Source organism: Schistocerca gregaria, chromosome 6 (genome assembly GCF_023897955.1).
Source record: "Schistocerca gregaria isolate iqSchGreg1 chromosome 6, iqSchGreg1.2, whole genome shotgun sequence".
In the NCBI taxonomy this organism is placed as follows: Eukaryota; Metazoa; Arthropoda; class Insecta; order Orthoptera; family Acrididae; genus Schistocerca; species Schistocerca gregaria.
In genome coordinates, this window is record NC_064925.1 from 222,370,829 (window position 1) to 222,439,175 (window position 68,347).

A 68,347-nucleotide genomic window follows, 5' to 3' on the forward strand; every position below is an offset into this window, starting at 1 on the left:
ATGCAGTGAGCATATGCAGAAGCCTAGAAACAAGTATCCCACACCAAGTGTGGGTGCCTGTTGAGAGATTTCACCCCCACATAACGTAACTGTTATACACTTCCTTCTTCATTTCAATTCTCGGCTGCACACTGTGGGACAATGAGGACACTCCTGCATATTTTTCAGTAGGAAGTGTTTGATCACCCACCATGCAGACCAAACTTGGTTCCTTCTGACTTTAATATCTGCTTATGTAAATCAATGACTATGAAGGCAAAATTTGGGCACAGACAATGAGCTGCAGGCTAGTGTAGAGAATTGGTGAAAAGTGCAGGTGTCTGCCTTCTATGACAAGGGTATTGGAAAGTTGGTACAGTGCTATGACAAATGTCTATGTCAGGATGGTGACTATGTAGAGAATAAGCTTGAAGGTGCAGCTAACTAAGGGCTGTTTATGGCCACCCTGACACTTAAATCTATACTCGGTGTTAACAAATTTCTCTTCTTCAGAAATGCTTTCCTTGCCATTGCCAGTCTACATTTTATATCTTCTATACTTTGACCATCATCAGTTATTTTGCTCCCCAAGTAGCAAAACTCCTTTACTATTTTAAGTGTCTCATTTCCTAATGTAATTCCCTCAGCATCACCCGACTTCATTCGACTACATTCCATTATCCTCATTTTGCCTTTGTTGATGTTCATCTTATATCCTCCTTTCAAGACACAGTCCATTCCATTCAACTGCTCTTCCAAGTCCTTTGCTGTCTCTGACAGAATTACAATGTCATCGGCGAACCTCAAAGTTTTTATTTCTTCTCCATGGATTTTAATACCTACTCCGAAATTTTCTTTTGTTTCCTTTACTGCTTGCTCAATATACAGATTGAATAACATTGGGGAGAGGCTACAACCCTGTCTCACTCCCTTCCTGACCACTGCTTTCCTTTCATGCCCCTCGACTCTTATAACTGCCATTTGGTTTCTGTACAAATTGTAAATAGCCTTTCGCTACCTGTATTTTACCCCTGCCACCTTTAGAATTTGTAGAAGAGTATTCCAGTCAACATTGTCAAAAGCTTTCTCTAAGTCTACAAATGCTAGAAATGTAGGTTTACCTTTCCTTAATCTTTCTTCTAAGATAAGTTGTAAGGTCAGTATTGCCTCACGTGTTCCAATATTTCTATGGAATCCAAACTGATCTTCTCCGAGGTCGGCTTCTACCAGTTTTTCCATTCGTCTGTAAAGAATTCAAGTTAGTATTAGTAACCTCTTATTAGCCATCACAAAAGCTGACAAAAGCATATGGCTAGTCTTAGCAGCAGGGGACATAAACAAAATTGTTGTGCCGGTGCACGTGAGGCCTGAGAATCTCGACAAGCAGATACAAAAGTTCTTTGGCAAGACATATTTAACTTCCATTGACTTGTGCTAATCATTTTGGCAAATATTACTATCCAGGGAATCCAGGCAGTATTCTGCTTTTGTCTTCACTGGAAGAAGCCATCAATTTTGTGTTCTCCCATTTGGTTTAAACATTAGTGCTGGAGTATTTATAGCAGCTGTGGATAATGTTTTAGGACCCCAGCTACTAGACCAGGTCACTGGTTATGTGGTTGACCAATTATTGTCATCTGATACATGGGAAGAACACCTTCAATTGATACAAAATGTATACAGAAATTTTCAACAAGGAGTATCACAGTAAACCTGAAGGAATCGAAGATTGACCGCCAAGAAATTAAATTCTTAGGGCATATTATTTCACGGAATCAAGCCAGATCCAAATAAAATTGAGGCAATAGGAAATTTTCCCTACCCATGCACAAAGAAGCAACTAAAAAGTTTCCTGGCCTAACCTGACTCTTCCGCAGGTTCCTAACAATGCAACAGCTGTATAGCAATAAACTACTGAGTTTATTGAAGAAAAATGCTCAGTGGTGTTGGACACCACAGAGTAAAAAGGACTTTGAGAGCATTAAAGAGGCACTAGTGAATGCACTTATTCTTAGCCAGCCAGATATATCGAAGGACTTTTACATTGCAATTGATGCTTCAAATTATGGAATTGGTTCATGCCTATTTCAGGCTGAACAGAATGAAGATAAGCTGGAGATTAAAATGATTGGGTTCATGAGCAGGATACTAACAAAATGTAAAAGAGCATATACAGTAACCAAACTTGAGGCATTAGCAGTGGTCTTTGTTTTTAAAATTTTAGGTATTATGTTTTTGGAAAACATGTGAAGGTCATGTGCAATCACCAAGCACTAAGCTTCATGCTGACTTGCACATTTTCACATAGAAGGTTAGCAAGGTGGACACTCATGCTTCAGGAATATAATTTTGAGATAATGCATGTCCATGATTTGGATAATGTTGTTGCTGATGTGTTATCTAGACTGCTGCAGAGCTTATCAGAGTTTGCAGAATTAGTAGAAAACTCCACCAATTACAGGATCTTATTGAATAAAGATAAAGTATATCAGAAGAGCTATTTTGCAATATGAAAGAATGTGCCACAATATCAAGAGATTGACCCCCATGTGGAGGAATATTATCAACACATTGTGGCAACAAAATGACAGTGCCTTCCATCAGTACTATCGAATAAACAATAACATCCTTTTCTACAAATCAGACAACCCAGATAGTAACTGGTCAGTGTGCATTCCTTCTGATCAACTCAAAGACCTAATATAGTTTACCCATTGAGCCTGAGGACATTTTGGTACTGCCAAATGTACCACGAAGGTCAGTCAATACTGTTACTATCCAGATTTAAAGAAAAGGGTACAAGGAGTTATCAGAATCTGTAACGTCTGTCAAAAGATTAAACCAACTAATGTTTGCAGGGAGACAGTTTTGCATCCCATTGTTGCAAGATGTTCAGGACAAATCACAGCAACTGACATAACGGGATCCCTACCTACTGCAAGATGAGGGGTAAAGTACATTTTAGAGGTGTCTGATATGTTTACGAAGTACATTAGGGTGTATCCTTTCTGGATATCAATGGCAGGCAGCATTGGGAGAAAGCTAACAGGCAAATATATAAAATCTTTTGGTTGCCCAGTAACTGTGCTCACTTATAATGCTTCGTACTTCACAGGAGACAGATGGAAGACTCTAATGGAAGAAAATGGTATCAGACATGTCCTCATCTCACATTTCTCACCTAGCAGTAATCCCATGGAGAGGACATTTCAAGAATTGAATCGATTCATTAAGACATATGCCTACAACATACACACCAAGTGGGTCGAATGTCTTAAGAGCTTCATGGAATCTATAATAACCTACCCCACATTTCAACAGATTTTACACCAAATGAATTAATGAGGGAAATGAAAGATGAAGTAAATGGGTGGGTTAATGTCATCCAAAGATTCAGGACCAAAGGATGACCTGCCAACAAAAGCTCAATATAGCATTAAACAACAGAACTTGCAGGCCGAAATTCTCAAAATGAAATTCGACAAGAAGCTTATCGATAAACAGAAGTACTCAGTTAACAAACTAGTACTGCTTAGAATGTGTCCAAAGCCATTGCTAATTAAGAAGAAAAATAAAAGTGGCATCTACTATATGAAGGGTCATTCAAGATTGCTTCAGTTCCTCATGATGGTTGCTATCTGCAAGATGTCAATACTGAAAGTATAAAGGGACTCTATTGTCATAGGGACCTTAAGAAATATATACAATAAGAACCACAGTTGATTGATTGCAAGTAACAAAATATATTCAGTGCACAAGCACCATTGTAAAATATGTAAATTGTAGTAATAGAGTAGTTTCACTGTAAATTCTGTTACTCATGTGTCTTAGTTTATAAGGGTTTATTCCAGATCATGTATGATCAGATGATATATTTAACTGTAATTTCAATTCCTGATCAAATATAAGTTCCCACAAGGGAACTATTAAAGAATTTGAAGCCTTGAAGTTTCAGTACTAAAAGTTCATTCACTAAATTCTTTTTAAACAGTCAGAGTAAATGTTTTAATGTAAATATGATTTTCTGATTTTTTCTACCTAGGTTATATTCAGGTAAATTTGTATATACTTTAAATATATCATGCATCTATGAATGTGGATGAGTCATGAATGTACTTTACCTTGATTTATGTAGTGCACACACACGAATGAATATTAATTGAGTGCTAGTCCACATGTTTGCTTACTTCCGATTTGGCTCTGTTTGGAGCATTTGCCTTCTTGCGTACCACTTTGGGTACTTTTAACTTTCAGGTTTTACTTTGCTGTTAGCTCTTTGTGCTACTTACAAGTACAGGTACTGAATATGAGCATCTGTTCTGAAATATAAATTATGAGATTTAAACAATTGTGAACGAATGAGAATAAATGACAATAAACAAATAAAACATACCAACTTATGGAAATGTACTGAAATCTACATGGTTCAAAAGTGATCTATTGATGAAGACAAATTGTAGAAGATTCTATTAGTAAATTTTTTATGTGACACTCAATACAGCATTTAACTTTTTTAGTCTTCGTGTTTCTACATAATACCAAATGTGGACATGAACAAATCTCATGGGTGTGTAAGTATAAAGTGATATGAAGATTTCCTGTTCTGTGGAACTATAAGCCCCATCAGTAATCAATATTTGTGCTTCATGTCTCACAAGAACTTTAAAAAATCAAGTTGATAGACACAAACTGTGTTTTTCATTTGAAAACTGTGTTAAGCAGTGATAAATCACTCAAATCAGCGATAATATGAACTCTCTTTGAGTGCATATGTTAGCCACAATGACAGGACATTGGTAGCCTGTTAAAAAACTTTAAAGTTAAAAAAAAAATGAACAGACCTCAGACTTTAAATATAATGAGATAACGTTGCAAGTATAAACTCTTGAAACAGATTGCATTGCCAGCTGCATGCCAACAATGCATGTCCAATGCCACTGCACCATGTGCAAATGTTTACAGACAGTGAGAAATAAAGAAAGCACATGATAAACACCAGACTCTTTAAAAGGTGCAGTGTCATACATGTGTTTATATACAGAAATCCTCCATAAATAAAATGTGTGAATCTGTGTGAATGGAGATAAACTTGCTTCTTAAACATGATAAAATAAATAATTTATTTGTCACTGACACCAATTTTCAATCTTGCATGTACCCACATTGGATGAGAGGAACGTGGAATGTGGAAGCAAGACCTGTTCCAGAAATGCTAGATCGAGAACCAGGCGCAGTTGACAGCAGCTGGCATTCCAATGACGTGCTGGGGATAAACGAGCAGGAGCCTCCACCAGAAGCGGCCTCCACTTCTCTTTGACCTCCAATCCAGCAGCTTAATACAGGATTGGGTATTCAACAATGCTTGGAACTTTATTCAAATTTTCGTTCAATTGAAATAAACTTTTAAACATTTATTGACCTCTTTTGACCTCAACAACAGATTCAGTGTTTTATATAATGAACATGTCAAGCCTGACACTTAGATTAGGTAACTGTCCTTTTTCAAAGCCCATTGGATGGTTTTGTTCCCCATTTTCTGGATCCAGTAAACCCGAATGGAGTGGGATAAGCAATTCTGGGAAGTCTCCAAAGCCATTTCTGAAACTGCACAATTGCTGAGGCCATTTAAGATTACCACATCTGCACCAGACATGTGGTATACCACTTGATGTTTTCTCCAACCACTATCTAAACCTTGCAAACTTAGAAATTATTTATCTAAAGTGAAAATTGAACATCATGTGGCACTGACTTAGTGAACATCTTATCTACGAACAAATGCATTTTTTTCTAGCCCAAGGGGCAGTTTAATGTGAACACCAATATTTTGTGTCATAAGTGTGTGCAACAGTCTAAAGATTTATGAAGTGATGAATATTTTTCAGAAGTGACTTTTTAGCCCATATGTGGAAACTGGTAAGGAATAGACTTCTTATTATATTGTGAAATGTAAATAATTTCCAACAACAATATATTATATTATTTTTATATACAGTTTTCTACAAAGAATAATCATATAACAAAAGATAATACCACTAAAAGAATGTATTGGCATTTTATTGTCTGTGAAATTTTTTTCCTGCCAGTTCTCTATGAAGTATGAAGTGGCTGAGATCAAACATTAAGCTGGGGTCTGTTCTTTTAAATACTGTAAAAAATAATCATGTTGTTTGAGGTACAATTAATGTAAAATATAATGTACAATTTATTAAATGGAATTCTAGTGTATAGACTTTTATTTGTAACTAGATAACCTACTAGGAATGTTTTAAGTTTTGTGTCTGCAGCAAACTGGAAAGCAACCATTAGTGTCTGGTACGGGGTTACTGAATTATTGATAACTGGTGAATAATATTGATATTGTGAACAGTCAGAATGTCTACATCTACATCTACATGATTACTCTGCAATTCACATTTAAGTGCTTGGCAGAGGGTTCATCGAACCACAGTCATACTATCTCCCTACCATTCCACTCCCGAACAGCGCGTGGGAAAAACGAACACCTAAACCTTTCTGTTCGAGCTCTAATTTCTCTTATTTTATTTTGATGATCATTCCTACCTATGTAGGTTGGGATCAACAAAATATTTTTGCATTTGGAAGAGAAAGTTGGTGACTGAAATTTCGTAAATAGATCTCGCCGCGACGAAAAACGTCTTTGCTTTAATGACTTCCATCCCAACTCGTGTATCAAATATGCCACACTCTCTCCCCTATAACGCGATAATACAAAACGAGCTGCCCTTCTTTGCACCCTCTCGATGTCCTCCGTCAATCCCACCTGGTAAGGATCCCACACTGCACAGCAATATTCTAACAGAGGACGAACAAGTGTAGTGTAAGCTGTCTCTTTAGTGGACTTGTTGCATCTTCTAAGTGTCCTGCCAATGAAACGCAACCTTTGGCTCGCCTTCCCCACAATATTATCTATGTGGTCTTTCCAACTGAAGTTGTTCGTAATTTTAACACCCAGGCACTTAGTTGAATTGACAGCCTTGAGAATTGTACTATTTATCGAGTAATCGAATTCCAATGGATTTCTTTTGGAACTTATGTGGATCACCTCACACTTTTCGTTATTTAGCATCACCTGCCACCTGCCACACCATACAGCAATCTTTTCTAAATTGCTTTGCAACTGATACTGGTCTTCGGATGACCTTACTAGACGGTAAATTACAGCATCATCTGCGAACAACCTAAGAGAACTGCTCAGATTGTCACCCAGGTCATTTATATAGATAAGGAACAGCAGAGGTCCCAGGACGCTTCCCTGGGGAACACCCGATAGCACTTCAGTTTTACTCGATGATTTGCCATCTATTACTATGAACTGCGACCTTCCTGACAGGAAATCACGAATCCAGTTGCACAACTGAGACGATACCCCATAGGCCTGCAGCTTCGGATGACCTTACTAGACGGTAAATTACAGCATCATCTGCGAACAACCTAAGAGAACTGCTCAGATTGTCACTCAGGTCATTTATATAGATAAGGAACAGCAGAGGTCCCAGGACGCTTCCCTGGGGAACACCCGATAGCACTTCAGTTTTACTCGATGATTTGCCATCTATTACTATGAACTGTGACCTTCCTGACAGGAAATCACGAATCCAGTTGCACAACTGAGACGATACCCCATAGGCCTGCAGCTTGATTAGAATTCGCCGCCCACAGTCTACATCTACATCTACATTCATACTCCGCAAATGGTGTAGGATTCTGACATTTAACCCAGCATAAAGGGAAATGTTGATGTTATTGATTCTCTACGAAAAATTATGTTGGTAAGAATACCTAATTCAGACTGCTTTTGTCTGCCACCATTGTGTGAGCATATGGGGTGGCAATTTCAAACTGCAGAAATAATCAGACAGCAATTCTTTCAATTGATATTACAATATTTGAACTCTGAGGACAAAAACCCACAGGAATTTATTATTTTTCTATTCGAATTGTGAAAATAACATTCAGTAGAACAATCTTAGACTTTATGTAAAGGAAATAATTTTTGTGGCTGGTGCATAAGATATATCTTTCTCAGAGTAATTTATCAGTGACATAAAAAGAAAAAAAAATACACCAGTGTTGTTATGGGAAGAGGTTATGGTGTGATATACTATTTGGTGCATACATTTTAATGTCACTTACTGAATTAAATAAAGAGCATTTCATGATTTATTTGTAGTGATAAGCTATGACAAAATAATTCATTATTGTCAGGCTCAGCAGCACATAAATAAGAATTATCAGATATTATTTATTTCCTTTAAGTAATACTGTTATTCTTGCTGAAACATTTTCATACGTTTTACAGCAACACATTCAGATTTTCAGTATGCACTCTATAAATTGATAGAGCAATAACTGTTATACTATCTGCTGTTATCTCAATGCCATACAACTCAAAGTTACCTTCAACACAGTATTTGTTTAAATCTAGAGATTTATGTACACTGCCTGACAAAAAAAGTGGAGCTTCTGAAGATACGCTTCTCTTGAGTTTTATTGAGTGCCGCAACGTCTCAGCTGGGATACCAAAAATTTCATCCTGTGTTCTTTGTTTCAGTTCATCCAGTGTTCTTGGCCAAATCATGTAGACCTGAGTTTCAAGGTAATCCCACAAGAAAAAATTACAGTGCTAAACCTGCTGGACTCGGGGACTAGGGAACGTCACCAACTTTTGAGATGAAATGGTTACTGAACAATTCTGGCACTGACTGCTTCATGGTCAGTGATGTTGCACCATCCTGTTGAAACCAAGTTTCATGAAGTTGTGGAATGCTGTTCGATGCAGCTGCAACAAAAGATTTCAACATCTCAACATACTGATCTGCAGTAACAGTCACTGTGATCTACTCTTCATTTTCAAAAAATAAACCCTAATCACTCTATGTGACAAAACTGCACACCTAACTGTCATGTTACTGATGAGTAAACGGCATTCTTCAGCTTCATTGGGAATGCTGTCTCCCCATAACAGTAGTTCTGCTTATTCATATAACCCGTGAGATGGAAATCGGCCTCATTTGACATCCACAGTTTGTCCAGAAATCTACAGTCCTCATTTATGTTTGTCTTAATTTGCTGACAGTATTTTAAATGCAAATAATAATTGTTCTGCTTCAGTTGTATGATCTGCAGGTTGTATGGATGAAATTTTATGTTTAATACAGAATTCGGCAAACACCCTCTCAGAACACTATCCACAGCTACTTCTTTAAAAGGCAAATGCTGTGGGCTCTGTAAGACTGAAATGCATTCAGTTTCAATATTCTGTGGAGTATAAGCACTTCTTGGTCATCCTGTCAGTTTCTTTTTAGAGCTGGCCCTATATCTTAAAAAAATCTGTAACTGAAGTTTTTATTGCACATTTTGAGGGACCTTGCCTATGATGCCCTAAGCTGAAAAGACACTGGAACTCCATCTGCACATTTTCCAAACTAGTATTGTTCTTGTACAATATTCTTATGGCAAAAGTATGCTGTTGTCCATTCCATTAATCCATGATTACAAAATGATGAAGCTAGTTACAGTCCAAAGGTCAATCTGTATTAATGTTTATAAGAATATTGTGCAAGAACTTTTTGAGGTTATTGCTAACAATGTCTGTCTGTTGTACACTATGTGATCAAAAGTATCCAGACACCCCCCCCCCCCCCCCCCAAAAAACATACATTTTTCATAATAGGTGCATTGTGCTGCCACTTAGTGCCAGGTACTCCATATAAGTGACTTCAGTAGTCGTTAGACATCATGAAAGCAAAAGTATGCTGTTGTCCATTCCATTAATCCATGATTACAAAATGATGAAGCTATTTACAGTCCAAAGGCCCTCTTCTGCAGTGGTGCCAACAATAATAGTTGTCAATATGCATTTAAAAAGTTCATGGTTTTCTGTCACCCATTGGTGGGAATGTAAACAATAATAGTTGCATTTCTCTGTGAACAGTAGAAGAGCCACTAGAATACATTAGTGTTGTCCCGTTTAGTGTTGTTACCAGGCTTGCTAGAGCATACAAGGGATGTAAACACTGTCAGATATTGAATGATCACTGTAAAGAACATAGATATACTGTGAACTCATATGAGACAGCATTATCAGTACCTGACAGACAGGAAGAGGTCTCGTTGTGGGTCTCAATTAGACTGCCTTGTCAAATTATGCAGTATTCAGATTTGCTGGGCAGTTGAGGGCTACAGTGGATGGAGCTTAGTGGCACTCAAAGTCTAGGTTATCAGCATGTGGTGGTGGCCTGGTGTTGGACTGCATGGGAATGTCAGGACACGCATAATTGTCAAGGTTCCCACAACCACATCAGACCACCACAAGGAAGTGTTGCCATGTTGTGCACCAAGCACACTGTAAACCCTTCATATCCTCATATGCCATCCATGAACAAATAATGGTCTTCCTGCAGCCAGACTAGGAAATTACCTTCACATGCACAGGCTGCTGTTAATGACACAACAGAAATGGCTATGTTCAAAGTCATGCCTCTTAACATTTAGCATTTTGATGCTTGTAGTTGTGATCAGATCTGAGGGATGTGATGCATCAGTGAATCAGAAATTGAACTAATACAAAGTATACAATGAAGCAAACATATTTATTCTTAAATCAACTGATAATTGACATGAGTGTTGTATAGAAGGTTATGAAATAAACAGATGATCCTGCACCTCTATTAACTAATGTACATTAGTAGAGAGCTTAAGTCTGAAAGGCAGAACATGTAGATCTTTACCAGTTACAAAAAGTTTGCCTTGTTCAATGAAAAATATGTTATCAGATGAAAATCAATGAATAGGATATAGGATATAGAGCAATCAGTGTCAACAAAGGGAATCTCAAATTACTGAAACCACACCTGCAGCCTCTAATACTGATGTTCTACACGCCATGAGGTTTGGTGAAAATACACAACAATGCACATGAACAAAAGAAAATGTCCTGCTAGGTAAAAGTATAAATAATGACAGCACTAAAGATAATTCAATTGATTTCCACATTGAGGGAGCTATAAAGATGTACATGACATGGTAACAGAAGAAGGGTATGATGATGACAGTGGTCATCTTGTAAATGTAGAGGATACATGAAGAGTAATAATTAACAACTGTGTATTTGTAGAAATACCAACAGCACGCAAGATAAACAAATTATTTATTAGTAAACATTAAGGGATCCTGAATTCATTGTTTGCCTTTTGAATTGATAGAACAGTAAATTTGTCACTTGACATGCAGAATAAGTATATCATCAACTGATCCAGTAGTGTTTGTTCTCAGTAAACCAGAACCATCAAAAAGAAGTTTACAGTTCTTATCAAGAAGCCTAAAAGGTTTCCCTGTACTTCAAAATCTCTCTGATCAAATCATACCTGAGAAATAGAAAACAAATAGCACATTTCAACAATAGGAGATCAGTTGTTCTGAGTGTCACACAGTTCACAAAGTTCTGTGAGACCTTCACTATTCTTCTTCTTTGTAAATGATTAGCCTAGTTTAATGTTGTCTAAGTCAACAGTGCATGGAGATGACATCACATTTGTTACAGCTGGAACATACTTAAAAGCATTAATGCTTGACAACCAAACCTTAGTGGCCATAAAAATGTTATCAAAGGACTGTGCCTGAGCATTACTTGGACCATAATTTTTACAACACATGAGCCATTTATCACTCAAAACTGTGTTAGATGAACATTGTACGGGTATCTCACTACCTGTCCCTTGGCAGGTGCTGTATTCAGTTCTCAGTTTATAGAATTACTTTGAAAAAAAAAAACAAAAAAAAAAAAAAACAGTGAATATAAGAACTACAGTCGTGCCTGACTTAGTCATTGTGTGCTTTGATGGTCATTAGATTCATGTGTGTATGCATTATTTTCTGCCATTTTCTGAAATTATGCTACAAATATGTCATGTTTGTTGATGGAACAAGAAATTATGGAGGCTCTAGAGAAAGAATCAGTGACTGGATCAGAGGGAGAAATATCTGAGCAGGAACAGTTTGAAGTTTTATGTTCAGGTAGCTGCACTCTCCTGCAGTTTTTCATCCTAATATTGTTGCTGCAGGTACTGCTCATGTACTTATAATTTAGTTCTGTTTTATTTGTCTTCAACTCATCTTTTTTTGCAAATGAATCCCAAGAAAAAGTAGCATCCAACAAGTGTTTGTGGGATAGGTTCAGAGAAGACAAAAAATCGACTGGCAAAGCGAACAGGAAAGAATCAAGCTTATATTGCCCTGATTGTGACATATCTGCATGCATACCAGAATGATCCAGTTTTCTCATACAAAAGTTAATTATGTGTGAAATTACTGAACTCACCTTTCACTTTTTTTTGGAAGGATAGTTATAATTTCGATTAACATTATTGTAAAATTTGTAATTTATCACAGAACCAAAATAAATATGAAAAAATAAACTTTGAATCCTGGTCTTGTTTTAGTGTTTAGTACCCTTAAAGACATCAGATACAATTGCGCTAATAACATTTTAAATAGTGTTGTTCTGGGCTCAAAATTCATCTCAGTGGTTGGAACTGAAAGTGTTAAAGGGTCATCCCAGGGCAGTCAGTATATGGTTTGGAATCAATATACTGAGTATTAATTGTGAAAAACCTCTAAATATCTTCTTCAGTTTGTGTATTAAAGAAGATGACAATGACTGTGCATCTGCTAAACTTCTTGGGATTTGATGCTGCAGTCCACACTAGTCTATTCTGTACAAGGCTCTTCATCTCTGCATAACTACTGCAACCTACATTCATTTGAACCTTCATACTGTATTCAAGTTGTTATCTCCCTCTCCATTTTTTACCCCTCATACTTCCTTCCATTGATGACCCCTTAATGCCTCTGGAATTGCAACCAATCCTTTATTCTAGGCAAGTTGAACCAGAAATTTCATTTGTTGCACTGTAGTGGTACCATTGTATGTCACTATGGAAACTGAATAGCTGGCACAACATTACTGTCAAACACTCTGCTGCTACTATCCAGATGACACTTGTCATCAGGAGTGCCCACTGACAAGGCTATGCCAGACTACCACTTGTAAGCTGGCCCAGTGATGATGTGAGTTCAATGTAATAAGCATATTGCTTTGATTTATGGTGGTTACATTTCATGTTCTGTCTGTTTTTGGTGGAACTCTGACACTGTGTAAACTATACTTTGATGGAAATGTTTATTTAAAATAGCTCACAACAATCTGGAAATGTTCGAATAAATTGAGGCACATTCTCACTAATTTTTAATGTAACTTGCCTTCACCATAGTAGCAGTTACTCAGGGTCTGTGATGCATGCATTTCTATAATTAATGTGAGCATGTGTTTTTTTTTTTTTTCAACTGTGAAGGGACCACAATAACTAAAACTGAAACCATACATGGTTATCATGAGCTAACAGAAGCAGTATTACAGGCAATATAAGTGTAACAGGTATGTCCTCCATGTCACCACTGTTTACATCTTTTCCACCATCTAACAAACAAAGTGAAATGTATAGTGCTTACTGCTGGCAGTCGCAGTTATATTTTATGGCTTACCAAATTTTCAACACAGTTCTAGTCAGTAAATCTCAATCATCTAATACAGAAATTAGAGCTGAAGTTAATGTGGTATATTGTAGCTGGCCTGTAACCACCAACATTACCCCTAACAACTTATGGGTGTCTAGTGGCTGAGCTGTCGGCATTTCCTTATCAGAGTTGTCAATTTCGACTAAACTTCATGCACACCAGCAATAGTGGCATTGTTATTGCAGTACTATGTTCTTCATCTGTGATCAAATGTTGACACATACCTGCATAAGCACCAGCCATAGCTGTGTTGCAGTCACACTTGTATGCTTATGTGCATGTTTTTGATATCACTGTATCCTCAGGAGCCACGACTGGTTGAGCCCACCATCCCCCGACATCGACTAAGCCAGTTCACTCCATCAGCATCACAGCATCCGGGTCAGCCCTGCTGTTGAGCACTGCCTCGCAGCTGCTGTTGATGCCTGCTGATGCTGCCATCATCAAGACCAACATTGCACTCACTGGCCCATCGGCCTTGCTGCATCCAAAGTGGTCACCACTGATTGAGTGCCACCTCACCAATTCCTGCCACTGTCTGCTCATTAGGCTACCAACATCACCAATCTTACTGGTAACCAGTCATGCCTCTCTCACCTCTGCATCAATCACTAGGTACCTACTGTGCCCTGCTGGGAGTCACCAGGGACCGGTTGTGCCCCAGCCACAGCACCACACTTGGTATGGACCATATCGGGAAGATCTTTCTATATTGTAACACTATACATTATGTTATTGTGAACTTTGTACAAAAAACATTGCAGATGTATCTGGGAACCACTGTTTACTTTCTATACCCTAAACACCATGCAAGGGCATAAGAGAAGGAATATGAGTTCTCTAGAATACTTTCTTCAATGCAAGAACTGTTTCCAATGCACAAATATGTTATTGTAGCCTGGTTAGAATTTTGGCAGTGAAAAGGAGTCCAATCAATCAGCCAATCTGCAGCTGTGTGTGCAGAACCAGAAGTCTGTAGTGGGGACTTAATAGGGCATCTTGCTACTGCTTCAGAAGTGAGTCATTGCACATTGAGGAAAATGAATCTTTCCTGATATAAATTACGTGAATGGCTCAAGCCTATGAAACTGCCCATGATGTCCAGAGTTTGTTTAATGTGGAAGAAGACCCACATGGACATGTTGCGATGCTGTAAATATTGCTGCCATTGCCATGGATGCAGCACTTGCCTCCATCACTGCATAACAGACCTCAGGTGCAGCAAAAAAGGGACACTGGTAAGAGGTATGCAAATATGCACCAATCTGTGGAAGTAAACCAAGTGAGTGATCAATCTATAGAAGTGCAGACTTCTCAGAATGCTGCCCAGAAAATATACTTAGAAGTACTATTTGGTAACAACACACTGGAATTTTCCTCTTGGACACCTGTGCTTCTGTGTCCTTGCTAAACCAATGTACTGTACCTACTTAAGTTTAGGGTTGCTACCTCTGTATGCAGCTGAGACAAATCTCTGGGTCTTTGTTAGTAAAGTTTCCAGTTTTACTCACTTACAATCAAGTAAATTACATCCAGTAAATTTTCTTCTGGTTGCTGACCATAAATTGGATAAAATTTTTGGGACAGATTCTTTCCACATTTGTGGATCTATGGTCCTTGAAACAGTATGAACCAAGCAATACAAAAGACCTTGGGCTGCTGTAAAGGCTCTCTTTGCTAGATACACTCAAATTTTCTCTTCTGTGGGTCTGATTACCCTGTAGTTTGGTCCCTTTACTCTCCAAACCAATGAATCAATCAGCCCTTTTGAATTGAGGAAGGCAACTGACTGCAAAGCTCACATCATTCTATGGAAATAGCTATCTCGTGCTACTGCAAAGCACCCCTAGTGTCCCTGGTTCTAAAGGATGTCTTTACAACAGAACTGGACAGACTTGCAAATGAAGGTGTTGACACCTATTCCCCATCCTCAGTGGGCCACTCTATTGGAAACAGTACGCAAACCCAAAGGTGCACTAAGGCTTAGTGCCAATTTCAAAGTAATGATGAACACTTAATCTGAAGTAGAAACTTATTCCCTACTGTCAACAGATCAGCTCTTTGCAAAATTAGGCCATGGCACTTTATTCAGTAAGACCAACCTTGCAATGGTATGTTTTCAAATTCTCTTGGGGCAGCATCACAAACTTACTTAGTGCTCTAAATGCTAGATGGCCTCCATCTTTATAATTGGTTACCTTTTGAAATGGTTTCAGACCCTGTAATATTCCAGCTTTTTAAAGACCAGTTCCCACAAGGTATTCCAAACTATGTTGCATACCTTGATAATACCTTGCTTAGAAATGCTGCCCAAATAGCGATATTAATCTAATGTCTTCAGTGCCTCATTTCCTGATATATTTACCTTAGCAACACATAATTAAATTTGACTGTATTTCATTGTCCTTGTTTTAATTTCATGGATATTTATGTTATAATTTCTTTTAAAGTCACTATCCATTGTTTACAGTAGCTCTTCCAAGACCTTTTTCCATCTCTGAAGAATGACAATGTCATTGGCAAACTGTAAATTTTTTATTCCTTCTCCATGAACTTTTATTCTCTTTCCAAATATGTTCTTAATTCCTATACTACTTACTTCTCAACTACTACAACCCTCTCATGTCCTTCAATTCTTATAACAGCAGTCTAGTTTCTGTAAATAGTGAAATTAATCTAATGCCTTCAGTGCCTCATTGCCTCATATATTTAACTTAGCAATACCTAATTAAATTTGATTTACTTTTTGCCAATGTCCATTCACTCCCTATGTTTTATCCCAACTAGCTTCAAAATTTCAGAAGAGTATTCCAGTCAGCATTACTGAAAAATTTCTCTGAGTCTACAAATGCCTTAAATGTAGGTTTGCTTTTCTTCCACAGTCCCTGTATCTTCTAAGATAAGTAATAGGATCAGTATGACCTCTTATGTTCCTACATCTTTCTGGAACAAAAACTGATATTAACTGAGATTGGCTTCTACCAATTTGTCCATTCTTCTGCAAATAATTTGTGCCACTATTTTGCACGGCTAAATTATTTAACTGATGATTTGGTAATATTCACACTTGTGAGCACTAACCTTCTTTGGAATAGCGGTTACTACACTATTCTTGAAGTCTGATGGTACTTCACCTAGTTCATAAATCTTGTGTATGAGGTGGAATAGTTTTATCATAGTTGGCTCTCCCAATGATCTCAGTAATTCTGAAAGAAGATCACCTACTGTAGGGAACTTTTTTCAGTTTAGATCTTCCAGAACTCAGTGAAATTCTTCTTGCAGTAATATATCTCCCATCATATCTTGATTTACTTTCACTTCTCTTTCTATAATATTATCTTAAAGTTTTCCCTGCTTTACTTAATACCAATTTGTCAACTGAGCTCTTGATATCCTTACAACAGCTTCTCTTTCCTCCAAATGTCTCTTTAATTTTTCTATAGGTGGTATGTACCTTTCCATTGGTCATACATGCTTTTACAACCTTCCATTTCTTGTGTATCCATTCCTTCTTAGCCATTTTTCACTTTCTGTCAATCTCATTTTTAAATACCTGTTTTCGCTTTTGCCTGTATCGTTTGCTGCATTTTTATATTTTCACCATCCACCAGTTAGAGTCAATATCTCATGCAATTTCCAAGGATTTCTGGCCTTACTTGTTCGTTATTTGATCATCTAATTCCTTCACCAACAGAACCATAAGCAACAGAACCTTAAACTACGACTGTCTGTTCATTGATATTAAATACACCAAAGGCAGCAGATTGACGTCCCGCTGCCAGACTTAAGGAAATTCAAGACAGTTACATGTGTGGGATTCCAGTTGGGTTGTAGCCCAAGGAAACACAATCATTTCTGGAAGACTCAGTATATTTCATTGCAGACATCCACATTACAACAAATTATACAGCCAGCTCAACAAGCAAGATGGCATGGGCCATTAGGCTACGAGTCAAAGAACTTGCAGTGATGGAGATATGTTGTTTGTACTTGTCGAAGCCAAACACCCCCCCTCCCCCCACCCCCTACCACAGTGTGAAGCACAGTTTGAGCACAGTGGAAAGGGGGTGTGTCCAGTGGTGAAGACTGTGAAGGGGACAGCAATGATCTGATGGAGATGTCCATCTCCGGAGGTTGTTGCGGCAGGGACCAAGCTGGGAGGTCGACGTGGTAGTGGGCAGAAGCTGGTGATCGACTGATGAACTGTATCCCTGGTTGGGTGGGGCAAGTTTTCTTGCAGCAGGATGAAAGTGAGGTTATTGTTGATGAGGATGGTGATGTCCTCTATACATTCTAGTGGGACATCGCTTTGCAGAAGTGCTAGATGGGGTAAGGGGGATGAGATAGATAGAGAGGGCGAGAACCCAAGGAACAGTGTTGATGGTGACACGGATGCATATTTGGGTGAGGGCTGCGATAGGCAGCTCTGAGGGCTCATAGCTTTTGAGCTGAGTCCTTGATGCTGGGAGGCTGCATAACATCGTCGAACGTGAAAGACCTGGGTTGAGGTGTGTTGGTTTCATGCAGTGGAGAATCAGTGAGTGGTGAACCTTTAACCTAGATGTCCTTCATGATAGCAGTGCAGTTTATGACCTGAATATGATGGGGCAAGTAGGGCCTGGATGGTGTTGTCGCAGAGAAAAATGAACTAGCATGAAACGAGGTCGGGGGGCACATAGGAGCGGGGGGGGGGGGGGGGGGGGGTTATGGCTGGACAGGGGGGCCAGGGAAATGCTTACAGAATGCATTTGGATCTGGCTTATGAAGTCGGGAAGTGGGGGATGGCATTGTTGGTTGAGGTAGGTTGTAAAAGCTCCCCAAAGAGGACAGGGTTTTCACTATAGATGAACTAACTTGTGGTGCCCTCGATATCTGGTTTGTACAATGACCATAGGCTGAGGAGTAACTACAGGAGGGCCTCAGACCAAAGACTGTTGTGACATCACAGCAGTCTTGAAATTGTGATGCCACTGTTCTATCAGTCCATTTGCTTGGGGGTGGTAGGTTGTAGTGTGATATTTGTTAATACCACACAGCTGGCAGAGTTGGCCAAAGAGTGCTTATTCAAACTGCCACTGTGGTCAGTAGTAATGGTAGCGGGGCAGCTGAAGTGGGAAATCCAGGAAGAAACAAAAGCCTTAGCCATGGGTTCGGTGGTTATGTTGGTGAGAGGTACAGCCTCTACCCACTGAGATAAATGATCGATGCAAGAAAGAATGTAATGGAAGCCCTCTGAGGGGGGGGGGGGGGGGGGGGCTGATGAGGTCCACGTGTGCATGGCAAAATTGGCCAGATGCAATGTTGAATTTGCGGAGAGGTGGAACAGTGTACCTGGTGACTTAGTGTCAGATGCTTTATTAAGGGTGCACGGCTTGGAAGCAGCATAGTTGTCTGTTCAATAGGGGAATGGCAGCAAAACAGTCACGTTTCTGTTATGTTTACACTGGCGTGGACAGCAGTTTGCCAGTGCCGAGTGTGAGGTGGGCATGAGGGGTGATTGTAGAGGTTGTCTATTGTCTGTAGTGTGTGAGAGAGGTGCACGTGGTGGTGGTGGCACTGCTGGCATGCATGGAGCTATAGAGCAAGCCATGCAAGGAGGCACAAGAGGGCAGAAATATTTACCAACACACTGGGCAGGCACACACGTGTCGCTGGGGGTTGTAGTCGGAGCCCAGACGGCTGGCTTGTCATGAGGTGCATGAGTGTCAGTTTTCAAAATGGGTGAGAAAGACATGGACCAGAACACACCTGATGGGGGCGAGGGAGGCAGGAGTAACACTGTGTGGTTGAGATTGGAGTCACATGAGCTAGGTGTTGTGTTTCTAACCTGTGCACTGTCATTGGTGGAGCTGTCGGGTGTAGCAGATGAGGGTTTGGGTGTCAGTGATGCTGTGCTGTGTGAATTGAAGTGGGCGGTGATCACGGCAAGCTCATCCTCAGCACGTGCAATGTGATATTTCAAGACAGCATTCTCACAGCTGAGGGCACACGTCTTGGCACTTTCTGCCAGGATGTGATTCATGGTTGCACAAGTCTTGCTCACGAGAGCCAACCACTAATGCACTATATAGTTAACAGCATTTACACTCTAAGCAGGTGGCACAGCACAATCACATGGGATGTGAGAGTTAGAGGTGTGGTGAAACAGAGAACCTTGAACGACATTTGGAGACAGGTGGTGGTGCGATAAGAAGTTGATTCCCAGGTTCAGTTCTGCGATGTCCGGCATGTGGAAGGTCCAGGGGAGGAAGAGACCATTAGAGAGATGGAGTTGAAGCTCGACAGAGCCACAGGTCTAGTGTGTAGATGAGTTCGCAGCTCACAGGAGAGAGCGTGTGCATGTGAGGGAGCATGTGACAATTGATTTTGGTACCATTGAGATGTAAGCACCAGTGTCCATGAGGAAGCTGAGAGTCTTTGATGTTAAGATGGCCATTCAATGGGATGGAGACATGGATGGAAAGTAGCACAGTTTGTTGCTTATTGGATGATTGGCTTTTCAGATGCTTGCACAGGGGGGTGGCACTTTTTTGTATCATCGCCAAATACAGTGTGGTACCAATAGTGAGGGTACCTTGGGAGAAGAGGCAGCTGATTGTCCTCTAGTATTCCATTGGGTACACTGGGGTGGTTGGTGCAGGTGCGGTGTGCAGCAGCTTGGTGGACATGCTCGGTGCCAGGTGGCGCAGCAGTCTGGGGGGTGGAGCACAGCTTGCCTCTGCCTGCAGCTGGGCGAGTTATCAATGCAAGGAGTGCTAACCTGTTGTGTGAGCTCCTGCTGGTGGAGCTGGTGTATGAGTGAATAGACGTGGTCAGACATCTGGAGGTGTGAACTGATGGATTCCAGAGCTTGGGGGACGACATGAACCTGGAGATCTGTAGGCAGTTTTGATAATTACACCAATCACAGGGTTTCATCTGGCATCATTTGCTTGCTGATCGGGAGGCATAGCTGGTGCCAAAGCTGGGACAGGGTGCAGTCACCGAGGTGTTCCTTGTACAGTATTTGCAGAATAACCTTTCGTGGGGAATGCGAGAGGCACTGGATGATAGTCTGTTTTGTGAAATCATACTTCAAAGTTTGCAATGGCATCAGAAGTAGGTTGCAGATTAGATCTGTGTGCCCATGCAGTCGAGTCATGAGGCAGAGGAATTTTGAATTTTCATCGGTGACATGGTACCGTTCAAACAAGTTCTCCACCAGTGCAAACCACGTTGCTGAGTTGTCCTCAGATAGTGGGGACACTGTTGGTAAGTGACCTGGTGATGGCAATCAAGGACAGTTAGTTCTGTATCTGAGTCCTGCTTATCACTCGTATGACATGGATGCTGGACCAGTGAGGTCGATACAGATGGCACTGCATAGGGTGCAAGGAGGCAGTCTGTCAGAGTGGGTGAGAATGGCACCAAAGCACTAGGAAATGATGATATAGAACTGTCTGATGCAATGTTCACGGTGCGGAAGTCCGACAGGGAAGGCATGGCCGGTGCCATGTGAAAAGCGAGTGGGTGAACAACTGCAGCCAAAACCCCTTGAAAGTTTACTTGTGGTACGTGTGTGTGTGTGTGTGTGTGTGTGTGTGTGTGTGTGTGTGTGTGTGTGTGTGTGTGTGTGTGGGAGGGTAGGGGGGGGGGTGGACATGCACGGAGCAGCACAATAAAATGTTCTCACTGTGCTGTCAACATGATGAGCCGGGGCATGTTTGAAGGGGCAGAAATCACAGCTAGTATCACTTCGTGGTGCACTGCTCACATCAGGTGGGGGCCCATAAAGTGCAATGAGGGGCCAAATGGTCACTGGGGGCAGAAACTGACCTGGAAATGTTCGTGATATGTACTTGGGCATTATCCACTTTGGAAACCGATGAAATGGTAAGGCTCTCAGGCATCACAGGAGCATGATTCGTACATGTTGTCTGTTCTGACAAAGGTAAGGTTGCACGTGGCATTGTTGTAATGGTTGTCTGTGTGATCAGCATCTGATACGTAGTTTGTGCACAAAATGCAGAATCCACATCAGCATGACAAAATGCAGGAACTTTGCTCTCCTCATTATTGTTTTCAAATGCACATGTTGATGCACACTCACAGGAGAGGCAAAGCCTGAGTCTGTTGTCACATGTTGTACTGTCATGTGGTGAAAGTGTTGAGGTGGCGAAATTGCAGGAAACATGTTGCAGAATCCAGGTGGTGGTTAAGCAACAAAATGTTCTGTTGTGTGAGCAGGAGCTTCAGTATCTACGTGCTCCATGGCAGGATACATGGCCAAGCATAACGAACAAAGGCGTTAACAAAGCCAGCATGGTAGACGTGAAAATACTCGCACTATGAGGAAACGGCACGCAAATTCTTACTCGGGGTCATCAGTGTGGGATTTCAGTTGGGTTGTAGCCCAAGGAAACACACTCATTTCTGTAAGACTCGTTATGTTTCATTACAGATGTCCACATTACAACAAGTCGTACAGCCAACTGAAAAAGCAAGATGACGTGGGCCATTTGGTTACAAGTTAAAGAACTTGCAATGACAGAGGTATGTCATTCATACTTGTTGACGCCACACATGCACATGGGTTTGCAGTTGTATTTCCAGCTTTGGTATATCATGTGTCACTAAGTGTGGTCAAAACACAGTTAAAATGATGAAGAGAAAGCCATTTTATTCACTAGAAGAATTTGAAAGGTGTTCTAAAAATGATCTAATGCACTAATGTTATTTCATCTATGTTTATATGAAGATGTGTTTCTGTTGAATATTACTAGATGAATAAACTGTACTTTGACCAGTAATGATAATGGCGTTTTGTATATTACCATATCTTTCTCACAGTGCATGTACAGGACATTCCAAAAAATATATGTCAGTATTCAGGGTGGCGTTCAACACCTGCAGGAAATAAAAAAAAAAGTCATATGAACATGGGTCTCGAAATGGATATTTATTGAGATATCAGACATTGACATTGGTTAGCACATACATTACTAATGCTCCCTGTAAACTAGGCCTAGCACTCCTGCAGCCCTATGTGTTGGCACAGCGATGTGACAGTCGTCTCCAAGGACTGTGTCCATGCTGGAATTACTATATTTCATGGCTGGCCCTGTAGGCTGCTTTGGCAGACAATGTGGTACAGTCCTGTTAGCTCATATACTGCTGCTGTTGTAAGATGTGTTTCTCCAGGTACAGGTTATGTGCTGCTGTGATGCTATACTGTGACCAGTGACTATCCTGTATGTATTGTTTTAGACAGTGTTGCATTCAAATACTGAGTATGCCCCCATGCATTTCATATATAGGCTGACCAAATGGCAATGCTGCAGAAGCTCATTGGTTATACCATGAGCAAAGTCCATAACACTGGTGCCCTGACATGAAGACATCCCAGGAAGTCCACCACCTCTTATGTGAGCATGATAGTTTCATATCTTTACCTGGAACAAGAGGATGAGCATGCTGCACCATGCCTGCAATGGAAGATGCTATTTCTGATGCTGCAGAACAGAGTCCATACACCAGCACTCAGAGCTTAGGTCATCAACTGGATGTCTCTCACAGTAGTGTCTGGTGATGTCTATGTGAACGATAGCTGTATCTGTATCACAAACAGTGGATTCAGGAATTAGCCCCTGGTGGGTTTTCCTGTAAGACTTACATTTTGTTAGTGGTTTATCCACAAAAGTGGCAGGGGGCTTTCTTTTGCTTTTCCAGCAGTGGTATTATGGATGGATGATGCAAAATTCATACATAATGGCATCAAAAAATTTCCATAATCAGCATGAATAGGCATATATCACTTCATAAGCAACTGTTGAAATGGCCAATCAACAAAGATTTGTCATCAGTATCTGAGCAGGGATTATTGAGGACCATTTGGTAGGATCCTTTGTACTTCACTACTGCTGAATGGCTGGAAGTACATATTGTCCTATCACAGAAGGCTTCCTCCTATGTTGGAAGATCTTTCACTGAACACCAGCTAAAGATGTAATTCATGCATGATAGTGCCCCTCTCCATTTTAACATTCTTGTTCATGAATACCTGAGTTACCATTATGATAATAACTGAACAGATACAGGTGGACCAATTGCTTGGCCGCCACATTCACATGACTTAAAACTATTGGAATTTTTTCCTGTGGAGCCATTTAAAGGCATTAGTGCATGCCACACCTGTGGAGCATGAAGCATCACTTCTTGCAAGTATTTAGGTGGATAGCCAAAGGAAATGTAGGTTACAACCCTGGGTGTTTTTGAACATGTTTGTGCCTCATTGTGATGATGAGCAGAAACTTGCATACTGGCAGAGGGTGGACGTTTTATGTCACTATGAAACTAAACTGGAGTTTCTCAGGTACTAAGTAACCAGCTTCCATGTCTGATATCTCAATATACACTCCTGGAAATGGAAAAAAGAACACATTGACACCGGTGTGTCAGACCCACCATACTTGCTCCGGACACTGCGAGAGGGCTGTACAAGCAATGATCACACGCACGGCACAGCGGACACACCAGGAACCACGCTGTTGGCCGTCGAATGGCGCTAGCTGGGCAGCATTTGTGCACCGCCGCCGTCAGTGTCAGCCAGTTTGCCATGGCATACGGAGCTCCATCACAGTCTTTAACACTGGTAGCATGCCGCAACAGCGTGGACGTGAACCATATGTGCAGTTGACAGACTTTGAGCGAGGGCGTATAGTGGGCATGCGGGAGGCCGGGTGGATGTACCGCCGAATTGCTCAACACGTGGGGTGTGAGGTCTCCACAGTACATCGATGTTGTCACCAGTGGTCGGCGGAAGGTGCACGTGCCTGTCGACCTGGGACCAGACCGCAGCGACGCACAGGTGCACGCCAAGACCGTAGGATCCTACGCAGTGCCGTAGGGGACCGCACCACCACTTCCCAGCAAATTAGGGACACTGTTGCTCCTGGGGTATCGGCGAGGACCATTCGCAACCGTCTCCATGAAGCTGGGCTACGGTCCCGCACACCATTAGGCCGTCTTCCGCTCACGCCCCAACATCGTGCAGCCCGCCTCCAGTGGTGTCGTGACAGGCGTGAATGGAGGGACGAATGGAGACGTGTCATCTTCAGCGATGAGAGTCGCTTCTGCCTTGGTGCCAATGATGGTTGTATGCGTGTTTGGTGCCGTGCAGGTGAGCGCCACAATCAGGACTGCATACGACCAAGGCACACAGGGCCAACACCCGGCATCATGATGTGGGGAGCGATCTCCTACACTGGCCGTACACGTCTGGTGATCGTCGAGGGGACACTGAATACTGCACGGTACATCCAAACCGTCATCGAACCCATCGTTCTACCATTCCTAGACCGGCAAGGGAACTTGGTGTTCCAACAGGACAATGCACGTCCGCATGTATCCCGTGCCACCCAACGTGCTCTAGAAGGTGTAAGTCAACTACCCTGGCCAGCAAGATCTCCGGATCTGTCCCCCATTGAGCATGTTTGGGACTGGATGAAGCGTTGTCTCACGCGGTCTGCAAGTCCAGCACGAACGCTGGTCCAACTGAGGCGCCAGGTGGAAATGGCATGGCAAGCCGTTCCACAGGACTACATCCAGCATCTCTACGATCGTCTCCATGGGAGAATAGCAGCCTGCATTGCTGCGAAAGGTGGATATACACTGTACTAGTGCCGACATTGTGCATGCTCTGTTGTCTGTGTCTATGTGCCTGTGGTTCTGTCAGTGTGATCATGTGATGTATCTGACCCCAGGAATGTGTCAATAAAGTTTCCCCTTCCTGGGACAATGAATTCACGGTGTTCTTATTTCAATTTCCAGGAGTGTATATCCATTTCCAGACTCATGTTCAAATGACTTTTCTATCTCCTGCTTGTACTGAACCTCATCCTGGAATATTGTCATGTATATTTGGAATGCCCTGTATATCTGTTTGCACATTTATCTGTGTCTTTACACAAAATGACACTGACTGCATGTATATGTTTAAAGATAAATACATAAATTGTGCTTCTTTAAGGATCTTGAGCAGTTGTTTCACAGTAAAGGAGAAAATTGCATTCATTGAAAGATCTTGTTTCCATAAGTGAACAAGAAAACTTCTTATTGAATGGTATTTCAATTATATCGGTGCTGCATCTTTCAACCTAAAGCTTTGGTTATGCACCATTGTGTGATTTATAAATGCAGCTTCTTGGAATATGAATTGTTTTTCCAGGACTGTAACTGCCTTCATCAATAGACATTTCTCAGTAGTAAGTCTTGATGATTTATTCTGAAGAACAATTGTATGTCTGTTTGACTTCACACGAGTCATAATGCTAGTTCAAGTTCCATTCCAATGCTAAATTGGACACAATACATTGTTTGGTCGTAATTCTCACCCTATCCTACAATGAAATCAAGATTGCAATAATGAATTGTTTACTTTACACTTATATTTCTTCATAAATGACATGAAATATCACAAAATCACCTACAAAAATAATAACTTTAAGTACTGGAAACAATTATTAAACTACAATATATGACATTATGCACACAAGAAACTAGTTTGTCACAGCAACTCAACACCAAAATCAGTAACAGATCACAATGTTGAATCTGAGAGAATGAAGAATAATGACAACATTCCTCAAATTCACACAGCAACTGAAGTAATACAAGGAAAATATGCTGATTATTATGAAAGAAAGCTTCTGTCAAGCTAGATAAATCAATAAAATGAAATTATTCAAAGACCAAATGACAAATTTAAAAAAAAAATTCCTGGAAGAATTGAGAAGGATATGAAATATAAATATGAACTCACATCACCACACAGCCAGTTTTGTTGCAGTTAGTATCATGTCAGAATTTGGGTCAATGGCAATCTACTTTTCAATCTGTTTGTGGATTTCACTCACTGGAATAATCATTAGAAAGGTTTGCATTAAACATCTGTGGAAAACTGGGGGAGGGTTTTATCCAGGTTTCACTGCTGGTAACACACCTTGACTAACTACAACAACCACTGAAGGTAGTGTCAAACCTTAACTCCCTTGATGACATCAGATACTTCTATGTTTACTTCTTTTTTAATTGTAGGACACTAAACAAGATTTTGAAATTCTTGTCCAGGACAATCTGTGACTATATATATATATAAATAAAATAGAAAGAAACTTCCACATGGGAAAAATATATTAAAAACAAAGATTCCAAGACTTACCAAGCGGGAAAGCGCCGGCAGACAGGCATATATATATATATATATATATATATATATATATATATATATATATATATATGACTATAGAAATTCCTACAGGGAACAATACATAAAATTAAAAAAGTGACGAACACCTGCCTTTAGCAGACTGATGTGTGGTGCGAACAGCACAGTATTCACTAGCTTTCAAGCTATGGCTCTTCTTGTAGCAGAAAGTACACACACACACACACACACACACACACACACACACACACACACACACACACAAAACAACACCAACACAGATATCCAAATGACCACTATTACAACTGCAGTGGCACTGGTTGTGAGAGCTCATCCATAAACAGGTCTTCTGTGCCATCTCCTCCTCTGTCAATAGTTAAACATGTTCAACAGATGCCAGCCAGCTCTTCTCTCATCAACCAGTATCACCTTGGCCTTGACAAGTGTGACACCTACTTCACCAGGACTTCAACTACCTCCTATCATGCCCTGAGGTGATGGATATTGTATTCAAAGTCCTCTCCAAATCACCTGAAGTAGAGTTCTGCCACTCACCCGACTTACATAATATCCTTGTCATCTCTATTCCGATCTTATACCTCGCGGGTCATTTCCTTGTGGATGACTCAAGTGCAAGGCCTGTCCCATACAACCACTAGCTCCCACCACAGTCTAATTGCAGGCATTCCCTACCCTATAAAAGACTGGGCCATGTCTGAAAGGAGCCATGTTGTGTGTCAGCTACGCAGCAATTACTACTGTGCACTTGTTTGTCATTGTCTCACCTGACCTTTTTCTTTGTTGTTTTGTCACTGTCCACACCAGTCTTTTCTCATACAGATTGTGTTCTGCCTTCTCTCACTACTCTTCCTCCATCCCATCCCCCTTCCCTTACCATACCATGTGGGCATTCTCCCTGTCTCATCTTCTCCCTCTCTCTCTCCCCCCTTTCTGCACCTCCTCCTCACCATGTCTCCTTCTCTGTCTCCACTTTCCACCCATGCCCCACGCCTACATATCTTATATGGTCTATCACATCAGAATTAATTTCATCTTTTCACGCGCCTAATGATTCATCAATCTTTCCAACCCCTACCTTGCACTATTTCATTACTACCTCTTTGCCTCATGTATCCTTTCCTACTACACACCCACATCCTTCAGCCAAGCAACTGTAAATTAATAATCTGTGTTGGTGTGGCCAATGTTGTGTGCTTTTGTGTGAGAGACAGAGGTTGAAATTTACTGTATTCTGTTACATGTGCCTATGTGCCACACAACAGTTTTCCGAAGGTGAGTAGTTGTCTTTCTTTTATTTTACAATCTGTAACTAGTTGTAAGACCTTTTATCTATGATCATACACTGTCTACATTTGAAAAAAATATAACATTGCAAAGCAACAAAATGTTCGGCCAGTACTTGTGGCAGAACATGAAATTCTATTCTTTCTGACATATGTATTTGAAAATATAAAATACTGTCCCTCTCTTTTAGAACTACTAGTTCCTTCCAAAGCAAGGAGAGGTAGATGACTTGGGGCAGGTCACATAGTACCAAGTGTGTGAGTTCAGCCTGTTGTGAGGAACAGAATCTTTATGTCTTCTCATCCTCAGAACAAGTGGGTCTCTCTCACACCTGGGTCAAAGTGATGTGTCACAAGGCATTCATCTCTCCTCCCTGAGGAAGGAGCTGATAGTTCTGAAAGCTAGGAACAGCTCTTTCATGTTTAAATTTTCTGTCTGTAGTACAGTCTACAGGCAGTATATATGTGAATAAAATTTCATTCAAGTGGAACCTGTACTAAATGGTGTTCCTTTCAAAATGGTGTGATATTGTATCTGTATTAAGAGTCCTGGATCATGGTCTGTATTTTTTAATGATATTTTGAAATATAATAATAAAAAATCTTTAATAACACAGTGGAATTTTTATTGGAGTGAGAATTGATTTTTATCTTAAAGACTGAATTATGTCTAATTTCTGTTTTAGATATACTGTACAAGATCTATCCGAAATATTCTGAGACAGTCATAATTTTGTGCCAATGGTGTGTTGGAGCAAAACGCAGTTGGCATCCCTGCACATGCTTGCTTTAATGTGTAACTGCCAAAAGTTTCATTTGTTGAGTATGCCTGTTAGTTATTGTTCAGAGCTGTATTTAGTACAATGTTGTGTCACACAGTTGTGAATTTCGAGGTGGCGGAGTTAGAGGAGCAACAAGCCTGCATTACACTTTGTGTGAAACTCAAGAAAGCCTTTACAGAAAGACACCAAATGATACAGGAAGCTTGCAGTGATATGTGCTTAAGCCATATGCATTGTTACAAATGGTTCACATGATTTAAAAATGACCAGACTTAAGTTGAAGGTGACACTCATCCAGGACGTCCTTTGATGCCTACTGATGGTTCTCATGTCTGGGACACCAATAAAATTGTCCATGCCAAAAAAACAAAAAAAAAACAAAAACTGACTGTCCAAGAGATTGCAGAAGAATGTAACATTGTGGTTGCAACATGTCATGGCACCCTTACACAGCATCTTGCAATGCATCATGTTGCTACCAAGTTTGTTCCACAACTCATGAGTCGAGACAAGAAAGAACTTTGCCTCACAATCTGTGAAGAGCAAATGAGAATGAGATGTTCCTTAAAAGAATCATAAATAATGATGAGACATGGATCTGTGGTTATGATTTTGAGACCAAGGTTCAGTATTCACAATGGGTTGGAAAAGGTTCTAGGAGACCAAAAAACTCATTTGGTAAGGTCAAATGTCAAAGCCATGCTGATAGTTTTCTTTGACTATGAAGAATTAATCAGTCATGAATTCATGCCATGGGGACAAACTGATAAACTGTTAATTGATGGTACTATCTGGATGCATTGTGATGCCTTCAAGAAAATGTGAGAAGGAAACAGCTCGAAATGTGGTTAGACAATTCATGGCTCTTGCATCACAATATCGCACCCTCACATTCATCCCTGTAGGTGTGTGAATATTGAACAAAAATGAAATCACTGTGCTTCCTCATCCTCCATACTCTCCAGATCTGGCCCCTGTGAACATTTTTTATTTCCAAAGTTGAGAACCCCATTTGAAAGATGAATACTTACAATGAGATGAGATAAAAGAAAATTCGAAGACAGCACTTCGCACAATCCAGTAAGAGATGTACCAAGACTGCTCTGGAAGTGGAAACAGCAATGGGAGCAGTGTATTGTCTGTGGGGGAGACTATTTCAAAGGAGACCATGGACAATAAGTAAAAGGTAAGTGTAGAAAAATTTTGTGGACAAAGTTCCAGAGTTTTCTGAACTAACCTTGTAATTTCACAATATTCAAAATAAAAGGTCAACAAAATTTTATTATTTTAATTATTAACTTGTTAAAAGAATAAAACAAAATATTTACAATTTTCTTGTTTTGTATATTTAAAAATGTTTTTTAAAAGTCAGTTCTTCCTCCTAATAATCTAAGAACATACTCCAGTTTAAAACATTTAATCCAGTGTTGAATCCAGGTAGGAATATCAACAATGTAGGAAAAGACAGATTGCTACTTACCATAAAGAAGACATGTCATGTTGCAAACAGGCACAATAAAAAGACACTTACGTACATTAGGCCTTTGGCTGCAGCTTTCATCAGTAAAAGAGAGACCCACACCATTGGCACATGCAAGCAAGCACACATTACTCACACATGGTTGCCAATTCCAGCAGCATCTCAGGCTGGACTGTAACTATCATATGGGATGCAAGCTGCAATCTGGAGGGTGTGGGTCAGTAATGGACAGGTGGGCAGAGAGGCAAATGCTCTCTGCTGGGAGTGTGCAGAGACTAGACTGCTAACAATCACAGTGTCAGGAGGTCATGGGGCAGGGAGTTGCGAAAAAAAAAGGAGCAGAAAAGGAGATGAGTGGGGAAAGACTGGTAGATGCATTGACCCAGGGTTGCAAATAAACAGGATGGGAGATGAGAATGAGGAGGAGGTGATAGGACTGAGGGGATGGAAACTGTTGCATGGAAGGTGTGTGAACAGTAAGCTACTGTAGGTTGAGACCTGGATGATTATGGGAGCGGAGAATGTTTTGTAAGAATAACTCTCATCTGTGCATTTCAGAAAAGCTGGTGGTGTAGGGAAGGATCCAGATGGCTTGGATAGTGAAGTAGCTATTGAAATCAAGTGTGTTATGTCCAGCTGCATGTTGTAGGACAGAGTGATCTACTTTGCTCTTGGCGACAGTTTGGCAGTGGCCATTCGTCCTTGTGGACAGCTGGTTGGTAGTCATACCAATATAAAAAGTTATGCAATGATTGTAGCACAGATGGTAAATGCCATGGCTGCTTTCACAGCTGGCCCACTCCCTGATGGGGAAGGATAAACCGGTGGCAAATCTGGTTTCCTCTGTCATTCTTTCAATAGCTTCTTCAGGTTTAGTGACATATTGCTTGTTGCCTTGTAGAAGCCCTTGTGTTGTCCCTGCTCTTGATGCCTAGTCTGCTTTTCGTTTTTAATATGCTTGTTACTCCATCATTAAAAAATATTATGGCACTCACCATCCCAATCCAAAAAGCTGACATACATACAAAAACAGTTTTTGGCAAACACTTTCAAATGCAAGTATTGAAAATTTCATTTGGATTTTGCATTTTTTAATGTAAAAATTTTCCTCTGCTTGCAGTACAGTGGATACATTCTTCAAGGATATTACAAAAATAAGTTTATGTTGAAATATTGGTGCCAAAATAATAGTAATAAAAAACAAATCATTTTAGCTAAGGTTTTGTGTTTCCCAGTATTGCGACAGCTAGGTATTTATTATGGAAGCACTACATCTGCTTTAAAAACACATTTAGATAAAACTGATGAGGCAGTATACACAAAGTATATATTTTTAGAATAATGAAGAACCACAGAATATTATTCAATTAAAAATTCCACTTTTTGAGTGCTCTTGGAATCCAGGTCCCCTTAATTGATGAGTTCTTTTTTTTTGTGCATCTACTGGACCATCTATCCCAAATCAACACTTTTGTGGAAACCAATGAATGGACAAAAAAGTAAAGGAAGACCTCATAACACCTGGTAACAAACTTTAGTAAAGTGTCTTCAGTGCATGCACATAAACTGGGAGGAAGCTCAAAACCTGGCACCTGATTGAGTTTGCTGTAAGAAACTTGTTACCAGATATGATACTTAGCATTTGACGAACTAAGTCTGGACCATCTTATTCAAAAATATCACATGTGGGGCACTGCCATGTATTTTAATCTGGTCAGACCAGTTCTATGCTGAGATGTTTCAGCCCTTGCCTAAGATAATGTGATGACTTCTCATGATGTGGCAAAGTTATTCTAATGTATTTCAAACTATATACACCAGAACAAATTACTGCTATTGCTTGCCTACCAATGGAGGAAATTTTAATACATGTGGGCAACAAGGCTTTTTGTAATTCACGCAAAATTTTACCATTTAGAAATAGGTGTGACTCCTGCTAATGTTTTATGTCGAGGCTGAATGACTTCTATATCTTGGTTTTATAAGAGGACCTTCTTTATTGTACTGTTGACTCAGTTAAAAAATGAATTAACTAATATTTTTCTCATCTCTGGACATTTTCTTAGCATGCTACAAGTACTGCTTAAAATATACTGAGCTACAGAAGAAGTATGAGTAACGTGCTGCTATTTATTAGGTGCCAAAAGAAACTGGTAACATGAGCAATAGATACAGACACTGAGCAACATTTGAGAAATGCGATGTGACACAACATACCATTTCCTTGCTAACTGTCAATAGCTATTGTGATAATTTGTAAGTTCCAAAGGACTAGAAAAAAATAGTTTATTTAGCACTTAACATATTTAAATATATACTCATCAGTTTTGAAATACCTCCAACTTTTAGTGTACGTAAGAGGTTTTCTTGCTTAATATTAATTCTGCTGTATAATCTCTTTTTTATATTGATGGTCCTATTACACATTACCATTTGTAATTTGAAATGTATGTGACATTATTTAATGTAGAAATGAGTATATTGATATCCAATCCACCTATTAAATAAATAACAAGTTGTCAGTTATAGGGTGCTATGTGTGAAACAATTGAACAACAGATATCACACTATTAAAATAAAGTTAAAGGACACACAAATGGAAGGATAAGTCACTATCAATGCAGGTAGTAATTCACATATATTTTATATGATTATTACATCAATAAGTGATTTTAACCATTATACAAAGTGAAAAAGTTAACTTTTTTCTACAGTTTGCATAAAGAACATCAGATAATAAAATAAATTTAAATTAAAGTAAGAAAATATACATTTTTTAATTTCATGTTAACAAAAATATGTATTTTGTAGTCATACATAGATAATTTACATCACACTGCAGTCTATAGGAAATTATGGATTTAAATTTTTGTACTGTTCTTCAGTCATGTATTGGTCATCAGACTACACTAGCTTAACAGCTGCTGTGTGTAGCAGGCACATTGCTATAAAAATAAGTTATTCATTGGAGGTCCATATAGTGCAGAAAAGACATATACAAACTTCGTACTTCATTTGTGTAAAAATATATGTATCACTACATGTAAAGCTTTGATGGAGGCATCTTGCTGATACAGTTGACGTGGAGGATTCATAATACTGCTGATACAAGATACTTTGTTTCACTGTTGAAACATAATTCTGAAGCAGTGTGAATGAATATTGGTTGCGACATATATTGGGTCATGGAAGTACTTGCTGATGATAATTATTTCTCTCTTCCTCTGTTCTTTCTTCTTTCATTCTCAATGCTGTATGGTCTCATCTGAACCAGCTTGCTCCTTTTCATCAAGTTCTGCAGAGATAGACGAGTGCAAATGAGAAAATTGTTCAGACAAATGACTGAAAATAAATGGAAATATTGTTATTTAGTTTACATGGAGTGTACAAAGTGCACCATGAAGATTCTTTGACAAATATGGAGATTATATGTACTATTTTTTTCCTTTATTTTCAGTTCTGCTTGTAGCAGATTTCATATGGATGTTCATTCTACATAAGGGGATAAAAGATTTCACGTAAACTAAGCTCCTCATCCAGTCCCTGAAGGCCACCATACCATTCTCTGCCATGCAAATCATGTAGATGCAATGTGGAGGAGCATGTGGTTAGGACACTGCTCTCACGGCTGTTTTACCAGCTCCCCAGATGTTGGAGCCAGTATTTCTCGCTCAAATAGCTCCTTAATTGGCGTCATCAATTGCACCCTGCACCTGACATGCAACCAAGGAAATATTCTTAGCTTTACTGGGAATTAAACTCGAGTCCTCTGTACAGCATCTGTCTAAGGTGACCCCTCAGCTATGGAGGTGGACATTCAATTAAAGTAATCACAACTTTAAGTAATGGAAACTCCAGGTTGGAATAGCAGCAAAGTAAGGAAACAATAGGTTGCTACTTACTGTAAAGATGATACTGTAAACTGCAGACAGGCATATGTAAAAGACACTTACATAGTAACTTTTAGCCACAGCCTCCATCAGAAATAGAAAGAGAAACATACTGACATTCATTCACACAAGCAAAGAACATCTCATGCAAACATGACCACCATCTCTGGCAGCTTGGATCAGAATGCAGTTGTCATGCGAAATGAAAGAAGCAACCTGGAAGGGGTGGGTAAGGGAAAATGGTAGCAGTGTTGAAAGCAGCAATCTGGAGGAGGCGGGGAAGGGAAAATGCTACCAGTGTATGGTTCGGGGGAGAGAGGTGTGCTGTCTGTTGAAGAGAGCAGGGACCAGACTGCAAATAGGCACAGTGTTGGGAGACTGTGGGGCAAGGAGAGGTGGGGTGGGTGAAGGAGGAGAAAGGGGGGGGGGGAGCATAGTGAGAAAGGAAAGGAATGGGGAAAATGGGGAAATATGGATGGACACATGGGCAGGGGATGGCACACAGAGTGGGGGGGGGGGGGGGGATAGGGAGGAGGTGATAGGACAAAGGTTGTGGAAACTGTTGGGTGGATGGTGTGGGGAGAGTTTTTCTAGGTATAATTTTGGGAGCAGAGAATGTGTTATCACAATGACTCCCATCTGTACAGTTCAGAAAAGATGGTGGTGGAAGGGAGGATCCAGATGGCTCAGGTAGCAAAACAGTAGTTGAAAAGAAGCGTGTTATGTTCAGCTGTGTATTGTGCCAAAGGGTGGTCTATTTTGTTCTGTCACAGTTTGGTGGTGGTCATTAATTTTGCTGGCCAGCTGATTGGTAATTGTAGTAGTTACATGAATATAATAAGCTCTCCAGTGATTGTAGCAGAGATGGTATGTGACATGACTACTTTCATAGGTCTCCCGACCTCTGATGGATATGATAAACCAGTGATGGGGTTGGAAAGGGATGTGCTGGGTGGATGGACTGGGCAGATCTTACAGGTGTATGATTGTTGATACAAGGGTGGCAACTGAGAGTAGCAGAGGGAGGGATTAGGATGCTGCAGAGCTTGGGTGGTCGACAGAACACCACTTTAGGAGGGGCAAGAAGGATTTTGGTTAAGATGTTCCTCATTTCAGGACATGATGATTGATAATCAAAGTCCTGGCAAAGGATGCAGTTCATTTTTTTCCAGTCCAAGGTGATAGCGGATGGTGAAGGGGTGCCCCTTTGTGACTGGTTCTTGTGCATGATGGAAGGATTCGGGGTCTGAGGGTAAATAGCATAGGAGATCTGTTTGTGGGCTATGTCTGGGGGTTAGTGCCTGTCTGAGAAGGCTTTGATGAGACTCTCAGTATATAAGACAAGGGAGTTCTTCTCAAGGTAGGTATGCCATCTCCAGGTGGCCAGGCTGTATGGGAGTGATTTTTTGGTGTGAAAGTGATGACAGCTGTTGAAGTGCAATTACTGTTGGTGGGTTTAATGTGCACAGAAGTGTGAATGGCGCCATTAGAGAGGAGGAGGTCAACGTCCAGGAAGACAGCACACTGGGTTGAGGAGGGTCAGGTGAAGTCTGACTCTACGACTTTGGGGCTGTGAAGGAATGAAGACACAGGGTGCCTTGTCCCTGAATCCAGATGATGAGGATGTCATCAATGAACCTGAAGCAGACTAGGGATTTGGCGTTTTGGAGGTTATAAAGGTTTCCTCTAGATGACCAACAAAGGAATTGGCATAGGAAGGTGTTATGTGCTGGTAGGACACTGCAGCAAAATAAGGCTTTAAGGGGCCTTGGAAGAACATGACCAATGCAAGTGTCTTTGCTAACAGCACAACATAAACTGCAGCACTTCTTCTGGGCTTGTGATCATATCAGTTGGACGCTAGATGACTGGAAAATTGTGGCCTAGCCAGATGAGTCCAAATTTTAGTTAATAAGAGTTGATGAGACGTAACTGCAGGGGTGAAAAATACCAAGCTATCAGTTTAATAAATCACAGTTGCAAAATACTAACATATATCCTTTACAGAAGGATGGAAAAACTGGTAGAAGCTGACCTTGTTGAATTTCAGTTTGGATTTCGGAGAAATGTAGGTACACGTGAGGCAGTACTGACCCTACGACTTCTCAAGATAGGTTAGGGTAAGGAAAACCTATGTCTACAGCATTGTTTAGACTTAGAGAAAGTTGTTGAATGGAATGCTCTCTTTCAAATTCTAAAGGCAACAGGGGAAAAACACAGAGAGCAAAAGGCTATTTACAATTTGTACAGAAACCAGATGGCTGTTATAAGAGTCGGGGGGCACGAAAGGGAAGCAGTGGTGTAAATGGCTCTGAGCAGTATGGGACTTAACATCTGAGGTCATCAGTCCCCTAGAACTTAGAACTACTTAAACCTAACTAGCCTAAGGACATCACACACATCCACTCCCGAGGCATGATTCTAACCTGCGACCATAGTGGTCACACGGTTCCAGACTGAAGTGCCTAGAACCACACGGCCACACCATCTGGTGGGAAGCAGTGGTTGAGAAGAAAGTGAGACAGGATTGTAGCCTATCCCCAATGTTATTCATTCTGTGTACTGAGCAAGCAGTAAAGGAAACTAAAGAAAAGTTTGGAATGGGAACTAAAGTCCATGGGAAGAAACAAAAACTTTGAGATTTGCTGATGACATCATAATTCTATCAGAGACAGCAAACGACTTGAAACAACAATTGAATGGAGTGGATAATATCTTGAAAGGAGGATATAAGATGAATTCCAACAAAAACAAAATGAGAATAATGGCATGTACTCAAATTAAATCAGGTGATATTGAGGGGATGAGATTAGGAAATGAGTTTTGCTATTTGGGAAGCAAAATAACTAATGATAGTCAAAGTAGGGAGGATATAAAATGTAGACAGGTAATGGCAAGAAAAGCATTTCTGAAGAAGAGAAATTTGTTAACATCAAGTATAGATTTAAGTGTAAGGAAGTCCTTTCATAATGTAGCCATGGACTGTAACTATGTATGGAGATGAAACACGAATGACAAACAGTGTAGACAAGAAGAGAATAGAAGTTTTTAAATTAAGATGCTACAGAGGAATTCTGAAGAATAGATGGTGTAACAGGATATCCTCCTCTAGTGTTACTTTTTCTCAACAGTAGTTGTCAATACCAGTATTATTTATCAAATTTTTGACAGGTCAGTATTACCTCAGTTTTTTTCTGAAATCTTTCATATAGTTTTATACACAGTATGTCTTATTCCAAGTTAAAATTGATGAAAAGAATTACTTTATACAATATTTTAGTTTTGATGTTATAATCAATAAGTACTAGTTCTGAATGTACAATTAAAATTATTTTTTAAAGAAAAATTTGAAATTATGAATTATTTGCACACTTAAAACTTCTATTAGTAATTACACAATCCTGTACTATTTACTATGTTTATTTCTGGATTCATTTATTAAATAATAATTGAAATTAATAATGTAAGAAAAACTATTAGGAATTCATTTCATAAGAAAAATTGTAAACCCTTTGGAATATTTTTATTTACATAGAGTGGGGGAGTCATAAGCTTGCCTCTGATGTGATCATATGTATTTTTGCATAACAGATGTGAACAAAGTAATTTTGGCTTTGTTAATGTGAAAAATTAAAATACTGTATGATATACTGAAATGTGAGAAAATCAGAGGAAAATATATTTACGTAAAAAATTCTACAACAACAATCTTCCAATTGATTTAGTTCAAACCAACCATAGGACTAGATGTTAGATTTTCAGCTTCAAGAATAAGAGCTGTAGACAGGAAGAACTGGAGCCATCTCAATGTGACAAGCTAAGTAAACTTGAAAGTTTATTGTAATCTTCACTTCTCTCATATCTTCATAAAAAACTTTGTTTATTAGTCATTTGGACTGGGCATTGTTTAATGTGGACAATGGATGGAAGAAGGAAGGAGGAGGGAGATTACAAGTGTGGGCATCATCCAGGAATAATTGAATAATAATGAAGTTCTGTCTGTTGCAAAAATTGTTTTACTTAATTGATTTTTGAAATTTATGTACGAATAAAAAGTCACCCAGAATGGTGGGTCAGGGGAGACTTGACAGGTGGGATGGGAAGGATAGACTGATTCATCTAGATGTACTTAGATCTTCACAAGCCACAGTATGGTGCATTGTGGAGGATACTCTGTACTGCTACTTATCATTTCCATTCCTGTCCCACTTACAAATAGACTGAGTAAGACATGACTTTCTGTTTGCCTTCATATGAGCCCTAATTCCTCATAGTCCTTACATGCAATGTATGCTGGTGCAGCAGAATCATTCGGCAGTCAGTTTCAATTGACAGTTCTCTAAATTTTCTCAAAAGTGGTTCTCAAAAAGAATGCCACCTTCCCTCCAGGGATATCCATTTGAATTTCCAAAGCATTTCTGTAACACTTGTGTATTGTTTGAACATACCAGTAACAAATCTAGCAGCCCATCTCTGAATTGCTTCTATGTCATCCTTCACTATGACCTGGTACAGACCAAAAACACTAAAGCAATACTCAAGACTAGGTTACACCAGCATCTAACATGCAGTCTCCTTCACAAGTGATCCACTCTTTCCTAAAATTCTCGCACAATACAAAGTTGATCATTTGCCTTCTCACATGCAGTTCTCACATGCTCATTCAATAGCTTCCTTTATTAAACTGTCCCAGAAGCCATTAGTGCGAGCCACGACAGAGGCATAGTCAAATTTTATGTGGTGACCATTTCCTAATGCATGCTCAGCTGATGCAGATATCTCTGGATAGCGTAGGCAATAATACCTCTCATGTTCTTTCCTGCATCGTTCCACATTGTGCACTGTTTGTATGATGTACTTCTGGCAACACTCACAAGGTATTTTGTAGACTCCAGTTGTTCTAAGACCTACTGCGTCTCTAACTGGTCTCAGTAACTGACAGATTTCCATTGGAGGCCTGAAGATTGATTTGATCGTGTGTCTTTTCAACAGGTAGCTTATCTTGCCTGACACAGAGCCACAGAATGGCAGCAAAGCAAGCTTCTTTTCCTGCTCTTTGTCGGTGGTCTTATTCAGATATTTCCCAGAAATCACTTCTTTCATTTGATACGCACTGTAGCCATTATTCCTGAAGACCTTGCGTAGGTGGTTCAGTTCTCGAGGCAGGTTATCATCATCTGATATTACTTGTGCATGATGCACCAATGTTTGTAATACTGTGCGCTTCTGTTCTGGATGATGATGGCTGCTGGCATGCAGGTACAGGTGTATGTGGGTGGGTTTTCTGTAGACGCTGTGGCCAAGGCACCCATTTTGTTTACTGCGGACAAGGACATTCAGGAAGTGCAATGCTTTATCTTTTTCAACCTCCATGGTAAAGTGGATATTACTGTTGATGCCATTGAGGCGTTCCAAAAACTCGTCTAGTTTCCCGCATCCGTGTGGCGAAATGACGAACATGTCATCAACATATAGAAAGGAACACTTCAGCTTCAATGGCACAGTATCTATGGCAATATCCTCAAAATTCTCCATAAAGAGGTTTGCAACATCTGGAGCAATTGTGGCAGTCGCGCAGTTCCAGACTGAAGCACCTTGAACCACTTGGCCACAGCGGCCACCTGGAAAATCAATAACTGGTGCCAAATTGAAAGAATCAAGTAATACTTCATGGTCAAGCTTGCTATTGGACTCTTTCAGAAAATTTACATTGAAATCCCTGCAAACAATAATTTGCTTCCATCTGCCTGACAGGTAGCACAACATAGAATCAAAGTTTTTCAAAAATAGCTGAAAATTTTCCAGTGGGGACCTATACGTGGCTACAATTGTAAAAGTACCACTATTTAGGTGAAGCTCACATTCACATGCTTCCATATGTTGCTCTACAAAAAAATTTTTAGTTTCTAAATTTTTCACACTATGAAACATTTTAACACATATGGCAACTCCTTCTCTCCATAGTGTCTCTACTTACAGGTGATGGAAGCTTATGACCACCTACATTTACCACTTCCATGCCTGTGACCATATGATTACTAACAGAAGAATGGAAAAACTGGTAGAAGCAGACTTCGGGGAATATAATTTTTGTTTCTGGAGAATTGTAGGAATGTGACCTATATTAGAAAGTAGGTTAAGGGAAGGTAAAGTTACATTATAGTTACAGGTTTAGAGAAATATTTTGACAATGTTGACAAATATACAGTATTTCATAGCCTGAAGGTTGCATGGATAAAATAATGGAAGTGAAAGGGTATTTACAATTTACTCAGAAACCAGACTTCGGTCACAAAAGCTGAAGGACACAGAAGGGAAACAATAGTTGAGAAGGGAGTGAGATGAGGTTTTAGCATGTCCTTAATGTTATTCATTCCTATGTTGAGAAAGCAGTGAAAGAAACTAAGAAGAAATCTGGAGAGGGAAGGCAGAAGCCATAAAAACTTTGTGACTGGCTGAAGACATTGCACCCATCAGAGACTGCAAATGATTTTAAACAGTAACTGAATGGAATGGATAGCACTTTGAAAAGTGGTTGTTGATTGGACATCAACAAAAATAAATTAATGGAAATGGAATGTTATCAATCTAAATCAGGTGAGAATGAGGGAATTAGATTAAGAACTGATACATTCAAAGTAATAGATGAGTTTCAATATTTGGACAGCAAAATAACTGATGATGACCAAAATGGAAACGATATAAAGTGCAGACTGGCAAAAGCAAGAAAATCATTTCTGAAAAAGAGAAATTTGTTAATATTGAATATAAATTGAAATGTTAGGAAGCCATTTTCAATGACACTTGCCTCTAATATGGCCCCGTATAAAGGTAAGGCACATTCAGATAAGAAAAGAATAGAAGTTTTGGAATCTGAAACTACAGTAGAATATTGAAGATTAGATGAGTAGATTGAATAACCAATGATGAGTCATTGTATTGAACTGCAGAGAAAATGAATTTATGGGATAACGTAACTAAAAGAAGGAATCTGTTGATAGGATACATTCTGAGACATCAACGAATTGGCAATTTGATAAGGGAGGGAAGTGTGGGGGCTAGATATTGTACAGGAAGGTCAAGGCTTACATGCTGTAAGCAGATTCAATTGGATGTAAATTACAGTAGTTATTCAGAAATGAAGATCTTTGCACAGAATAGTGTAGCATGGACAGTTCCATCAAACCAGTGTTTGGACTGAAGACCACAACCACAACAACAACAACATCAACTTGTCTTGTTGCATTAGTCTTTATTTTTGTCTGATTTTAGCATGACCCAAGCAGATTCTATACCTTATATCTCATGTTTCTGTTAGTTAAATTATCAGTTGTGAGGATGTGCACAGTCTCTCTTATAACTGTGAAATCTGGGATAATGAGTTATTTTTAGTCTTCTGTCACCTGAGCTTTCTACCTTTCTTTTTATTTGCCAAGTGAGGAGATGGTTCAAATTTCCATCTATTTATCCAGATTTAGGTGCTCAAGATGAACTCCACGGTTGTTCCTCTTCAAAGGACAAGACCGATTTCTGTTTCCACTCTTCTCCAATCCGAGATTATCCTCAATCTCTGATGACCTGGTCAATTGAACATTAAACTGAATGTTCTGTATTCTCTTTTAAATACATCCTTTACTCCTGCCTTGTCTGTTATTACAATATCATGCACTACCAGTTCTGAAATTCGGATTTATTGCCTTGTGTCTTCCATGTTACAATCAGTACCTATCCACTTGTTTTAAGTAGGCACTTCACTTTTCTAACTTTTCTACTATCTGTTGTTATACTCCATTCAGACCTAAAATTAATATTAGTACTGGTTCTACAACAAAATGAAATTTCACCAAAATTATGCCAAGGTTCCATTTGCATGTGATACATAGCTGTTCTTGTGACTTGCACATACATAGTCATAAAGGTGGAATATATGATAAATCTAAAATCTTAAAAATAATGCAAAATTCATGTTGCAGAACATAAATACCATTTTTTAGTTACTTTGTAGTTCCAGTGAAATGGTAACTTCATTTTCATGAGGATGAGACATCAGTTGTTCCATATTAAAAGAGACACCGTGCTCTTCATTTTCTCTATTATCAGCATATTGACTTGTACTTGTCTGAGCATCCATTTTTATTTGAGACCCTCTATGACTTCTGTAGTAGTATTTACACAGAAGAAACAGGACAGCCAGAACTGAAATTAGAAATTGATTTCAATGTTTGGGGGCCAGATGTTTTCTCTCAACAATATAATAATAATCATATATTTTAACATTTATTGTACTTTTCTATTGCCATAAAAATCACTATTTTAAAAAATGCAGTCTGCCATGATGAACATAACAGAAGTTAGTTTGTATTCTTAACTCTACTCAGTATACATCTAAGCACATAAGTATTTAAGGAAACTGTTTGTGGTTTACTTTCAGGAGAGTGTAGTATAATTTATGAGAAGAAAGGGAAACAGAAAGAGAGATGTTGCCTATAAATGTGTTTTGTTATATATCTAGCAACCAAAACATTCTAGAGCTATGGAAGAGATGTAAAAACTGATTTAGCACTTACGTTTACATTTTTGGCAAATAAATGGAAGTAGTGTCATGAGAATGATTATTAATTTCAAAAGTAAGTACACAGTTATTCCCAATACCAAGTGTAGGATAAAAATAATCTTCATTAAAGCTAAAGAGAAAACAGAAGGATCAAACATGGAACAGTAAATACAATAAAATTTCAATATATAATGGTCTGATACACAGCAGGTTGAGATATAATGAGGGGTAAAAATCTTATTACAGCCTGCATGTGCCATTTCTGTAGTATTCTTTACCCCTTATAGCCTTCAAGCTCTGAAAACAACAATCAAAAGGGATGAGAACACCTAAACTAAACTTGGACTTGTCTTATTATCAATATGTCTGGACTGTCACAGGATTTAAGGCTGAAGACAGTATTATAGTTCACGTAATGAAGAAATCAACAAAGTAACTATGTAACAATGCTTGACAATAATGTAAATGCGCACAACTGTAATGGGCGTAATGCATTATTCATTCAGATCCTAGATATCTGTGTGCTTGCTATGATATCACTGAAATGAAAAGAAAATTCTGTGATGTGGCTATATGCTGGTCATTTACATGTTTTATTCTCAATAAATGACTATTTTTATTCAAGAATTCTCTCATGGTATAGAAGGAGATCAAGAGGAAAAACATCTTGAATCTACATTTGTAAAGATTTTTTCTGTCTGTCAGACATTTTATTTACATGGGCAGATTACCAAAGAGTCTTATAGCTGCATATTTCATCCCTGTCTGTGTCAAAGCTGGATTCTATAAAATGTAATGCAGGTCACTTTTCCTTTCAACATTCCATTTAATGTGTTACTTTCAAACTCAGAAGGACTGTTCATAACAATTCTAATTACTTTCTTTTGTGAAATGAATACTTTTCACGTGAGTGAGGAATTACCCAGAATGTTACCCCATTATTCTTATGGCTAAAGCAGCTGAACTTAAACATTTTAGCAGGTCTGCTGTATGGTTTGTCCAGTTTACTTTTTCATCAATATGCAGCCTAAGAACTTGAGACTTCCTACCCTGTGTATTACTTCTTGTCAGTGTACTAGTTTAGTAGGATGTGGTATATTTTTGACAGAGCAAAACTGAGTGAACTGTTTCTTTTTTAAGTTTTTTAAAGTTTTTCTAAAGTTTAAGGTTAACCCATTTGTACAAAATCAGTTAGTAACTTCCACAAAAACATGATTTATTATTTCCTCTGTTAATCTTTCTTTGCTTGGCTTCACAACAATGGCTGTATTATCTGCAAACAAGGCTAACTTTGTTTCCTGATGCAAATAAAGCTGCAAATCTTAACATAAAGCAGGAACAGATTAGTGGGCCAATGATAAAAACCCATGGGATCCTCTATTGTAGTTTCTCCCCAGGCAGATGATGTGGTGTCCCTCTTTTTATTATCTGAATAACCTAGGATAATTTTCTGCAAAATTTTTCTCAAATAAGAACAAAACCAGGAACATGCTAAACTACATATTTCATAAAGCTTATCTTCTGTAACAGAATGTTATGACTGACATAGTTATGTGTAAATAGAATAATGGAGAGTCTAGGATGGAATACTGACAATATCATGAAAAGAATAGACTGTAACTTACCATATAGCAGAAATGTTAAGTTGTGGATAGGCAAAATGAAAAGACTGTTAGACAAGTAAGCTTTTAGCCAAAAGGCCTTCTTCCAAATTAGAAACAAACAACACACACACACACACACACACACACACACACACACACACACACATGCAAATGCAATTCACATACATGTGACCAATGTCTCTGGTGGCTGAGGCCAGATATGGTTGTGTGTGTGTGTGTGTGTGTGTGTGTGTGTGTGTGTGTGTGTGTGTGTGTGTGTGTGTGTGTGTTGTCTAATTTGGAAGAAGGTCCTACTTGTCTAACAGTCTTTTTTTGTGCCTATCTGTGATTCAACATCTCTGCCATATGGTGAGTAACAGTAGCAATCTATCCTTTTCACAATATTGTCAGTAAATGTATAAATAGTTGCATCAATACAGTGGCCTTTTCAACTGATTGGCTACCAATTAAGGTGGTGCTGTGGTTAGCACACTGGACTCACATTTGGGAGGATGACAGTTCAAATCTGTATCTGACCATTTAGGTTTTCTGTATTTCCCTAAGTCACTTCTGGCAAATGCCAGGATGGTGCTTCAAAAGGGAATAACTGATTTCCTTTCCCATTCTTGAATCAATCTGAGCTTGTGCTCTATCTCTAATGACCTTGGTCTCTAGGGGAGTTCAACCCTAATCTTCCTTCCTTCCTTTTCTAATTACTACACATGTGGGTGAAATCCTTGGAATAAATTACCAACTTAAACATTTTAATAATGGGCCGTAGTTATTGATGTTAGTGGAGTCCCTAAACTAAAAACTATTTACCATGTGAAGAATGGTGACATAAAAGCAAGTTTATCACATGATTAAGGTGTTCCTGAAGCAAATAGCAGAGGATGGACAAACAAAGTGAATAAAGTTAGAAATCTGGAAATGTAGCTGAAACCAATCTGAGAAAGAAAATGACAAAACTAAAGAAAAGACACTGAAGCTGATGAATGTCTTTAAAGGTGGTTTGTAATAAAATGAAATGAAGGTGTGCCACTTTTCATGCCAATTATTAAAAGCCCAAGCTACAAAATTTCACTTTGATTTACATGACTTAAAATCTTCTATTGCTTCTGGCAGATGGTTTACAAGTTGGAAATATCAAATGGAATTAATCAAATGAGCACTGGGGGTCTTCTGTTAGTGAATTTCATTCATAATTTTCTGAAAAATCTACATATTCAGTGTAGATGACAATTTAAATGATTATCGAGTGTGTAATTGTGATGAAATGGCATTTTATTAATAACTGCTTCCAACCAGAACTGTCAGCCTAAAAAAATCAGAAAATAGTTTCAAAATGAATAAAGACAGAATTACCTTCCTCTTTGCCATAAATAAATCAGGTAGCTATCAACTGAAACCCCTGTGTAGACAAAAGTATGATCTCAAGATGTTTCAAGTGTGTGAACATGTCATCATTACAACTCACATGCATTCACTGAAAGACAGTTTGGATGATGTGACACCTTCCTAAAGTAGTTTTGAGAAGAGTGTGTTCCATTAGTGAGAAAACACCTGTGATCTTTTAATCAGAGAGGAGGCTCTACTAATCCTTGATCACTGTCAAGCTCATCTACTTGCTGGTGTGTTACAGACAGAATGTGAAAAGATAAAAACTTTGATTTTGCCTAAAAACAGAATGGTGTTAATCCAACAGGAGGCTCAGGGCATCATATAAGCATTTACATCTCATTATTACCATGAACTGCTTACTTCAATAGTAAATTCAAACGTGGAAATGAAAGTGTTTCTGAATTCTATAAAGCTGAAGACTTCATTTTATTGATTGTGAATCACAAACTGCATCTGTGATTTAAATTGGCAATTTATTTAGGTTTGATATGCAACCAACCACTTATTGAATGTAATATAATTTCTTTTAGCATCAACCAGTTTTCAAGCCACTGCAGGCTCATCATGTGATCGAGATGTTATGAGAACATTATTTTCTGGACAATGTGTAGTTATATGCCAAGGTCACAGTAATTACATTGCATCTTGGTATCCCTGAAAACTTCATTTTGATGATGTACATTTTAGCCAGCTTACATGCACCCCCCCCCTGCCCCACACACACACACACATTGTCAGAATGAATTTGTTATGGACACCAAGATGCAGTGCTGTCTCCAGAACCCTAGTGCCTAGCTCCACATGGTCCAGAAAATAAATGTTCCATCACCATCTTCTGAAGATGAGCATACAGTGTGTTGAAACCTAGTTAATGGTCAAATAAAAAAGCAACTTGTTGCTGATTATACCTACATCAGCTACCAATCTGAAGACTGTTGCAAATTCAATAGGCCTGGCATGGCAAAGCCTCAATCTGACCACTAATAGGACTTCCTTGAACAAGTGATGTATTGAAGAAAATGCAACAGATGAATATGGAAAGACACAGGCTTCAACAGCATTGCATCCAGTTTACAAATCATATTCTGCAGTGGAATATCGATCTTGATAACTTGGACCATTGGCAGTCACTGACAACGAGGATCTGGTTTCAGAGCTCATACATGACAAAGACCTTATAGATGTGGCACAAACTGACTGTGGTAAAACGCTCAGAGATGAGGATCAAGAAGCAGAAGAAGAAAGCATATAAGATGTTCCCAGTGCACTTGGAGTATTGGATAATATTAAAAATATGATTATATAGACAGACAGGCAAAGTGAACCAAAACATATTCAGTTGTTGCACCTGGTGACTACAAAAAAGTATGCACATAAGAAAATTCTTGAAATGACACACCAAAGAAAGCTAAGTGACTTCAAAAACAGTGATAAGATGAACCTACAGAAGTTTGTTTTATATAATGTAGTTCACTGCAGTATTTTATTTGGAACTACATTAGTGTTTTTGCTTGGTTGTCATTAAGTTCACCTAACTGCTGCATTTGGTACATTTTTGAAATGTTCTACTTCTTATCTTCTTTAAATTTAGGGAGCCTGGCTGCAGCTGCCAGAGACTGTGGTCATCTGTGTGTGAGTTCCATTTGCATGAGTGTGTATGTTGTCTAATTTTGACAAAGGCCTCTTTGCCCAAAAGCTAATTGTGTAACATTCTCTTTGTTGTGCCTTTCTGCAACACAGCTTCTCCACTGTATGGTGGGCAGCAATTATCCTTTTCATTAATTTAATTTTCATTTATTTAAATACTGTGCAACATATAAGGTATTTCAAAGTCTTTGTGTCAAACACCTGGGGTTGACAGATCATGGGATGAGGAGCAACTTGTTAGAGACAAAATGTCTGCTGATGTTTCCCTGTAATAAGGGGTGACTTTCCATTGAATTTTCCAGCCCTGGGTTTATGGGATAACACCAAACTAGCATGGTCTACTAACCACATGTGCTGATTATAGGCAACACACATTGCATGCAAATGCTGCAGAGTGCCTAAATCATGCCACTTCTCAGGGGTATAACCAATTATAAAAGATGCCTGTGGTCACTGGGAAGCCCCAGCAAAATTTTTGTTTCTAATAAAAGTTTGTTCCCCATGATGTGATCTATCATCCACAGATTTTTGATACAAATACTTTGAAACACCCTGTATAGTAAAATTCCACAATGCACTATGTGGGTTTTGAAACTTTCCATACATAATTTGTCATTCCAAAGCTCACTCTTGTTATACTGTGGTTACACTATAATGTGGGGGTGAAGCATGTCCCCAACTACCACTTTATATTGGGCATCTACTGTATATAGAAGGTCATTGCTATGAAACAGAAAATAAAATAAAAGTCAGTCACAGTTCTTTCCCCTTTAGTGACAATGGTACATAGGATTAAACCACTCATCATTTATCACATGTGACTACTGTTTAGTTCTTTGTTGCATTGGCTATGGTGATGGAAAGTGAGGGCTAATCAGTGGCTGTGATGTTTTGCTCATGCCTGTGCTTTGTTGAACACTATCTTTTTTGGTATCACAGTCTTTGTTTCAAATGAAAACAATTTAAGCATGTCAGATAATACTGTGACTGTTGATGAATCCACGTCCACATCATAAAGTTTGTGTCAGTGCAGTAACACAGGGTATGAGCCATGACTTCAGCAGTTTATGTCTACATCTAATTGTTTCTGATAGACAGTTACTTGAACAATTCATTTTGAAAAGCATTCTGTCTTGCTAGTCCAGTATCTGTCCTCTTATATAATTTTTGCCAAATAACTATAGACAAAGAACCAACAATTAGTGGAAGAGCAATGATATGGCAGACTGAAAAGAAAAATACATATGTATTTGTAATTGTTCATCAAAATACATGAAGGCTATTAGAAAACAAAAGATGCATTTCAGGAATCAGTGCAGGAATACGGAAAGTGAAAGGCTGTTTTTGAAAGATGTTACGTGTAGAATAACATCATTTGGGACCCAAAGAAACTGAACTTGAAACATAGTAATGTGAAATCATTCCAATTGCTTCCAGAATGAGATTTTCACTCTGCAACAGAGTGTGCACTGATATGAAACTTCCTGGCAGATTAAAACTGTGTGCTGCACTGAGACTCGAACTTGGGACATTTGCTCTACAGTCTGAGCTACCCAAGCACAACTTATGCCCTGTCCTCGCAGCTTTACTTCTACCAGTACCTCACCCCCTACCTTCCAAACTTTACAGAAGCTCTCCTATGAACCTTGCAGAGCTAGCACTCCTGAAAGAAAGGATATTGCGGAGACATGGCTTAGCCACAGCCTGGGGGATGTTTCCAGAATTATTTACATTGTAGTTGTCAGTTTTCTACAATACTTAAAACATTTTCATTTAAAATAAATAAAAAATTGTAGTTACTGCTCTAGCACGTAATCATCGGAGGAATGGGAACTAATAACATCTCACAAAGACTTAACTCAGTGGCTAGTCCTAATTTCACACTTTTCAGTAACTAACTTAATTTTTCTAAAAACTCATTATCTTAGAAGATGTTCATAATTAAAGTTCAGCCACAGCCAAAATTACTTTGAGTCTAGGATATCCAGGATTTGACATTGTGCTGTTGTTGCTCTAATTTTTTTAACATAATTGTGCCATTTGATGTCCAGTCAACCCAAAAATTAAGAAACTGACTGAATTAGAAAAATTATGAACATGGAAAATCTATGTGAAAGAAGGGAATTCATTGTGTAGATATGCAATGTGTAATTCAGATTATACCTTAAACTTTAGTACCTTCCTTATCATCTAACATACAGTTGATCAGAATCATTGTGGGGACCAGTCAGATGACACCACTTCTAAATTAGACCTCATTCTTAATATAAACTAAAATTCAGTAACCAAGTTAAAATATTACTTTACACGTGTCTAAAAATAAATGTGAGAGCCAATGATGAAGTCAGTCAGAGGGGAGCATTCAGTATGTTAGCAACATGTAGTCATGTATGTTATATTTTTCTGAAAGTCTTAGGCAGCACCAAGTTGTTGATTAATCTACTCTTGAATGTTGAATTCTGCCTTAATTATTTTTATCACTTACTCTGTATCAACACCATAAACATCTGCATATTGCTATTGGCTACCCAAAGATTTCTTGTGTTCAGTTACTGTGTACTCAAAATCAACACTGTGATATTCATCAGTAAGAAAAATGCACTGTAAACATCTTGTCACTTTCAGAATATTGGATGTGTCTACCTGTGACTAATATTTTATGTGAGGTCTTAAGCTGGTCATTGTGTGGTCATGAGTGATAATAAATGCAAAAAACATTCAATGAACAAAATATTGTGTTGTGCTTATTATTTAAGAACTTTTCATATAACCAGATTGTGGCAATACAATGAACATCTCACAAAAAGCAACTGAATGCAATCAACAAATCACAGGTGAGGTGTGTTCCAAACAGAGGATGGTTCACCTCAATCTTGCACCCATTTGGTTTTGTGAACCATTCAAGACATCAGAACAACATCGTCCCCATAAGATATTACCCAGACAGACACAGTTTCAATTTTTTTGCATGTTTATTCCAGTTAACTCCTGTATCAATTGAGGGGTTGAAATAAGTATGGTTTTCTTTTTTTAAGTGAAATGATATTGCATTTAACACCATTCAAAAGCTTTTGGAAATCTGAGTACAGTGATAAAATGGTAATTAACATGGCATTGAAACTTTCTGCAGCAATATCTGATAATAAGCTTACATTGAAAGATGATGTGGCTATAGATGGCTATTGCTGTGTAAATATTGTCCAGTGCAACAGCAACTGATAATTTTTTATAAACCTAACTGTAATGATCTACAAATTGTTAAACCCCATGATAAAATGTTTCTCTAATCAAGATGATCATATGTCAGCAGCAAAACATCCCCAACAACCAGGTTTAACTAAATGAAAAAGTTCAGTTTAATGGAATTATAAAGGCTGACTCAGTCACACTATTAAGAGAGAATTTATTGGAGGAAGAATGGGAAGATGTTTTCAAGGGCACACAGTAAATGAGCTATTTAATGCGTTCTTAAAAAATTCTTGTAACACTATGAATCAGTTTTAAATATTTCTAACATGTGCAGCTGAGTGGTATCATCCATATGGCATGATATTTCAGCAAGCAAACTTCTTGCTGTCTTCAAACTTTCATGGTGGCTGGGTGCTGTCTGTTTATCCCCTCCCTTCCTCCTGCAGCCTCCATTTGGCCACCCCAGAGTGCAGACTTGGTATAATGGTGGGCCAAGTGTGATATTGGGGACAATCCAGGATTCTCAGTAGCACTGTGGATCTCTGCTGGCATTATCTTCTGCAGTTGTTGTGATGGGAATGGATTTCCAGGGGACTGTTGTTGTTCTTTGATCTTGCTCAAGGCGGGGTCCCAGGTCTTGCTTAATTGAAAGCTGCTCTTTATTTATTAGTCCATCATGCATTTAGATCTCTACAGCCTCTCTGATAATACAATCTCAGGAACTGTTCAATCACTGCAAAAATTTGTTGCCACTGTAATTCATGGTAGGTCCTTGGGAGATGCAGCCCTCTGCCACAGTAGACTTTTGTCAGCTGTTTGTTGTCTGTGTGGCACCTATGCTCAGAACACCTCTCCTGTAGTGCTTGGATAGTCTGGTCTACATAAATTATCCCAAACTGGTAAGAGATGTGGTAGACCCCAGTTTCCAGAGTCCTAAACCATCCTTTACTGATGTAGAATAAGGCTTTCATCTTGGCTGGTGGGTGGAACATACACTTGATGTTGTGTATCTAGAGTATTCTTCTGATGTTTGCTGATGGTTCAAGCATCAAGACCACCACAATCAGCATGATTGCCCCAAACAATGGCCAAGGTCAGCCATGTCCAAAAACAGCTTGTATGTCACATGTGAACTCCTTCCGTAGTCCACAAAAAACATTAGGGCTACTCATAAGCTACTGATTATTAAACTGTCCACTCAAATCAATGTCAATTGCTGTGCTGCCAGTGATGATGATACACTCGTTGCAAAGGCATTGCTGAGGCACATTAACACAAAGTGAACATAGCAAGCCAACACCCAGTGAGACCCAGAATGAGGCTGACGCACTACGCAACATTCGCACAGTGAATGACGCTACATGATATGGCACAGTGCTTTTAAAGACAAGGCCCTTCTGGGCAGCGCCCAAACACTATTTGAATTTAGACGACTGACTGCCTTGTTATAACTAGAGGCAGCTCCAGTATATAAGACACTGAGAGCAATAGAGATTCATTTGAGGAATAATTGCTGTTCAGCTGGTTGGTCTTTGTCCTCAGTAGGCTGAGGTCTCAACTTCTTCAGTCTTAATGTATGCTTTATCTGGTGGTTGCTGTAACTGTTTGTAGGGAATGATGCCTTTAGGTATTCCAGTTCAACTGCTAGACTGTCATGGTCTGAGATTTCCTGTACTCTGTGCACTAGTGTGCTTAGGACACTTTCTTATTCTGAAGAGTTAGACAGCTGGAGGCATGGAAGTACAAATCCATGTATGTTGGTTTATGGTAGATGGTGTGTCGTAGTGTGCCATGTGTTCTTCACATAATGTGCACATCCAGGAATTGAAGTTGATTTTTTCTTTTCTCTCCACCAATAATCTGATTTTCTGGTGCAGTGAATTCAACTGTTGCAGAAAATGTTGTAGCTGATGTTGTTCTTATAGCCAGATTACCTACACGACATCCTGCAACATCTGAATTTGCTGTATCACAATATCAGATAGAAGAGAACAATCAACATCCATTTTGTTGTGTGCGACTTCCTGGACACTGAGGTGGCTAGTAATAATTCAGGTAATTAGAACACTCTGAATAAGTAATAGTTTATTAATTACAATAAAACTTATCTTCGCTTGCCAGGCTCAGCTGTAGCTGATACCTGTGGTTCACAACACACTAATTGAGCCATGATTACTGAGTGACAAATTGATATAAGTTCAGGATGGCTACACTGTGCCTTCACTACAGTCACTAGAAAACACATGTTCATAGACACCTGTTGACACAGTTCCGATAGTGTTGGTATGTAGAAACAGTTCACAAGAGATGAAAGTTTCTCGACCCCTGATGATTGACATAGCTGTTTCACACTGAGTAGACAGCAGAATGTCATTACTGTGGCAGGAATTTTCTGGAAGTGGACAGTATTTGACCTGAAACTAAACTACCATTTTGGCCACTGGCGACACTGTTTCATGGTTGAGGCATGGTGGTGGCACCTTGGAACCATGAGAGGCACAGCTTCTTCCTAGCATCTCATTATTGCCTTGTGACAATACTTTGCTGTGCAGTATCTATGTGGTGGTCAATACTTCTTGCACCACTCTCTGTGCTCAATGACACCGTACATTTCTAGATGTGCTTGCCAAGCATAGACCAAGTGGCACAGACACAGCATTTACTGTGAACTGAAAAATACAGACTTTTACTCACATGTGTCTAGCTACCATGGCCCTTCGAAAAATGATAGTGTCCTAATCAAACTAGTACACAGAGCATGTGACTTCACAGACTGTGACAGACTACCAGCTGAATTGCAGTACTTACAGGCCATGTTCTGTATGGATGGTTACAGCAACTGCCACATACACTTTTAAGATTAAGAAGCAGAACCATGGCCTGCTGAGGACAAAGATAAACTGGTTGCAATGGCCTTTATTCCATATTTTGGGAATACATCAGCAAAACTCAGAAGAATACTCCAGATACACAATGTCAGTTGTGTGTTCTGCCTACTTGCCAAACCAAAGCATTATTGGGATCAGCCAAAGATGACTCAACACAGGGAATCTATCACATTCCTTGTGAGTGTGGGAAAATACATGTAGACCAGATTATCTGGACAGTACAGGAGAGATGGACTGAATATAAACACTACACAGCCAATGTACAGCTGACAGTCTGCTATGACAGAGCACTGCATCCCCCAAGGACATAGCATGAATTATGATCACAGCAAATTGTTGCAACAATTCAACACCTTCTAGAATTGCATTCTCAAAGAGATTGTAGAGATCTGACTACATAATGAACTAATAAATAAATAAAGTGGCTTTCAATTAAACAAGACCTGGGAGCCACCCTTGAGCATGATAAGAGCACAGTGGCAATCTACATGGAAATCCACTCCCTCATGACAACTGAAGAAGACAAGGATGTACTGTCACCATGCCAGCAGATATCCAAATCTAGGCTTACCAAAATATCATGCCTTTCTGACAATGCCACCTTACTAAATACCAGATATCAGAAGTCATCACTAATACCTGAAAATGACAAGAAATTGGCCTACCAAAATATCATGCCTTTTGGACAATGCCACACAACAGAATACCCAAGAAATATTCAAGATCTTCCTATGCTGGAAAAATTTAAATTGACATACTACAAGTACATAATCATTAAATAGATAAGCACCACTCATAATTTATTGATGTTATACTTTACAGGAGTTAAAATTGCTGTTTTTTTTACATGCTGCAACACAGTTCACTGTAGTGGTTATTTCAGCTTGTTAATACCTGTGAACAAAGTACCTTGTGCTCAGAAGAGAGGCTTTATTTAATGCACAGAATTAGCCTTAATCAATGTACACTACAGGCAACTTTTAAATTATTCAGTGCATTATCAAAAAAGGAAAAACCACACATTAAGCAAAAATAATTCAAAAGTACAAGAATGAAGTGAAGAACATTTTGGAACTTTGGTAATCATGAAGCAAATACACTCAGTAAGGCAAATAACATTCATCTCCAAATTTCGGTAGCTGTTAGATAGCTAATATGGTATTTATGTCATTACTCGCTATGTTCCATGAGCTCTTTCTGAAAGTATCTGAGAATGGAGGGGAATCAAACAATGCTCAAAATCCATTTCAGTAGATTAGCTTAGACAGCTTTAACATTTCTTATGGTCCACCCGTCAGGTGGACCGTTCGCCTGGAGCAAGTCTTTTGAGTTGACGCCATGTCAGCAACTTGGGTGTCTATGGGGATGAAATAACAATGATAAGGACAACACAACTGGAACTGTGTGCTTAAAAAGTGGAAGAAATCTAACTTGAGGAAAACCTTATAAATAGAGAGAGCAAATTCTATGTTAGCTAGGAATGGGATTTTGTGCTTGCATATTGAGGGAAGTGGGATGTAAACTCAGTAATGGAAAAGCAGCTACTGCTGATCTCTAGATCATGGCTCTTTTTTTCCACCATGCCATCCACCACATGGTGGTCAGGGTACAAGAATATAAATGGCTGTCCAACTTACAAGTCCATCATTTCTCAGCAGCCACCAGAAGATGGTAGCAAGTCTCACTGTGTAGAATCAATAATTAAACCTGGCAAACTACCAAAGGAAAATTTAAATTACAGAAAATAGCATAATCAAAGTAGAGGAACCTAGTGTATTACTTTGAACCTGCATCAATAAATTGCCAATACTGAAGGTTGGTGATAGCCTTTCTACAAATAGATTTCCTTTTCTTTGCAGTAGGTGTTTTTTCATTGAATTAATCAATTTCTGCAGAGATAATACAGCCATTTTAATGATGAAAGCTGCATTTTACTAAAATTTAGAGGTACCTGACTGATGGAAAATGTGGCTCTGGCAGAATGTAAATAATTTATGAGAAAAGGTGATCATCTGCAACCTAGCAAAGTTTCCAATCTTTTTTGTGCACCAGTTAATGACTCAACACTTCTACTATTTGGTACCTGTAAAATTGGTTTATTCTCTGTGTATAAGTTTCAAATTTTTACAGTAAAAGCACACTGATTCTCATTCCCTACATGGCAAAGTCATCTTTACTTGCAGCCTCTGCTCTACTGGACTAAATGCATGGCAGGTCTTAGAGTTGTGTTACACTTAAGTATTGCAATTGTACCAAAAGTGAACAACGTAAAGGAACAGATGATTAGCGATAACATGCTGTAAACTTTGTTTCAAGGAAGGTATACTGTAGATTGTGCAATATTACATTATAGTTAGCCAGCATTTAGTTGTTGAAGCAATGTTGGAGGGACTGTTGTCAGATACACATATATTAATGGTTATCAAGAATAAACTAACTACATTTGGACAAAAATAGTACATCTGCTTTGTGACTAGCCATGAAAATTTGACATATAATGTCAGTAGCTTTTGCTGAAGGTCATTTCATGGAATTTTAGTTCAAAAGCTGGAAACAGTTGATGCAGAGGAAGGATGGGTGACAGTTATGGAAATTAAGTTAGAGAAGGTGGAAAGTGATGGTGTATACATAATACATAGATCATTTTTTTTTAGAATGCTTACTGGTAGTGACGTGTAAATTGGCTGTAAACTGGAAGCAGAAACTTCCACTATAACAAAATAGGTGTAAAACAAAATGAGACTGACCTAAGGTATCCTTTTCTTAAATTTTTATTTACTAATTACAGAAAAAGGCTTATGTGTAAAAAAATCTGCTCTGTACTTAGAAAAGGTGTGTATTAATGAAATTTATTCAATGTATACAATAAAACAATATACTCGATGTTTCCCCAGTTGGTAGAGTTTCATCGTAAATTATTTATGTATGAAAAACTTTGCCCTAAATGAAAAAAAAAAAACACATTAAATGGTTTAGTAATGCCACGTGACAGTGAGAATTATAGAAATGTGATACGGAAGTGCTGATAATCTGTTTATATGTTTCTTAAAGCTAAGAAATAAATCAAGAATACTGGTGTGCATATGTATTTTACAGGCACTTATAATGATTCATGCAATTTTGAAAGAAGACAAATGCATTCTGGAAGAATGCAGCGATCAACCATGAATAATCTAAATTTATGGCAGATCAATTTTGACTATAGAGCAACCATCACCAGTGCTGGAGGCAAAAGAAGCAAATAAGATCCAAGAGTACACAGGGCAGTGTAATGCAGTAAAAATACAAATGAGAAAAGTACATACACTCCTGGAAATTGAAATAAGAACACCGTGAATTCATTGTCCCAGGAAGGGGAAACTTTATTGACACATTCCTGGGGTCAGATACATCATATGATCACACTGACAGAACCACAGGCACATAGACACAGGCAACAGAGCATGCACAATGTCGGCACTAGTACAGTGTATATCCACCTTTCGCAGCAATGCAGGCTGCTATTCTCCCATGGAGATGATCGTAGAGATGCTGGATGTAGTCCTGTGGAACGGCTTGCCATGCCATTTCCACCTGGTGCCTCAGTTGGACCAGCGTTCGTGTTGGACGTGCAGACCGCGTGAGACGACGCTTCATCCAGTCCCAAACATGCTCAATGGGGGACAGATCCGGAGATCTTGCTGGCCAGGGTAGTTGACTTACACCTTCTAGAGCACGTTGGGTGGCACGGGATACTTGCGGACGTGCATTGTCCTGTTGGAACAGCAAGTTCCCTTGCCGGGGTAGGAATGGTAGAACGATGGGTTCGATGACGGTTTGGATGTACCGTGCACTATTCAGTGTCCCCTCGACGATCACCAGACGTGTATGGCCAGTGTAGGAGATCGCTCCCCACACCATGATGCCGGGTGTTGGCCCTGTGTGCCTCGGTCGTATGCAGTCCTGATTGTGGCGCTCACCTGCACGGCGCCAAACACGCATACAACCATCATTGGCACCAAGGCAGAAGCGACTCTCATCGCTGAAGATGACACGTCTCCATTCATCCCTCCATTCACTCCTGTCGCGACACCACTGGAGGCGGGCTGCACGATGTTGGGGCGTGAGCGGAAGACGGCGTAACGGTGTGCGGGACCATAGCCCAGCTTCATGGAGACGGTTGCGAATGGTCCTCGCCGATACCCCAGGAGCAACAGTGTCCCTAATTTGCTGGGAAGTGGCGGTGCGGTCCCCTACGGCACTGTGTAGGATCCTACGGTCTTGGCGTGCATCTGTGCGTCGCTGTGGTCCGGTCCCAGGTCGACGGGCACGTGCACCTTCCGCCGACCACTGGCGACAACATCGATGTACTGTGGAGACCTCACGCCCCGCGTGTTGAACAATTCGGCGGTAGGTCCACCCGGCCTCCCGCATGCCCACTATACGCCCTCGCTCAAAGTCCGTCAACTGCACATACGGTTCACGTCCACGCTGTCGCGGCATGCTACCAGTGTTAAAGACTGCGATGGAGCTCCGTATGCCACGGCAAACTGGCTGACACTGACGGCGGCGGTGCACAAATGCTGCGGAGCTAGCGCCATTCGACGGCCAACACCGCATTTCCTGGTGTGTCCGCTGTGCTGTGCGTGTGATCATTGCTTGTACAGCCCTCTCGCAGTGTCCGGAGCAAGTATGGTGGGTCTGACACACCGGTGTCAATGTGTTCTTTTTTCCATTTCCAGGGGTGTACATCAACCAGTGTGGTTACATCACACTTGTACTTAAACACATGTGTCTTTCAAATTTGAATACATAGTCACACCTATAAACATGTTAAGAAAGAAGCAGCATATGTGAAAGAATATGAAGACAGACTAAAGTTGTTTTTTACAGACTACAACAGCAATAACAGTTTGGCAACCACGACCAAGAGTGCCCTTATGGGGACAATAGTCAAGCTAAGGTTTATTTCAGTAAAAATGTCAATGTAGGTGTCATTCATATCCTGTAAAATATGCTTTTTTTCAATATATTTATAGGTGTGACAGTAATCAAACTTGAAAGATAACAGTATTGTGAAAAGTAAAGTTGTTGCCTACCATATAGTGCAAATGCTGAGTCACAGATAGGCACAACAAAAAGACTGTCACAAATATAACTTTCAGCCAGTAAGGCCTTCATCAAAATTAGGCGACAAACACACATATACACACTCACACAAATGTAACTCACACACACGACTGGAGTCTCAGACAAACGAGCCCACACTGTGAGCAGCAGCACCAGTACATGATGGGAATGATGGGAGTAGAGACTGGGTGGGGGTATGGAGGACAGTGAAATAGGGGAGCACGCAGGGATGAGGTGGAAAGAGGGTAGGGCAGCTATGTGCATTCAGGAGGTTAGACAATGGGCAGAGGTGAGGTGGGGAGGGTGATAGCAGAAAAGGAGAGAAGAAAAAAGACTGGGTGTGATGGAGGAATGAGGTCTGTGTAGTGCTGGAATGGTAACTGATGAGAAGAGGCTGGGTGGGGGAGGACAATGACTAACAAAGTTTGAGGTCAGGAGGGTTACAGGAATGTAGGATATATTGCAAGGAAAGTTCCCACCTGCACATTTAAGAAAAGCTGGTGTTGGGGGGGAAGGACCTATATGGCACAGTCTGTGAAGCAGTCATTGAAATGACGGATGTCATGTTTGACAGCATGCTCAGCAACAGGGAGGACAACTTTTTTCTTGGCCACAGTTTGTCAGTGGCCATTCATGTGGACAGACAGCTTGTTGGTTGTCATGCCCACATAGAATGAACCACTGTGGTTGCAGCTTAGATTGTAGATCACATGACTGATTTTACAGATAGACCTGCAATATATCCAACATTCCCGGAGCCCTCTTGTCCTCAGTCTCCATTAGTCATTGTCCTCTCTCATCCAGCCCCTTCTCTGTTACCATTCCAGCACTATGCAGCTCTCATTCCTCCGTCCATCGCATCAAGTCTTTTTACATCTCTCCTTTTCCACCCCCCCCCCCCCCCCACCCCCACCCCTCCCAACCTCACCACTTCCCATCGTCTAACCTCCTGACTGCAAATAGTTGCCCTACCCTCTTTCCACCTCATTCCTGCACACTCCTCAACAGCATGTCACTGTCTGCCACATCTACCCTACTCTCCCTCCCCCAGTCTCCACTTCCATCATGCCCATCATGCACTGGTGCTGGTGCTTACAGTGTGAGCTCAGTTGCCTGAGACTGCAGTCATGTGTCTGTGAGTTGCATTTGTGTGTGTGTGCATGTATTTGTGTGTTTGTCATCTAATTTTGGTGAAGACCTTACTGGCTGAAAGCTACATTTGTGACAGTCTTTTTGTTGTGCCTGTCTGCGACTCAGCATCTCTCCTATATCCTAAGTGGCAACTTTTCTTTTCACAATATAGTTACATTCCATCCTGGATTTTTCATTGTTTAAACTTGAAAGATAAGTTTGATCTGGCCACAGTGGGTGGTGTATGGTATAAATTTTTGTAATTTGTATTTTAACTGCATGACAGGGTCTTATATAGGCTTATATCATTAGTTTCTATTACCTCTAGCAATGATGATGTGTGTTCTATAGTTGAAATTAGTCTGCAATAAATTCAGATTATTTGTAACTGATCACCGCATTCCTCCATTAGTATAGCCAATGGTGCTGCACATGGGAGTTCTATGGATTCCAACATAAATATTCAAAACATATATCACTTGTGCTATTGTTCTTACCAATTATAAAGATGACTACAGATGATAAGGCCATTAAAACCCAAGCATTAAGATCGCCAGTCTTTTTGCCTCCCTTAAATTTGCAGTTTATGTCAGTTACTCCATCAGTGCATAAGCAGTCATAGTGAAACTCTGAATGGTGATGCAGGCAATTTCCACCACTAGTACAAGGTGTACTTAAACAGTTATTTCCAATGCAGTTCTTACTTTTTGTAGCCAAAACTTGAACATCATTGCACCTGAATAGAATGATAAACATGTTATTTGCACGAAATCAATGAACAGAAAACTCTTGATTTTGGTACTTTATAATAATGGTTATGAATGCTTTACAATTAATCAATGAAAATAGAAAAATAGTTGTCTTCAAGTTCACTAACTCTCAAAGGGTCTATAATACAATGCAAAAATACTTAGTTGATCTGACAAACAAACAATCTGCATATATATAAATATTTTTTAGTTTACAGAAGATTAGTACTTGTTCCACAGATCATGAATATGAAGCTTCATAAGGACGTGGAACATGTCTGTTTAACAAAAGGCTTCTTTATGTCACATAATTCAATTTTTTTAATAATTGCAAAATTACTAACTTATATCCAAAATTCCTCTGTTGAGTAGGAGGAGTTGTCATTCAGATATTCTTTTAATTTATTTTTAAATGCTGGTTGGCTATCTGCCAGATATTTGATGATGTCTTGTAAGTGACCAAAGACTTTCACAGCAGCAAAATTCACCTCTTTCTGTGCCAAAGCTACATTTAAGCCAGAATAGTGAAGACCAGCCGTTATCCTAGGGTTGTAGCTTTGCATGTTGCTATCACTTTTGATTGGGGAAGGGTTATGCATAAAAAATTTGTGTGTATGTGAGGCTACTGTGAATATCCCTAGTTCCTTAAATAAGTGTCTGCAAGATGATCTTGGTTGGGCTCCAGCTATTATTCTGATTTTGTGCTTGTGCGCAATGAAAAAGTTCTTCCTTAATGATGAATTACTCCAAAATATGATGCCATATGAAAGCAGTCAATGTAAATGGGCACAGTAATCTAATTTACTGATATGTTTATCACAAAAATTTGCAATAACCCTAATTAAACCATGGTAGTGATCTGCTTTGTTTGCTGCTGTCAACATTATGACAAGTACTATTTTACTCCTGTTCCTCCTCCTCCTCCTCCTCCCACTACTACTATTATTATTGTTACTTATAGGTGCTATTTTACTACTACTACTACTACTACTACTACTACTACTACTACTACTACTATTATTATCATTATATTGTTATTAAATTAGAATGTAATTCTTGTGTTTTCTTTAGAGTTCTCACACAGGAAAATTTTAAATTGTTTTTCCATTCAATAGGTTCCATTTGTGAGAAGTAACATATTGTATTGTACTATATTCACTTCTGTTGTCTACAAAAGCAGCTCATCTATAAGATGTCGAGCAAGTCAGTTTCTATACCTAAGCAAGTAAAAACGATATGATAATTCATCAGACAACTTGCATTTATGTACATACATATTTAAATTACAAATTGGTCCCTTCCATATAATACACTTTACACTTCACACATTTAAATATTAATATAAAACTCTGCCTAAATTTAAATATTTGTTAATGGAATAAAAACAGGGAGTATCTAAGTATGACTTGAAAGATTTTTCCAAAAGCTTCAACCTCAGCATTTGTATTAACCCTTAACTTGCAAAGTGGATTTTCTGTAACATATATCACGAGGAGGGGTCTCTGGGACCCCAATATTTAAACCAAGATTTAAGGCAAAAATCATTTGAAATTCTTAATTTATGCTGTATAACATTTACTTTTACAATTATTTAAGTGTTGTTTAAGTGCTTTTAGTTTATTTTATTGTGCTAAACAAAGCCTGCAGAATTTTACTATTTATCACACAAAAGCACCTAATTTTTTGTGGTTCTTCTAAACAGTACACACAAACAGACTATTCGAGTACTGGATTTTACATTCTAAAAAATTATACAATCTCTGTAGCAAATAAATTTCCAAATAAAACTAAATTCTATAGTTTAAATTTTACACATAAAAATTCCAGCTGATGAGTACAAAAAGAAAGTATGTCAAATTGACATTCGTTGCTACAAACTACGTTTTTATCACCACTAAGAACACATTTGATTTTAACAGACACTTTAAGCATTTCATTGAGGAAACAGACAGATCACTATCACAACTTTTCTGAAGTTCTTGCTGTGAAAGATACTCTTGTTTGATAGCAGAACTGTGATCACTGGCTAATGTAAAATCATTGTATTTTTCGTTTATTTCTTGATGTACATCAGACACCTTCCTCCATAGACTGACTAACAATTTCATCAGACTTGGGAAGTTAAAAATGACTCATTTGTGCCAAGCAAATTTTGAGCTATACAGTACTGTACAGAAGGAAGCAGGTACATAGTTCATAAGTCATGGTCTAGGAGACTCCAACACCTACCAATAACATGTGTCAACAATGAACACCCGAAGGCGATAATGCAACTGACAACAAAAAATCATAGATTTGGCAATTTAAGGAGGGTAGAGGGAGTATAGAAGCATTCCACCACAACTAGCCTTGGAAAGCGAATTCAAAAATTTTTGCATGGTCTAAAAAACAACACCTTGTGAGTTAAGGATTAATGTTTTTGAGAAGTTTGTTATAACATTTCACCTCCATTTGGAAAGTATCTTTTAGGTATAGAGATGTGTTGATTTTGGTTAAATGTAAGTTTTTGTTTTTTATATTATGTTGATGATGATTATCACAGTACTTTTGCAATCTACTGTCCTTGCCTACAGATTTTTATTTTCAAGAATATGAGTTTCCATAATGCAGATGCATGGCAAAGGTGGAATACCAGATATGTTAAATAGTATTATATGGGATTCTGTAGGTTTTCATCCAAATACGGTTTTGTATTTACATATCCAGTATTCTTACTTTTACTGTTACCAATTGGTTCATCACTGGCAGAAGTAAAAAGAATGTTCATGTGCTTGTTTAGAGCATTCTGAAATTTTAGTGAGACAGTTTCTTCACTGATTTCATAAACTGTTTATTCTGTGCCCAGATTTTGTTACTTCATCTTGGTTGACAGTACTGATGTACTTATTTTATATTTATTGTATTGGGTATTCTTATTTATGTATGATTTTGACATATTAACTGCAACATCTTTGGAAAAGCCCTTAATGTGTTAGCTACTTCTATGGGGTCTGTAACTTCATTTTTAATTATTTTTTTTATACTGTAATATAGTGTAATTCTGTATAAATATCATTCATATTACACATTTTATGTAAGATGTTCTTCTCTTGGCAGAAAACATTTTTTTCCTTGTGATCCAACTATTTATTCTAAAACTTCCCCTAATGGTTACAATTTTCTGTGGAAGCCAGTCTGAAAGCAATAGCTTAATACTGGGTATTCACAATTAAATTTCCAGTTTGAAAATGCTATAGAAAGAGGACCTACTCCTCAGAATGAAATCAAATCTTAACAGCATATTATTGATGCAGGGGGAAATGTGATGGAACAAACAAATATTTGAGCAACAGATAGTGCTGTGGGCATCAGAATGTCTACACCAACAGACACATCACACATGGTTGTCCCTCAGTTTGCATCTGAGACACCCAACAGAAACATCTGCATGGAGGATCAAATACTGCTGGTAAGGCTTTTTTACTAGACCAATGACTGTGCACCAGCAGCACTGCAGAAGTTCTGGACACTCAAGATTATGAAAAAAAGGCAATGGTCTGATGTCTGCTATGGATCTAGAGAAAAAGGTTATAACATTAAAAAAGTCAGGGTCTTTCAAAGTTAATTGGGGCAGAGGGATGAAAAAAGTTGATCCAACATCTGCTGCAGATATGGCCACAGCATGGAAGGAGGGGTCAATTGGTCGTGTGCAAAGATGCAGTGCAAGGAGAACTGCCCTAACACTGGAAATGCTTGCCACCATGGTGCATAAAATCCTGCGAAACATCCTGCACTGTTATCCATATAAAGTTAGCAATGTCCAGGAGTTGATTTCTACTGACCAGCCAGCAAGACAAGTGTCCACTCTGGAATTTCTTGTTTTCATGGAGTGGACAATGAATGACCATGGAATATTCTGTGGATAGATGAAGAAGCTCAGTTCCCTATCCAAGGATTTATCAATAAGCAGAATTGCAGAATATGGAAGATGGAAAAACTGCACATACATCAGCTGGTACCAATTTAGTCTGCAAAGGTGACTGCGTGGTGGGTGCTGATGGGATCATTTATTATTATGGTAACCTACTGCCCCTACACCATCCACACAACTGTTTCCACCCAACAGTTCCCATCCTCTCATTGTATCACCTCCTCCCTTTTCACATTCCCTCACCCTCTTTATGTGTCACCCCCTGCCAATGTAATGACCATTATTTTCCCTTATCTGCTCTCTCCTTTTATAATCCCCATTTTTTCCTTCACAGCTCATCTCCTGACACTGCACCTGGCAACCTCATCCAAGAAGCCCCATCATACTCTAGTATCCCTCCCCCTTTCGCGCCCCATTCTAGATTGCTATTCACAGGACAGTTGAATTCCAGTTGGAGCTGGTGGTGGTTGTAGTCATGTGTGAGTGAGGTGTGCTTGCTTGTTTGAAAGTGTTTGTGTTTTCTTTGCTGATAAAGGCTTTGGCCAAAAGCTATAATTTTAACAGTCTTTCCAATGTGCCTGTCTGCAACTCAGTGGACCACCTTTATGGTGAGTAGCAATCAATCCTTTTCATGGTTTATTCATTCAATTAAACAAAACACTATGTGGACATGACCTTGTACATTTGATAGTTCTTAGATGGAAATTTGATTTTTTGAGTCCCCCACCTACGAGGGTGCAGATTCAAAAGTTTTAAAAGCAGTTGAGTAAGAGAAGCTATATGGAGAAAATGTAACTATAATAACTATAACTAAGTAGGAGTGAATAGATCATGTACAGAAGCAACTGGGTACAAGATTGTGATGGCCAGAAACTGCATGGCAGGCAAAGAAATTAGAAGATGACAGAGGATCCAATGGTAGGAACAGACTCACAGAATATGTCATAGAATGAATTCAAAATTTCTATGGCATTGCCATCAGGATAAGTGTTAGAAGTGTAGGAGATATGAAAAGTGCTGTATGAGCAGTTTTGTTTCACATCTCTTCAACAGATCATAAACCCGTTCATGGCCTAAGCCCTCCATAAAGTGATTCATGGTGCAAATGCAACAGAGCACAACAAAATGGCAAGAAATTTATTCGCAAACCAGCTATTCCTTATACAGGAGGTCTTCAAAGGAACTTTCAAAGAATTGTCGGTTGTAAGTCTATTCAAGAAATGTCTTCATGGGTGCACCAAGAATCCTAATGAGGTCATCCACAACATAAAATGGGCCAGAATATCAAGACAGTGTTAATGGCAATTAGTACACTGCATTCTGGTGTCTCTGATGCAGTGGCAATGTTCAGAAAAGGAAATGTTGCAAGGTGTGACTACCATACTACAAACTCTTGGTCATTTCACAATGCAACTAATATTGTATTCAAACAATGGAAAACCCAGGACGAATTTCTGTTGTGCCTATCTGTGACTCAGCATCTCTCCTATATTATTCTTTTCATAACACTGCTAATGTTAAATTTAAATAAAGAAACCCTTATTGTAGCAGAGAAAGTTATTAGAGACCTTGAAACATGGGCAAGCAGCCAATCAGGGAAAAGGATACTGCAAAGTGATATGATAGAGGGCGCAGACAATCCGCCATAGGGAGCTGGGATGCATTGACAAATTTAGTGGCTGTTACCCATGAGCTGTATTTTTTAAGAATAAAGTGTACTTTGTCTCAGGTTCTACTTGCCAGAATTTGTTCAGAATTATGGGGTATTCTCATTGGAGTATTGTGTATATTTTACATGGGCATTTTCTTACTTTGTAAATCTTAAGGACCTTAGAGCATTACATACATAGAAAAGTGTAACACTATTTTACTTTGATATACACTTTTTACAAAAATATTTATTATCTTCAAACTAATCAATATATTTAGAATCCCTCTTTTAGAGTATTTAGAAATATATAACCTACCAGTCATATTTTTATCAAATTTTTATTCCCAATAGTTTCTGAGAAAAGATAACTTTTATGTGTATAACTTTTAAGTTGCTTAAGATAGAGATTTTCCAACCAATCTGAGCCCCTTAATTATGAACATACTGCATGCCAATGCAAGTGTCCATTTTTTCATTTAGATCATTAAGTTTACAAGTTTGTGACCATTTGTCTTTGTTTAGTTAGCTGTTGAAGTAGTTTATGGTATCCTCACTGTTGCATCTGCTCAATTCTTACATACATGTATTTCCAACATGCCTAGTGTTTTTTACCCCAAAACCTCATGTTTGATCTATATGGTCACTAAAGACTGCATCAAAAGTTTTTAATGAGGTGCTGTATAAACTCTGCTTGACTAGAAACAGATTTAGAGCTGTTTCGCAAGATTTTGTTACTCAGGTATCAGTATTTAGTTCAGCATTTAAACTGTAGGAGGTAGCAAGATTCAAAAGGGCTTCCAAAACACATCACATTTCATTTACTTTATTTAGCAGTGATTCCAATACATGCAACGTAAGTTAAAGATGATGATCAGTATACTTGAGCAATAACTAAATATAAATTACTACTTGCCCTGCTTGCTATTATTTGTGTAATAGTGGGAAGACAAAATGAAATTAATTCATTTTGTATGTTGAATTAATTCAGAGTTAAGACAGCTCTCTGAGCTACATATTACTGAGACAACTTTTAGCTCATCTGTTAGCAATGCATTAATTTTGTCAAACGTATTATGCAAGACCTTTACATTATGGTGCTCAGCTTTTTCACTGGATTCATTCATTACATTGTAGTTGTGTGTCATATATACAGTACTAAATATCTCTAGTTCAAATTCATGTGACCAGTAATGTTGCTTTTCCTTTCTTGCTCCTGTTCACAGATCAGTCCACAGCTGTTTCCATACTCTTGCTTCGTTTTGGCACTTCCACTTTATTACAGTCCCTTTTCACCCATCTGTCAATTAATAACTGCCATTTTACTGGTTTTGTAGGTTTGAAATTCTGCCCACAAGGTGAATTACTGTTTCTTCCCTTTTGCTTTTTTCTGAACACATACTAATCCATAAATTTTTGTTCATTCTTCTTTGATTCTTTCACTTCAGGACATTTGTTTTTCACCCATTTGTCTATTTATGTGTGGTTTATTACTGTACCAGGCTTTTTTATTTACTCTGTATGTGTGAAAGTGGCAAACCTAATAGAAATGTGAATCTTTCCTCACCTGTTAGACATAGACTATAAGCTGTAGATTTGTTTCCTTCCAGTTGTTTGATTTTGAAATTTGCAGACAATATCTTCCTACACACATATGCAGCAGAATTGATTTTTTTTTATATCATTAAAGACCTGATTTGTTTTCATTCAGGTCTTGCGTGCTAAGTCTCAGAGTTACTGAGTGAATTATTACATTCAATTTGTGTGTTAGATGTATTCAAGAGATTCCTTTGTGTTTCTCTGAAAGTTTTTCTTAGACTTATCAGTGTCATTTGAACTATCAACAACTATTAATGTAGCATTCGTTGAGATATTTTTAGTTAATTTGTTAATGTTTCAAAACGTTTCTTGAATGTTGCTTTGCACATTGAACTGATTACCTATCATGTTATGAACTAATTTGCCACAGTTTCTTCTTCACAATGAGAACTGTGTCCCATAGATCATTTGTTTGTTACCAATGAACTACCACTTTTGTTTTCCACAATTCAGTGAATGATTTTATTTAGAATCATCACACAAATTATTTAACACTTCAAATACGTTGTGTCTGGCAACTTGTTTGCTAGTTTACTTACTGGTTATTGTATGAATCCTAAAAGTACATATTTTCCATGTCATAACTCAAATTTCCCACTCCAGCTGGTCAAAGTGAGTTATTTGTTCCTATGAATTCCTTATTTTTTGCTATACAACAATGTTTTCTTCTTGTAGCACTT

General features: G+C 39.0%; 1 protein-coding gene across 1 annotated transcript; it reads right to left on the reverse strand.

Moving 5' to 3' along the window:
• Window positions 1-33,179: 33,179 nt before the first annotated feature.
• LOC126277913 (putative neural-cadherin 2) lies at window positions 33,180-60,547 on the reverse strand. The gene is made up of 3 exons (XM_049977480.1): window positions 60,259-60,547; window positions 42,223-42,434; window positions 33,180-33,643 (listed from the first exon to the last, which is right to left on the reverse strand). The coding sequence occupies exons 1-2, from the start codon at window positions 60,515-60,517 to the stop codon at window positions 42,229-42,231; spliced, it is 465 nt and encodes a 154-aa protein (XP_049833437.1). The 5' UTR covers window positions 60,518-60,547; the 3' UTR covers window positions 33,180-33,643; window positions 42,223-42,228.
• Window positions 60,548-68,347: the final 7,800 nt, after the last annotated feature.

Bases quoted from the DNA above. Each gene is read 5' to 3' on its own strand.
- LOC126277913 (XM_049977480.1), bottom strand. From the start codon at position 60,517: ATGTTTATCATTCTATTCAGGTGCAATGATGTTCAAGTTTTGGCTACA. The intron at 42,435-60,258 runs GTAAGAACAATA...TTCTAATTTCAG, and splicing joins TGTAGTCATCTTTATAATTG to TTCTGGCTGTCCTGTTTCTT.